Source organism: Oncorhynchus gorbuscha, unplaced genomic scaffold (assembly GCF_021184085.1).
Source record: "Oncorhynchus gorbuscha isolate QuinsamMale2020 ecotype Even-year unplaced genomic scaffold, OgorEven_v1.0 Un_scaffold_96:::fragment_2:::debris, whole genome shotgun sequence".
In the NCBI taxonomy this organism is placed as follows: domain Eukaryota; kingdom Metazoa; phylum Chordata; class Actinopteri; order Salmoniformes; family Salmonidae; genus Oncorhynchus; species Oncorhynchus gorbuscha.
The window spans coordinates 31,844-103,932 of NW_025745702.1; the positions used below are offsets into that span (position 1 = coordinate 31,844).

The 72,089-nt window shown below is 43.0% G+C and overlaps 1 protein-coding gene across 1 annotated transcript; it reads right to left on the reverse strand.

Moving 5' to 3' along the window:
• Positions 1–2,408: 2,408 nt before the first annotated feature.
• On the reverse strand, positions 2,409–52,773 carry LOC124019440 (junctional adhesion molecule 3B-like). Its single transcript, XM_046334786.1, has 9 exons — positions 52,674–52,773; positions 6,569–6,637; positions 6,283–6,396; positions 5,915–6,067; positions 4,895–5,097; positions 4,135–4,234; positions 3,356–3,479; positions 3,097–3,151; positions 2,409–3,002 (listed from the first exon to the last, which is right to left on the reverse strand). The coding sequence occupies exons 1-9, from the start codon at positions 52,756–52,758 to the stop codon at positions 2,967–2,969; spliced, it is 939 nt and encodes a 312-aa protein (XP_046190742.1). The 5' UTR covers positions 52,759–52,773; the 3' UTR covers positions 2,409–2,966.
• Between the last annotated feature and the right edge of the window lie 19,316 nt (positions 52,774–72,089).

Genomic DNA, 72,089 nt, shown 5'->3' on the forward strand with positions numbered 1-72,089 from the left:
AAGTTCAAAGACTGGGGAAGATGTCACCTGATCAGCAGCAAGTAAAAACTGTAAAGCGTTAAACCATTATAAATGGGTCGAATGTTTCACCTGATTATTCTCTTGTATTTTCAGAACTTGTGTCAAGGTAATGGAACTTGCAGTCCCCGCTCAATAAAACAAGACAAATCCAGCAAAAGTTGTTTATTTTTCTCTTTTTCAAGTTCTCTTCTGTCCGCACTGAACACACTCAATGTCCTATCTAACATTTTCTGTTTTTATTTTTGTAAATTAAAATCCACTGCACATGTCAGAATATTAGAAGTGAGTTTTATTATTCATAGACATATGGTTTAAGAATTCTCAGAGGATTTGTACCTGGCCTGAGATGGGTGTTACATGAGTTTGGTTCAGAACATGTCATCAGTAAATGAAACATGTGAACACTTGAAAAGCTTGAACCTTGACGTGACTTCAATGCCAACCTCCAGCATTGGAGAAATTAGAGGAAGATTTTCAACACTGGATAGATGGAACCTCATGATCTTTGGATTGGAGGAAACGTGATTGGCAGTTAGTATTTGGCTTAGCTAGCCCCAACCACAGAACATGTATTGGAATACATCTTTCACTGTGTATTTACAACTAAAATGTAGGTTTTAAAGAAATGGCTTGTAAATAACATCTATTTTCAATGCCTTGGAAGTTTCAGGTGTTTTCTGGCTTTATGGTAAATGTAGGCCACATGCTTTTGTGTTTCTCCATCCATTTAGTCTGTTAAACTTTGTATATGTTCTTCTGTTTGTGTACTAGTGCTGTGTCTTTACTCTTTACCAAACATAATTCCCACTATATTTAGGCACTAATACATCTCTATTTCTACTCCAATGGAAACGAGTTTAATCCTTCAAAGAATGTAAAACAAAGATCTATTTACAAAGCAAAGCAGATATGTACAAATTATTTGGGTGGGAAAATGTTACACTATTCCTGTCTTAAGAATAGGTGGCAATGTCATTCCTCTCAAACGCTGTTTGTAGAGTTAAAAATGCTATTAAAGTTTTTGTTTAAAAAAAGTGTTGAAGCTGATCTATTGTTGTAATGGCAGAAGGCACTTAAAAGGAATGATCTTTATCAATGTACAAATGAAAAACATCAGTACCTGTTTTGTGAAAAACTATTTGTGTATCAGGCAATTGTTGTGTATGTATCTCAGAATGTTTTGTAACTCTTGGAAATGTCTGAAATGAATTAGACAAATGGTATTTGACATTTTCCCAAAGTCGTTTACTTCAATTTTCTATTTCAAATTCAGTTTTCAGTTATTTTTGCCTGGAGTAGAGATGATTGAACAGTATTGATATCTTCCTATGTGCAAACATTAGGCAGATCAGCTCTACCATGACCATGTCTTTTTCAAACCATGGAAAGAGTTTCATATGGCCTCCTTTTGGTAGTTTTATATCTGATTATTCTCCAATGTTTTTCGATTGGTGGGGGTGGGAGGGAACAAACAATTATCTATATACAATCAGTACAATTGTTAGCCAACATCAACCCTGTATTATTACAAATACTGAACATATTCCTACATACAGCAAAAAAATCCAACCTGGACAGTATATTCAAAATATACAAGATAAACAGAAAGCACAGAAGGACACTTAAAATCAAGGATATGCACCACTGATTGTGTACAGTGTTTCCTAGCTTTTGGCTGGTACTCTTTGAATCCTCCTACTGTCTAAGACTATATCTACAATACAAACATCAACATGTAACTTTCTTTCAATATTTACATGGAAATCCCAGCAGTAAATAAAATATCTAAGACCATTCTAGAGGAAAACCTTGATATGCTAGGTTTTGTAATTACATTTTTTTTCATGATCAGGAAAGGTGACTGTTTACAGCTGAATATTGAGTGGTTGAAACTTAGATATTTTTTCCAAAACAAAAACAAAAAAAACGGTTAGTATTTTACAAATATTTAAAAAAGTAAACCGTTATCTATAGGTGTTTCAAAATATATTCCATCAAAAATAGTCTGACATTTTGCTGGTAGAAAAAAAAGTGTTTACAGTAGAAATGTGTTATGTTACATTTACTTCAGAACTTAGCTAAATACTTTTTTCCCTCCTAGCAGAAGATCCTACATAAATGTTTTTTTTCCTCCCGCAGATGATGTTAAATACCTTTTAAAACATGCAATAACTAACTTAACTCCATAATTTAGCAAAATGAGTTGATTGGTGATGAAAGCAGTCAACAAGTTGGTTTCAAAACTTGTCTGTAACAATGGTTAACAGTTCTATATAGATGTGAAAACTTGTCTGTAACAATGGTTAACAGTTCTATATAGATGTGAAAACTTGTCTGTAACAATGGTTAACAGTTCTATATAGATGTGAAAACTTGTCTGTAATGGTTAACAGTTCTATATAGATGTGAAAACTTGTCTGTAACAATGGTTAACAGTTCTATATAGATGTGAAAACTTGTCTGTAACAATGGTTAACAGTTCTATATAGATGTGAAAACTTGTCTGTAACAATGGTTAACAGTTCTATATAGATGTGAAAACTTGTCTGTAACAATGGTTAACAGTTCTATATAGATGTGAAAACTTGTCTGTAACAATGGTTAACATTTCTATATAGATGTGAAAACTTGTCTGTAACAATGGTTAACAGTTCTATATAGATGTGAAAACTTGTCTGTAACAATGGTTAACAGTTCTATATAGATGTGAAAACTTGTCTGTAACAATGGTTAACAGTTCTATATAGATGTGAAAACTTGTCTGTAACAATGGTTAACAGTTCTATATAGATGTGAAAACTTGTCATCTTTGGCAAACTTGAATCATTTCAGACATGCTGAGAGCTCAAGGCACGTACTGTGGCAGCTCACTGGTCATCTCACACACTTAATGAGTTCCGTCCAAAGTACCACACCTTTCACTTCCATGCCCTTTGTCTTTCTCTTCAGATGACAAACGAAGATTTGTGTCGGAAGTCGCCCTGGAATAAAAAGGAAGAGCAAGTAAGCTAAAGTTAAAGGACTGTCTAGTTGAACTTTTAAAAAATGTTTTAAAAAATGTTTTTCTTTACGCACCTCGTCCTCGGCTCTGACGTAGTCCACCCCTTCTCCTTTGGCTGGTGCTTTGTAACTGTGAAACACAACGGAGACATGATCAGAAGGCATTATGCTGTCGCAAAAACAACACATTTCTAGAAAGAATTGTTCCATGCATGTTATAAAACCAGGTCAAGTTGTGAGGTCAAGCTTGTTCATAAAGTCTAAATTGGCAAATGTTAAACCTCAATGAGCCATGACCCTTCCCTATTGCCGCTCAAGAGGAAGTTTCACTCACTTGTTTCCAGTCTGTTTCTGGCTGGCGAAGTAGCCACGCTTGTACGCAAAGCAGAGGCCAACTGTTATGCACAATAGCACCACCACCAGCACTCCCAGGATGATCCTGGCGATATTGATATCATCTGGGGAAGAACAACAGGAAGAATGAAGAATTGATGTTGAGATACCTTCAACTGGCTCTTTATGAATTGATGTTGAGATACCTTCAACTGGCTCTTTATGAATTTATGTTGAGATACCTTCAACTGGCTCTTTATGAATTGATGTTGAGATACCTTCAACTGGCTCTTTATGAATTGATGTTGAGATACCTTCAACTGGCTCTTTCTGAATTGATGTTGCAATACCTTCAACTGGCTCTTTCTGAATTGATGTTGAGATACCTTCAACTGGCTCTTTATGAATTAATGTTGAGATACCTTCAACTGGCTCTTTATGAATTGATGTTGAGATACCTTCAACTGGCTCTTTATGAATTGATGTTGAGATACCTTCAACTGGCTCTTTCTGAATTGATGTTGCGATACCTTCAACTGGCTCTTTCTGAATTGATGTTGAGATACCTTCAACTGGCTCTTTATGAATTGATGTTGAGATACCTTCAACTGGCTCTTTATGAATTGATGTTGAGATACCTTCAACTGGCTCTTTATGAATTGATGTTGAGATGCCTTCAACTGGCTCTTTATGAATTGAACACCGGACTACTGGGATGACATGCTTCAACAAACAACATGTGTCTTGTGTACAAATTTGTCAGCTGTCAGACAGACTTACAGATTTCCATTGTCTGCGGTCCACACTCTGAGTGGCCCGCGTCGTTCTTTGCTCGGCAGAAGTACTCTGCTGAGTCGTTCATTCTGACAGCACTGAATTTCTGCAGAGGAAAAACCAACAGCAGCAAGTCTCAATTACACTCGGTATAAACGGAGTCCTTTCATTCTGGTGTATTTACTGCATGTGGGAAAGTGCAGGCTTATAACGAGGTTCAATTTGAATTACATTGGGGGTGGAACTGTCCCGAAAATGAGTTGCTTTACTGTTCAACAGATATCCCTTCAGTTCTTGTTGTATGCTGTCTCCCATCGGATTTTAACCCACTAATGAAGGTCTTGTCCTCTAATTCTAGTCCTGTTACTAATTAGTTAGCTTTCAGTTGGATATGAAAAGCAGATTTGGCAGCATGTGCTGGTGGTCTTCAAGGACAAGCGGCCAATATGAACAGTAGTAGGGTGTGACTCCCTGGAAGTAAAGTATGTCAGTGACAGCCAGGCCAAACTTTAGAAGCCAGTGTAAAGGTTGAGTGGAGTGAAAAGGCCGAGCCACTGACTATCTGGCTGAGCAGGGGAGAAGGAGTTCAGGAATGTGCCAATGAGGACAGCAGATTCCCCTAATGGCTCAAGCCCCCTCACACCATCAACTGTCACCCCAAAATATCTGCCCCTACTGCTGGGGGCAAGGCCACCACCCCCGCAGCCTCGCCTTGCACTACAGTGGCCCCTTCCCTCCCAGTCACCGCACACAAACAAACACTCACCAGGGTGCCTGTTTCGGCGTTGAGCGTGTAGGAGGAGTTGATGAACTTAGGGCTGGTCTTGGGGTCATCTGGGATTTCCTCCTTGTTACGGAACCATTGGTACTGAGACTTGGGGAAACCTTGATCCTCCACGCATCGCAGCTCTGCCGCCGTCCCTACAGGCACCGATTTGGGGACAGCACATTTCGGCACCACTGGCTTCACTGTGGACACAATCACACATTTAGCAATGGCAACATTCAGCATCTGATTGTGTCAAAAACAGCATCGCCCATGATACACACTGAATTGTAGTTACTAGGCCAATGAATGATCTCGGAGGGTGCGTATGTGTTTTTTTGCCCCGTGCCAAACCCTGCCAACACTTTCCATCTTTAGCACTGCGATTTAGCGAGGGTGCAGTTTCAGAGGTTTCCCCATATAGCCCAGAACTCGCCTTTGGGGCAGGGACGGGCCTGTCAAAAAGCATCCTCATACAGCACGTGTGCCAAAAGGTTGGCGTGACCTAAAACACGGTTTCAGCTTACAGCATCGATAGTTGTAACCACTAATGCAGTGCCGTTTTAGTGAAACAGAGGAAAAACGAGTCCCTGTAAACTGATATGGCTGTTTTAGGTACAAAGACTACATGTTCATTGTGTTTTGTATGTTATGTTTCATAGCAACTTTCAAAGCTTCAAGGTTTAAGACTAACGGCAAACATTTTAGCAGTGAAATTATGAGATGCATTAAATCATGATAAGATGATGAGATGCATTATTGCAACGCAAATGACTGATGAATGAATGACTGCAAACATGCAATTTCACAGAGGTAGCAGCAATGCTCCCTTCCCCAAACATGTCATTTCAGTCATAGCCACAAGGTGATGCATCTTCGTGTGGGTGTATAGTCTTGAATTTGTTCTGGTTTCAATATTATACCACAGTTTACTGTAGTAATACAACTAATGATGTGCTTCTGGTGCAAGAAGCTGATGCAGATGTGAAGGAATGTGGCTGGCTGGGATGATAGACCTACCTCTTACGACGAGGTTGATCAAAATCTCATCAAAGGATTTAAGGTCAGTCTGGGCGCTGACCTCGCAACGGTAACTGGCTGAGTCTGATCTTGTGGCGTTGGTTATCACCAATGTCGCAGGCTCTCTGATCATTGCTCTGCCCTCCAAATCTCCTGCAGGATTAAAAAACATGCTTTAAGTTGCCACTGATTTAATACAGGAATAATTCATGATGAGTATAAAACAGAATGTCGTTCCCTCATTAGTCCAAGTTGTTTGTGTCTAAGAGGATTTGAACATTTTGTGGGGGGTTTTGTCACTTTGATATTGATGTTGGAGATATTAGTGAAGACGCCATTATGACAAAGCACTCCGTTGAGTCTGTTACCTGAGATTTTCTTCTCAAAGTAGACATAACTGGGCTCCCCATCCTTAATTTTCTTCCATTCGATTCTTGGGTTTTTTGTGGAGATGGACTCTATCAAACAGGACAATTCGATAGCTGCCAGAGGAGACGAGAGGGAATTAGATTTAAGTTGTTTATTTAAGGAAGAAGCAGAGGGTCGATGTTATCTACTTCTGGTTCCTTAGTGTCATGTCAAGGTCAAGCAGGAAATGTCTGTAACTGATTGTCATGTTGGTGTATATATTACGACATCTCTATTGGCTCTTACATTCAAACTCGTTGGCCCATGGCGCATCATTCGTTGTTTTCAGTATTACTGCCAATACGTTGAAGTAGCCTGCAAAACAGGAAAGGAAAAAATATGAGCCTTACTAACAAACGTTGCTATTACACACACGTGCAATGTCCATTGGTAGCTGTTTGCAGTGCTGTGGTATGTCCGCTGGCTGTTATGCCTGCATTAGGGATGTTTCTAACCAGTCAGTTCATCTAAAATTCCAGAAACTCAATTAACATCAACCCCTCCATCCCCTTGCTCCCAGTCTACCACACCACCCACAGACGCATTCTTCATTCTTTCCAGCGTACCATGACCTGGATCTGTTACCTTACATTTTTAGTCTGGCGGGGCGAACCAATGCGGACATACGCAAGGCGAGCTTAGTTTCTGCGCACGGTGGGTAATTGTGCAGGGAGACGGGCGCCCTTCTTGGTACGAGCTCTCCCGTGCCAGTGGCAGCCTAGCCGCCTGCCCGACCCCTCTCTTTCTTTCTCTCTCTCTCTCTGCTCCTGACACGTGTGCCCATGTAGCAGTAATGGGCCATGAGTGCCCTGGGAACACGCCCGCTTTGGTCTATGACAGAGGGATGTACTATAAAAAGTTTAATTGAAGCCATCTTAAATGTGTTTTCTTCTGAACAAACTAAATTATCTAACATCAATGGCAGATAATTTCACTTCTTTTAACTAAAAAAATACACAGCGTTTTCACATATGTAGACACTGGGTTGGTGCTGGAGGTTGAAAAGTGATGGAGTTGCAAGTCATTTATCCTACATGTATTTCAAGATATTTTACCTTAAATCGCCTTATCTTTAAATGAGATAAATGACTTGCAACTCCATCACTTTTCAACCTTATATTCATTATTTCCAGCACCAAACCAGTGTCTACATATGTGAAAAGGCCGGGCTTCTATGATCTGTGGTTAAAAAGATAAAAAGAGTCCTAAAAAATGCTTCTCTGTGACACCACAGGGTGGGATAAAAACATTATTTTTAATGATTTTCAAAACCTGCAACAAGTTTTTAGCCAGAGGGATGGTATTTTCTTGCTCCCTACATCACTGTGAATCTCATAGTGTTTGAAAATCACAGTTTAGAACTTTTTAACATTATTGTTTTCTACCAAACATACAAATGTAGAGACACTGGTTTGGTGCTGGCATTTTTTAGGTAACAAAATTATCTGCCAACGATAGTAGATAATTTAGCTTGGTAAGAAAAAAACACTCATTTTAATAAATTAATTATCACTATTTATGCTTGATTAGATTTCACTTTTTGCCGTGTGCACTTCAGAATCATACAGAAAGGCCATGCTCCCACACATGCATCCCAACCCAGTCATACACCCATGAATAGTCTCCCTGAGACTAAAGCTTAGGCTCAAGTAGCTGCTAGAGGCCTAAGCCCCCCAATCCATTAAAAAGACAGGAGCCCGTTTAGAGCCTTTTACTGTTTTAGAGTTCACCAGGCCTCTGCTGACACAGTGAATTAGCAAAGCACCACACAGTTCTTTCACACAGTAAGGCAAGTCTGTGACCTGAAGAGACAAGTCTTTCTGAAAGCGTAAGGTCACGGATCCTTTGGTAGACCATTCCCCAGGAAATTCTACTCACACCCAGGCATTAAAGTAGGTGTGTTTTCTGTGACACTCACCCAGTTCCTAGTAAGTCAAAGTCAGCTTGCTTTGGTATCATACCAGTTTCCTGCTATCCAATGCACGCATGGTTGAGGGAGCTGGCTGGGGTTGCCTTCTAAAGCAGACAGGGTAAGCTGCTTCCCCTAATGACTCTGAGATCATTACTATATCACAGCTTGTTTACCTTATGTCGTCAGTTTAAACACCATGCTATACATTGTCCCACGTTTTGAAAAAGGTGATTATCCGCCCTCTTACATTAATCTTATATTGAACAATTAATGAGATGTAGTAAGGGAGTGATCCGTTTACCCTCACTTCTTGGACAGACCAGAGCCTTAGATATGCAGTTTTAGAAACTGTTCTTCGTCCTGTCAGCATTACATGGCAATACAGGAATTTTGATAGTGCACAGGGCTGCGGGCCAGAAGGTTGTAGGTTGGCATACCACTGTAGACAAGAGTAGGGGTGGAAAGATCGCCTTTATGGTAAAAACATTGCATGAATCTATCATCGTATTTGCAGGCCAGAGAAAAAAATTGCCTTTTAGAAACATTTCACGCAATTGTACTTCATTTTACATATTAGGAGATTATTTTTTACCACACAAATTACTGAAATTGCAGGCTAAGGATGGACAGAGCAATAGGTCTATGTGTTTATCTTATCATATTTCTGCAATTCCAAATCAGTGTGTCTTGTTTGCAACGAACCTGTCGCTGTTTCTAAACATTTTGATCTGAGCATGGTACTTTCAAAAGTTAGGCCTACCTTGCCACCCTAGGCCGACCAACACTGAAAAATATAAGCTTTAACTGCTGGCTACTCTTCTTCTGTGGCTTAACCCAACAAAAAAAGGTCACAAGTGTTTACCGAAAAGCTGTCTGGATTTAAACAAAAAACATTATATTGGTCTGAAAGTGAATAGCTTAATCAATTGATAGTGACAGAATTAGATTACTTCTCAAGCAGTCTATTTTTTGTCTCCTCGGTTAAAGCCATCTTCTTTGGAGTTATTATCTATGTCTAGTTGCATGTGTCTGCACATTTAGATTATATAACATCACATTTGTTATTTTGTATAGTTTGTTTAGTGTCTGTCTTCATTAATAAATAGAACATGTATTCATATCACGCTGCGCCTTGGTCTCCTCTTTACGACGATCGTGACATTCCCAGTATTTTACAACTTGTTTCTAGCGTAAAGCATCGCCGACCAAAGCACTGTCACTCCAGTATGTAAATGTGGTATTGGACCTGACTTTTTAAATATTTACGGTATATAGTATGCTTCCTTACTTAAATACACAAAGTTTTTCATATTTCTTAATCTTATTTCTTGTGTTTTTTTCTAGTAATACATTGTTATTGATTATTGCACTGTTGAGTTTTGAGTTTGCCAGAAACACATTTTACTGTACTTTTGCATGTGACATTAAAACTTGAAACTTAATAAGCAACTAATTCTAAAACACTGAAAAATACAGAAATGGAATCAATTACAAATTACATGATCCTCCCATGGACTATGTTTAAAAAATACTTAACCCTCCCCTTGACTGAAATTGAAAAAGCATGACCCTCCTCCATTTTCCTCCAGGTAACCATTATGTAAATGTCGATCCATTGCTAAAGTTAAGGAGTGGGAGCGATAGAAAGGAAGGACTATGAGTAATTCTTTAGTGGAAGCCTTTGAAACTTTAATGTTCCCCACATTGCTAATGTTAATGGCTATGAATCTTTAATAACAGTATTTTGGGCTTTGTCTCTCGAGATGTGATCCATTTAATACAGTTCTAGTTCAGACAGACAACAAAAGTTAGGCCCTGAGAGGAAAAAGTTATTCAGTTTGCCTTTTAAAAAACCCACAAGCATTAGAAGTGACAAGGCATAAAAGCAGTATAAAATACAGTATTTTGTTAATACTGTAACAATGCTTGACTGAAAAGCTAATTTACTGTATTTCTAAACTGAAACATCAAATTGTTTTGTCTGGCCTATAAACAACTGTCCAGGACAAAAATAGCAAAAACTCCAGGAATAAATTCCCATCTACATCCAGAGCATACTCTTTGGGAGTGCAGAAGGCAGCTTTTTAAACAACATACTAAATACTGTGAAAATATACTGTCCCCAACGAGTCCCGACGTTTGGTAATTTACACACAAAATAGTCTAGTCTGCAGGCAGGAAGTCTGAATTCCTAATCATTTCCCTGGTTTGGCAGGCGAGGCTAGCTGAACAATACAAGAGATAGAGCGGATCCAGCAGGCCATTCCCTTGCTTGAACATACATCCTCTTAACAATGACATCCTCCTTAGCGTTTGCACAGCAACAGATGGAGCTTTCCTGATGGGGGGCATTAGCGGAACGGCGGCACTGGCCAGTAAAGCATTCGGAGTCTAGGCGGCAATGAGGAAGTGATGACTGTGAGCTGTGGGACAGGTATCTCCCGTCTCTCTTCCCCTGTCTGCCACATCCTGCCCTATGACGCCTGTCTTCCTGTCTATTCTCTCTCCGCCTTACTCTGGGAGAGACTCTTCCCAGTGCCATGACGCAGCCCCTGACACCTGGGCCTGAGAGGCTGCTCTAGTGTTTCCCACTGGGTTCATATACAGTGGACGGACAGATCTTTGCAGTGTGTGTAGTTTAAGCCCTCAAACCATAAAGGTGCTCTGTGACCTATATTAACCTGTCTTTCCTTCTCTCTTTCCCGTCTTCTTGGCAGGGCACATCTGTGTGCGATCTGGCAATTTACATTCATGTTTTTTTTTATATCCCTCGCCATCCTCAAGAGGGAAGGCTGGTTCTTCTTGATAATCTTAGTGTAATGCCCTGATAAAATCCCAGGCGTAGCAGTGCTGAATAAAACAATAGCAGAGCAACTGGAGAAAAAAGCCATCCCTTGGCTTCATTTCAAATTATACATGCAGATGACATGGAGCGATGGTGATTGAACTGATGACTAGAGAAAGGATGCCTGCATGTGAACTGGATCCTAGCTTTCTATGGTGTTTTCCTATTGGGAATGGCACAAATATTTCCCCTTCTGGTAGTAAAAGAAAGTTATAGAGGAGTGTGAAGTCATAAATGGAGGGTTCCAAATAAGCTTCCCAGTGAAATCCCCAAGTGACAACGCTGCCTTGCACCTCAGCAAGATACTCCCATGCCCCTTTGAAAACCCCAGACATTAAAGTACCTAGTTTGCGAAGTATCTTCTAGTTGCTGTCTTCAAATATTTTTTTTGTGTTGTGCACACAAACACGTGATTAGAAATTTGACACATCTCCTCCGTGAACATTCAACAGCAGTGAAGCGGATAATATTCCTCGTTATTTTTAAACTGCTCCATTGGTTCAGTTCCCCCAGGAGGAGGAGGCTGTGCGTTCGCTGAGCAAGTGGTGCCCACAGAGCAATTCATTGTCCTCCTTAGTTAGCGATGGCATTGGATGGGATGTGTTTCTGTGCTCTGCAACTTCCACTCCATATGTGGATTGTGTTAAACTAGGCTCTACCCCAGTGCTAAAAAATACTGTCCAGTACAACACTCCTCAAGACTTAAGCTCTCTTCTCCCTCTACTGCTCTTAAAGGTTCTGCATGGCTCCCTGTTGGCCAAGGTGTGGAAAAGGTCACACATTCTCCAATTCAGCCACTCGGGTAACTGCACTTCTGTACCGCCACAGTGTCTTGGCCTGCAGAGAGTTTAACTTGTAGCCGAGGGAGGCTATGTGAACATTTGGAATGCCCCAAAGAGAGTAAATATTTATCTTCGCAAGCAAAACTAGGTTACAGTTTTTGTCACCACATACAGTGAACTACAAAAGTATTGGCACAGTGACACATTTTTCGTTGTTTTGGCTCTGTACTCCAGCACTTTGGATTTGAAATGATGCAATGACTATGAGGTTGAAGTGTAGACTGATTATGGATAATGCTGAATGAATCATGAATAATAATGAGTGAGAGATTTACAGAGGGTATTTTCATCCATATCGGTTGAATCGATGAACCACTTGTTGTACAGAAGTAAGTAGCCTTGCACAAGCCTTGGTGTGTGCGAGCTGGAATGGCTCATAGGAGCAGGAGCCTATCTCCAGTTTCTGTAGTGTGAGGCAGCTTGAAGTACAAGTACAGCCCCTGGACAGGACCCTCGTCTATCGCTGGCCTTACCCCCAATCTATCTACTTAATGCTGCATGCCAAGCAGAGATGCATCGGTTTCCCAGAGATGCATCTGGTTCGCATCAGATTTCATTTTTACAGTCTTTGGTATGATTCGGCCAGATCGAACTCACAACCTTCCAATCTCAGGGTGGACACTAACCACAAGGCCACTGAGTTGGTCATAGTCCCCCCATTTCAAGGAACCAAAATTATTAGGACACAATTCATTTATATGTGTATTAAAGTAGTAAAAAGTTAAGTATTTGGTCCCATATTCATAGCACGCAATGACTACATCAAGCTTGGGAATCTCCAAATTTGTTGGATGTATTTGCTGTTTGTTTAGCTTGCGTTTCAGATTATTTTGTGCCCAATAGAAATTTATGGTAAATCATTTATTGTGTCATTTTGGAGTCCCTTTCATTGTAAACTAGAATATAATATGTTTCTAAACACTGGATGCTACCATGATCACGGAATAATGAATAATGATGAGTGAAGAAGTTAGAGGCATAAAAAAATAGCTAACCTCCTTATTGTAATGGTGAGAGGTTAGCATCTTGGGGGAATGTTTATTCACAATTCATTCAGCATTATCCATAATCATGGTAGCATCCACATTAATGTAGAAGTGTTTAGAAACATATTCTATTCATATTTACAATAAATGTGACCCCAAAATAACACAATACTCTATTTACCATTCATTTTATTGGACACAAAATAATCTGAAACAACCAAAACAAACAGAAAATGTATCACATTTGTAGAGTAACAAGCTTGTTGTAGTCATTATGTGCTATGAATATGGGACCAAATAGACATTTTTGACTACTTTAATACACATAAGTGAATTTGTCCAAATACTTTTGGTCCCCTAAAATGGGAGGACTACATGTATGTACAAAAAGTGCTGTAATTTCTAAACGGTTAATTCGATATGGATGTAAATACCTTCAACTTAAAGCTGACAGTCTGCACTTTAATGTATAATTAATGTGTATATTGAATGTATAAGTCAATGTATAATTTCAGTTCCCAAGTGCTGGAGTACAGAGACAAAACAAAATTGTCATTGTTCCAATACTTTTGGAGCTCACTGTACTTGACCACTAGCTAGGTTTCCATTCAATTGGTGACAGGTTTTTATGTAAATATTCAAAAAAGTGCATCTCTGGTGTGTACATTTAAACACCAGAGATGTGTTTCCATCAAACTGACTTATTGCGGATAAAAGGCTGTGCATGATGGCGTAGTGCACGTAAAAAAAATTACTTGTTTTATGTACCGAATAAAAAATACATAAATGGGTTTCCATCACATTTTCAACTATACTGATGGTTTAGTCAGAAAAACTGTTGCATTACAGTATATAGCCAATGTGCCCACTCGGGTCATGGCACGTACTCTAGCCAACAGCTCGCAGACAGCGCGGGTAAACTTCCTACACGATGAGATTATATGTTTTTATTTGTCAAACGGCAGCCAAGCATCGATCAACATGTCACCATAATAAGACCCAAGCTCATCACCATCCACTTTGACCACCCTGTGAAGTTCATCATCAATTATTTCATCTGTAGCCTAATAAATTGCAGGGTATCCTAGTGGTTAGAGCATTGGACTAGTAACCGGAAGGTTGCAAATTCAAACCACCGAGCTGTCAAGGTAAAAATCTGTCTTTCTGCCCCTGAACAGGCAGTTAACCCACTGTTCCTAGGCCATCATTGAAAATAAGAATTTGTTTTTAACTGATTTGCCTAGTTAAATAAAGGTAAAAAATACACACATCAATCACTTAACTCCAAGTTTACTTTGATATGATGGTAATTGTATCAATATTTGCGCATAAAGGTGTTTCCACCGCCATTTCTCAAATAATTAATTTTACTGACACAAATTTTCATATGTCAGGTAATTCATTCGCATGGAATGGTTGGCTAAAAACCTGGTTACAGAGAGTGTTTTTCTTTGGTCGGTGCTGTGAGAAATTTACTGGGAGGCCCTTCATGAAATGTGCAGGCTAAACCACATTGTGTTTTGAGTTACTTTTATCCCACTAAAACCAAATGCTTTCACAATACTGTTAGACAGGACAGTGTTCAACAGAAGTAAAATGAAAATAGCCTATAATCTCAGTGGCATGCTTTGCTTTCTCTCAAAAATACAGATCTGATTTGTTTTACCCCGAAGAGATGCCAATTCCCACTTAGCTTAGCTGCAAATATATACACTGTGTCTGGACTCAGCCAGACTAATGAATTCATGAATTGACATTTATATTCCATATAGAATAAACTCCTTTCTAAGAAAGGATTAGCCCTGACCCCAAAACAAAGCATGTTCCAGTTTCCACAGTTTCTATACCAAAACATGCAAATTTCCCTTCCCCCACCAGTAACCAGGAGCTCTGGTTGTCAGGGTTGGGGAGTAACTGAATACAGTTAATCTCTTACATGTAATCAGATTACAAAACAACTGTAAATCGAATCTGTTACCAGAAAAAAAGCATTGTAATCAGATAACAGATACTTTTGAATACTTTTAAAATTCAGAAAGAATGTTTGCGAAAAAAGACAGACACATTTCTGTTTTCTCAATGACTTTAAATTAGGCATTGAAAAAAGGTGCAAGTTTAAGTTTGTTCCACCTGAGGGAATCTGACCACAAGTCAAATGTGTTTGATGGATAATTTGTGTTCTTTCCTGCCTCTTGTGGGGAAAGTAATCAGATTACATTACTGAGTTTGGGTAATCCAAAAATTACGTTACTTACTGATTACTACACAAGGTAAAAATCTGTCGTTCTGCCCCTGAACAAGGCAGTTAACCCACTGTTACTAGGCCGTCAATGTAAATAAGAATTTGTTCTCAACTGACTTGCCTAGTTAAATAAAAGGTTAAAGACAAAATATTTAAAAATACAGACTACATTTAGAAAGTAACCTACCCAACCCTGCTGGTGGGGACCCACCTTTTTTATGAGCTGGGGGGAAGTGGCTAAATGGGGGTTTTCCATTACAGCACCATTGTGTTGCCAGTGATTATGTAAAAAAAAAAATATATATATATATATATATATATATATATATATATATATATATATATATATATATATATATATATATATATATATATATATATATATATATATTTTACATTTATTTAACTAGGCAAGTCAGTTAAGAACAAATTCTTATTTTCAAAAGTACCAGTGGCCTGAGCTTGGCCCCAGGTTAGACCAGGACCGCTGAAGCAATGGCCCATAAGATGGAAACAGCCTTTTGGGGAAAACACTGGTGGTAAGTCCTGAGTAGAAATGTGCCAAACTGACCTCAAGTCTTCAGTGAAAATAACAACAACAATAGCAGGGACCGGTTTTAGGGCAAAGCTTGCAGGCCGTGTGACCGCAGGTTGTGTTGTCACAGCTAAGGTCATCCAGCAGTGTCAGTGACCTCCAGTTCCTCAGTGGAGGTCACTCTCGACAGCTGACTTGACCGGTCAACTTTGTTATCCCCTCTCACCCCTATTTTTACGCTTCAGGTCCAACACAGTTTAACATTGTTGTGGGTATACATAGTGGCGAGGGCACACTGAAGCCTCTTTATATAAGAAGTGAAGATTACCACCATGGGCCGACTAACACCATTACCAGAGGTATTTAGTTGAATTTTCATCCTGTTCCGTGGACGATAAGCAAAATCGCCCTCCATTTGCTTTCGTAAATTGCCACATCTCTTCTTATTGGATGATACAAATAACCTCTGGTTTCAATCAAACACTGGATCCATCTGTTCATCCTCCAAGCTTGAGCTCTGACAAGATATTCTGAAACGAAAGGTTTGTCTGCTGTCACAGATGGGCACAAATGAAACCCGAGGAGCAATATAAGCTTCTGCGCGTAGGCGGCAATGAAATACAATGAACAAAAATATAAACGCAACATGTAAAGTTTTGGTCCCATGTTTCGTGAGCTAAAATATAAGATACCAGAAATTATCCAAAAGTTTATTTCTCTCCAATTAAATACACAAATGTGTTTACATCCCTGTTAGTGAGCATATATCCTTTGTCAAGATAATCATTCACCTGACAGGTGTGGCATATCAAGAAGCTGATTAAACAGCATGATCATTACACAGGTGCACCTTGTGCTGGGGACAATAAAAGGCTACTCTAAAAGGTGCAGTTCTGTCCCACAACACAATGCCACAGATGTCTCAAGTTGAGGGAACGTGTAACTGGCATGCTGACTGCAGGAATGTCCACCAGAGCTGTTGTCAGTGAATTGAATATGCATTTCTTTAGCCGCCTCCAACATCATTTTAGAGAATTTGGCAGTACGTCCAACCAGCCTCACAACCGCAGACCACATGTAACCACGCCAGTCCAGGACCTCCAGATCTGGCTTCTTCACCTGTGGGATCGTCTGAAACCAGCCACCCGGACAACTGATGAAACTGTGTTTGCACAACCAAAGAATTTCTGCACAAACTGTCAGAAACTGTCTCAGGGAAGGTCATCTGCTTGCTCGTCGTCCTCACCAGGATTTTGACCTGACTGCAGTTCGGCGTTGTAATCGTCTTCAGTGGGCAAATGCTCACCTTCAATAGCCACTGGCACGCTGGAGAAGTGTGCTCTTCACGGATGAATAGCGGTTTCAGCTGTACCAGGCAGATGGCAGACAGCGTGTATGGCTTCGTGTGGGCGAGCGGTTTGCTGATGTCAACGTTGTGAACAGAGTGCCCCATGGTCTAGGTGGGGGTATGTTATTGGCAGACATAAGCTACAGACAACTAACACAATTGCATTTTATCGATGGCAATTTGAATGCACAGAGATAACGTGACGAGATCCTTATGCCCATTGTCGTGCCATTCATCCCATCACCTCATGTTTCAGCATGATAATGCTGTCGCAAAGATCTGTACACAATTCCTGGCAGCTGATGTGTCACACTGCATGAGGCAAATGGTGGTCACACCAGATACTGACTAGTTTTCTGATCCACACCCCTACCTTTAAAAAATAATCTGTGACCAACAGATGCCAGTCATGTCATAGATTTAGGGACTAATTTCTTCCGTGTAATTAACCCTAGGCAACTTTAACATTTGACCACTATTGCTATGCTGTGATTGCACAATATGTTGTGATAGTACCCTAAGAGTCACACATCATTTTTGTGCCTCATCTCCTCGAATCACAGGTTGTAAGTCGCTCTGGATAAGAGCGTCTGCTAAATGACTTAAATGTAAATGTTAAATGTTGTCGCTGGACTTGCCTTGCCATTGCTGTTTTCTTCTCTCTTTTCAGTATTGGGTAACAACTGAATATGACACCAGCAGAAAGTCTGTTTGTATCCAGGATGCTGGGGTTGCTAGTGGATACCAGATCAGGGAAAGTCCTTTTTTATCCAGGATGCTGGGGTTGCTAGTGGATACCAGATCAGGGAAAGTCCTTTTTTTATCCAGGATGCTGGGGTTGCTAGTGGATACCAGATCAGGGAAAGTCCTTTTTTATCCAGGATGCTGGGGTTGCTAGTGGATACCAGATCAGGGAAAGTCCTTTTGTATCCAGGATGCTGGGGTTGCTAGTGGATACCAGATCAGGGAAAGTCCTTTTTTATCCAGGATGCTGGGGTTGCTAGTGGATACCAGATCAGGGAAAGTCCTTTTGTATCCAGGATGCTGGGGTTGATAGTGGATACCAGATCAGGGAATGACGTCACATTGGTTGCATCTATATGATGATTGAAACAGTCACGGGAGGAATGTTAACTCCTGTCATAAAAGGATTTGATATCTAATGGTAATGCATACAGGCAATCAAATTCCAAGTTCAGAAATGTACATGGGCTTTGTGGTCTTCCCTCATTCCATTGCGACTAAATATAGTGCAGTTCAAGTAAAGATAACGCAAGCCTCTCAAAGAAAATACCTCGGAGTCCTTCAGCTGCCGAGCAAATGTCACCAGGCTTGATATGGGAGAGGAGGGTTGAGTGTTGTAACAGTGCAAGAGAGCAGCAAACTTCAATTGTATATGCAATCTTTAAATGATAGTGCCCAAGAAGTCCGTGTTTGGAGGATATATTGTCATGGGTGTTGTTGCAAACCGTGTCATACAAGGGGTTACCAACATATTTCCATTAAAAACATTGCTAGCTAGCCAACTATAGCTAACTTAGTACATCAAACTGTGCCGCCAGAAAAACAGCAGTAAGTAATTGCATTTTGTGTTTGTTTAAGCTGTTTTTAGTGGCATTTATTTGGACGAATCCATAATGAGCTAATGATGCACGATTTCGCCTGGCATAGAAAATGTACTCTCTTGTCAGAACACTGTTGTTTAGAGGAACTAGCCAACAACACACTTCAAACTAAAGCTGGAAAGACAGACAACTAGCTGCATTTCATTTCATTTTACCTGTATATATATCTATAAAAATGATGCCAACTGATTCATGATTTCAACTGTCAGAGAAAATCTGCCTGCCTGTCTGTTTTGTCCAGACTCCCGACATGTTTATAACAATGGGACAGCTGTATATCGAATTTCAATATTGAAACAATGATGCAAATGTCAGAGAGACAGACAGCAAAGTTTATCCATGTCTCCGCTGTTGATAACCAAATGCTAGTGTAAAAGAAATGGGAGATAATGTCTGGATGCTTTTTATAGTGGAGGTCAAGTTTATAAAGTGCCTGGCTGGGCAGACAGTGGATTGCGCAGTGCCAGTGAGATGGAACATAATAAATAGGCATTTCAACATCATAGATTTAGCCAGTGTTAACTACTGGAATGCAGTTTTAACCAATCAGCATCCAGGATTAGACCCACCCATTGTATAACATGCTATATCCAGTAAGATACCTACTGCTGCAAAGAAACTGTGTGCACTGTGTGTGTATAATGGTCTCTGATTAGAAGTTGTGGTTGGGAATCAGTAGTAAGCTCATTTACATTCCATCTTCTCCAGGTCGACTCTGGCAGAGTTCAGTTTTACCCGGAAGGGCTCTTTGCACATTCATTTATTCTGCATTTGCATGTGTGGCTGCGATAAGCCCCGCTTCAGGGCAGCCCCCTGTGCTTTTACAGCAGGGAGGGGTCCTCTTGATCTACGCAGGTCAAAGAGTAGGCCTGACTAGAACCAATGAGAGAGTGGAGGGGTTAGGGGGCGACGGTGTCACCGAATGCCTGGGAACCTGTCACTTTGCGTCAGCATTTTCATCTGGCCGCTATCACTTTGTCCTCCAGCTGAGTAGTTACTAACTCACAGGCTGGTCCACAAAACTTCACTCTTCACCTTTGGTGGCGCAGCCATACCAGTTGTGACCTGCACTCGCTTAACATTAGAATACAGGATGTCAAAGTGCTCCAAAAATGTGCTATTCAATTGAATTATTAACTAAATGCAAAACATTTCTGAATGGTCTTTGAGCAGAATATTGCCGTCCCCATTCATTGAGTCATGTGCAGCGTCTTTGCATGATAAAATCTTGTTCCTGGATTAAAATAGTGCTCTTGTTTGGTGTCCTACTGGTGGTTCACAGGGTCCAGGCCCTCCTGCATGCCAATTGAGACCATTGTTTTGTGACACAGTTTTAGGCAGTAGGAGTGAGTGAATGATAAATTCAACTGAACAATTGTCGATGGCCATTGTGTGCCAGGAATAATGGCATTCCAGCTTTACCCAGTAGAAAAGCATAACTAAAACTTGCATCCCCCGGCCTACAGGCCTAACTGAATTAAGAGGTCCAGAGATATGCCTGACCAGATTTACATTTGTAAAGTTGTTTAACAGAAACATTGCTGCATTAACTCCTATAAAGACATTCAATATTTATGTTAAATTCAAGGTTGTTAAGATAATCATGTTGTGATCATTTAATGCAGTCTTTATTCCTCTAGACTTAATATGATATCTGATCTCAACACTCAATATTACCTAGATGTAAAGAAACAGGCACTTGATTCACAGTATATTTCATCACACTTATCTGCACCAAACAGACCCCTCTGTATACATAAACTTTACAGTCAGACATCAGTCCTACTCATAATTAACCAGCATTTATCCTTACTTTTCTCCATAAACTATTCTGCTGAGCTACAGAGAAAAATGTCATACTGTGTGCTACCTACAGTGCATTTGTAAATTATTCAGACCCCTTGACTTTTTCCACATTTTGTTACAGCCTCATTCTAAAATTGATTAAATAAAATGTTTTCCTCAATCCACACACACACACACACACACACACACACACACACACACACACACACACACACACACACACACACACACACACACACACACACACACACACACACACACACACACACACACACACACACACACACACACACACACACACACACACACACACACACACACACACAATGACAAAGTGAAAACAGACCTTTACAAAGTATTCAAACCCTTTGCTATGAGACTCGAAATTGAGCTCAGGTTCATCCTGTTTCCATTGGTCATCTTTGAGCTGTTTCTACAACTTGATTGGAGTCCATCTGTGGTAAATTCAATTGATTGGACATGATTTGGAAAGGCACACAGCTGTCTATATAAAGATCTCACAGTTGACAGTGCATTTCAGAACAAAAACCAAGCCATGAGATCAAAGGAGTTGTCCGTAGAGCTCCAAGACAGGATTGTGTCGAGGCACAGATCTGGGGAAGGGTATCAAAAAATGTCTGCAACATTGACGGTCCTCGAGAACACAGTGGCCTCCGTCATTCTTAAACGGAAGAAGTTTGGAACCACCAAGACTCTTCGTAGAGCTGGCCACCCGACCAAGCGGGGGAGAAGAGCCTTGGTCAGGAAGGTGACCAAGAACCCGTTGGTCACTCTGACAGAGCTCCAGAGTTCCTCTGTGGAGATGGGAGAACCTTCCAGAAGGACAATGATCTCTGCAGCACTCCACCATTCAGGCCTTTATGGTAGAGTGGCCAGACGAATGCCACGCCTCAGTAAAAAGGCACATGACAGCCCTCTTGGAATTTGCCAAAAGGCACCTAAAGACACTCAGACCATGAGAAACAAGATTCTCTGGTCTGATGAAACCTGAATGCCAAGCGTCACGTCTGGAGGAAACCTGGCCCCATCCCTACGGTGAAGCATGGCAGTGGCAGCATCATGCTGTGGAGATGTTTTTCAGTGGCAGGGATTGGGAGACTAGTCAGGATCGAGGGAAAGATGAATGGAGCAAAGTACAGAGAGATCCTTGACGAAAACCTGCTTCAGAGCACTCGGGACCTCAGACTGGGGCGATGGTTCACCTTCCAACACAACAATGTACCTAAGCACACAGCTAAGACAACATTGGAGTTGCTTCGGGACAAGTCTCTGAATGTCCTTGAGTGGCCCCACTAGTGCCCAGACTAGAACCTGATCGAACATCTCTGGATAGACTTGAAAATAGCTGTGTAGCGACGCTCCCCATCCAACCTGACTGAGCTTGAGAGGATCTTCAGAGAAGAATGGGAGAAACTCCCCAAATACAGGTGTGCCAAGCTTGTAGAGTCATGCCCAAGAAATGTGATATCTGTTTTTTATTTGTAATTAATAAGGAAACATTTAAAACACGTGATATAAGTTTTTTTATATACATTTGGAAACATTTTTAAAAACCTGTTTTTGCTTTGTCGTTATGGGGTGTTGTGTGTAGATTGATGAGGGGGAAAATATCTATATAATCCATTTTAGAATAAGGCTGTAACGTAAGAAAATGTGTAAAAAGTAAAGGGGCCTGAATACTTTCCGAATGCACTGTAGTCTATTCCCCGTGTTGTATTAAATGGCAAGCATACTGTTTATATTACTACCTCTTAGGTAATCTCTTTTTACTTGCCAAGGGCAACATGAAATTCAAAACAGCCAGTGCTATAAGTCTGATAACATAAATAGAATTATGATAGGGTGTTCTGATAACAGGTAAAAGAATCTAAGCTTGGAACTGCTAATCTACATATTTATATCCAGGCACATTTACACAGGAAGCATTATAAGTCATGCACATTTTAGTGGGTATGAAAGTGCGGATGGAGAGGAGAGGTGTGCCAGTTCGACATTCTGCTGTGCATAAAGGGAAGCCGCCATGCTATATGGGTTGTGCATAGCTTGTTCTGGAGTCAATACTGTACAGTAAGTGCAGGTTAGTGGTGATGTGGTGGACAATCAGCGGTAGCGGGTCTGGTAGGGTGAGAACAGTTTAGTGGTGATGTGGTGGACAATCAGCGGTAGCGGGTCTGGTAGGGTGAGAACAGTTTAGTGGTGATGTGGTGGACGATCAGCGGTAGCGGGTCTGGTAGGGTGAGAGCAGGTTAGTGGTGATGTGGTGGACGATCAGCGGTAGCAGGTTAGTTTAGTGGTGATGTGGTGGACAATCAGCGGTAGCGGGTCTGGTAGGGTGAGAACAGGTTAGTGGTGATGTGGTGGACGATCAGCGGTAGCGGGTCTGGTAGGGTGAGAGCAGGTTAGTGGTGATGTGGTGGACAATCAGCGGTAGCGGGTCTGGTAGGGTGAGAGCAGGTTAGCGTTTGAGAAGCCTTGCAGCTATAGTGGCCCCAAAAGTTTGCTAAATGGTTGTACTCTCAAGCATAGCAGCACTACGTTTCCTGATATTTTACAGGCAGCTGGGGAAGCCTTGACCATCCTCTCTTAAGATCAATAGGTGGCTGATTTTAAGATGCTGAAAACACCTTCTGTCAAGGCAAATTGAGTGGACGGCGCCCCCGATGTAGAACTCCGGTGTTTACAATCTGACACGCCACACATCTCGCACGTCAAAATACATTGGGGAGCCCCCTCAGACCGTGGTAGGGGCTTAAGAGATCCATGGGCCTAATTCAGCTCATCACAGAGTTTTGGCAGGGGACAGAGTCAATCCCGTGCTCGAAGCGAAGCTCCTACAACAAAAATCTGTGTTAAATCGTGTTGCACTCGGGTGCCAGAATTAGCTGCTCACAGCACTCTGCACAGATGGCATCTGCCCTGCTCGCTGCAAATGCCTCACATTCTAGTCCAAGCAGACTGACCTTTTCCTAAATCCTAATTAGGAATGTAATTTCCATCCCAGCCTTTCCCATTGCAACGAAAATAAATGTCTATGCTTTGTCGAGAAAGGGAAAATAGATTTTTGTGGGTTTAAATAGGTTCCTTGGCCAAATGTTATGGTCAAGTAATGTGATTGTGATGACATTTTGAAAAAACAAAACAAGCAATGGGGTTGAAACATGGGTGTTGCTAGTTCACTCCATAACCCCTGACAGTGGTGGTCCTGTAGCTCAGTTGGTAGAGCATGGCGTGTAACGCTGGGTTCAGTGGGAAGTGGGTTCAATCCCCGGGACCACCCATCCACACATGACTGTACCCCTGAAATGGCATATATTATTATTATTATATTATTATTATTATTATTATATATTATTATTATTATATTATTATTATTATTATTATTATTATTATATATTATATTATTATTATTATTATTATTATTATTATTATTATTATTATTATTATTATAGTGTTCATACACAGATAGATAATACTATTGTGGTTAAATCTCTAGACAGTCCCTGTGAGTAAGAGCTAAATATGTATAACGTCATCCTATAATAATCCCAGCTTCCACAGACATATGCACAACCCCCCACATGTACTTCTCATCCTTCAACTGTGATAATAACTCTTTCCTAAATCTTTCCATTAACAAGATACAACTCCTTAATAATTCCTCACGAGCATAAAGAGATACCAATGCGTGAGTTTACGGAATGTCGCCTCAGCGTATAGTTTACGTCGCAATGGCCTATTTGGCCCGATACACTGGGGTAGGTTCGGCCACATTGGCCCGAGCTACAGCGATAAGCGGCCATTGTTGAGAGTGCCAGCCGACGTATGCAGCAGACACTGGTGAGCTAAGGCTTGTCTGACAGCTGAATAATAACGCCACACTGCTAGCAGAGACGTGTTGATTTAGTGGGGGCAAAAGCCTTAATCCGCCTCACTTCCTGGTCCAAAGGATGCTCGCTGTGCTCTGAAAAATGGCTGAGTTGACAGGGCGTCCCATGTGACACTGCCTCTGGGGACAAGGCCATTGGCCAGACTTCACTGGCTCGCTTGAGCTTTTCACAAAACGGAGACTTTTCACAACCTGCATATCTAAATCTAGCAAAGTGGTTTGGCTTTATCTATTCATCTCTCTGTGTTTCCCAATGGAATTGATCTACTACGTAGGCTTAGATCCTGTTGGAAGTGAGTGGAACAGGCCAGTTTTCTATTGGACAATGTGACAATGGCCGAAACACATTGTTGCACAGCCAGAGATAGTCACTTACTGAACTCTTTAGCCACACAATCATGGTGTTCACAGGGCAGAGTCTGTGAGAAGGCAGCAGGAAGCGCATGAAGTCTCTATAATGGGCCTCCCGGTAGCATTCAGTCCACTCATCGAGATGCTATCAGCCCTGGAACAGCAGCCCAAGCACAAATCCCATCGCCCCCACTGTCTTCCTCTCCAGCAGTGCCCCCCCCCCCCCCATAGCCAATCCCATTAATTGCCTTTTGTTTGCACTCCTGAACAAAAGCCATCTTGTGCAGTGGGACAGCAACTTCGAATGCCTGGACAGTTAGGCTAGTTGAATGGATAAATAGCCTATACATCCCCCTAGTCACCTCTCTATTCTGGACACTGTTAAGTGGTTTCTTTTTTTCATGACATGTCATGGTTGTCAACAGCCATTTTATTTGAGGAGATAGTGTGTTGCAAGGTATGCCTTTTAGAATGTTGTTCTTAATGGCATTAAAAGAAAAATGAGCTAGCACTTCTATATAAAGAATAGTGAAGGGTGGGGGAGGGAATTGATACAGTTACATATTGCAATGACATTTTTACACGATATGTCTATATTCGACTCAATTTGTTAAAAATAAATATACAGTGCCATCAGAAAGTATTCAAACCGCTTGACTTATTCCACATTTTGTTGTGTTACTGTCTGAAATCAATATTGATTAAATTGTTTTTCCTCACCCATCTACACACAATACTCCATAATGACAAACTGAAAGCATGTTGTTGTTTTTTTGCACATTTATTGTTAATGAAATCTCATTACCTAAGTATACACACTCTTGAGTCAATACATGTTAGAATCATTTTTGGCAGCGATTACAGCTGTCTTTCTTTCTGGGTAAGTCTTAAGAGCTTTACACACCTGGATTGTACAATATTTGCCGATTATTCTTGAAAAAAATATTCAAGCTGGGTCAATTGGTTGTTGATCAATGCTAGACAACCACTTTCAAGTCTTGCAATATATTTTCAAGCAGATTTAGGTCAAAACGGTAACTCGGCCAACATTCAGTCTCCTTGGTAAGCAACTCCAGTGTAGATTTGAACTTGTGTTTTAGGTTATTGTCATTCTGAAAGGTGAATTCATCTCCCAGTGTCTGTTGGAAAGCAGACTGAACCAGGTTTTCCTCTAGGATTTTGCCTGTGCTTAACTGCATTCCATTTATGTTTTATCCTGAAAACCTCCCTAGTATTTAACGATTACAAGCATACCCATAACTTGATGCAGCCTCCACTATGCTTGAAAATATGGAGAGTGGCACTCAGTAATGTGTTGTATTGGATTTGCCCCAAACATAACACTTTGTTTTCGGGAGAAAAAGTTAATTACTTTGCCACATTTTGCCTTGTTGCAAACAGGAAGCATGTTTTGGAATAAAATATATTCTGTACAGGCTTCCTTTTCGCTCTGCCAATTAGGTTAATATTGTGAGGTAACTTCAATGTTGTTGATCCATCTTCAGTTCTCCTACAATGATTGCACACAGTGAGTCGATACAACTTATGTGACTTGTTAAGCAAATGTTTACTCCTGAACTTATTTATGCTTTCCAAAATAAAAGGTGTTTTATACTTATTGACTCAAGACATTTCAGCTTAAAATGTTTAATTTGTATACGTTTCTCAAAATATAATTCTGTTTTGACATTTGGGGTATTGCGTGTAGGCCAGTGACAAAAACATCTAAATTCAGGCTGAACATACAAAATATTTTGCTACTGAAAAGTAGCATTAGCTAGCGCTAGTTGGCTGAACCTGCGCCCCCACAAAAATGTTTCATCCTATAGCGTGTTCTCCATCTTCTTTTTAAATTGTGGGCCAACATATTTTCAGAACTTTTATTTCCCTGACTGATTAAAACTTGTTTTTCTCGTGCTCTCTCAGCAGCAGACATATCGTGAGAAATATGTTTGGAACATCAAATCGTAATAAAAATGGCAGTAGTGAATCGCAATACATATAGTGAGAATTGCAATATATTGTATCGGCACCTAAGTATCGTGACATTATCGTGAGGTCCCTTGCAATTCCCAGCCCTAATCAAGACATATCTACAATTAATTCTACACAGAATTAAAACTAATTGTATTTGTTACATGCTTCGTAAACAACAGGTGTAGCCTAACAGTGAAATGCTTACTTACGAGTCCTTCCTATAAATGCAGAGAGAAATAATAGAAAAATAATAAATACACAATGAGTAACGATAACTTGTCTATATACAGTACACTGGATACCAGTACCAAGTCGATGTGCAGGGGTACAAGGTAACTGAGGTACAGTTCATTGTAAATAAGAATTTGTTCATAACTAAAGTTACACACATATGTACATATAGGTAGGGGTAAAGTGATGAGGCAACAGGATAGATACTTAACAGTAGCAGCAGCGTATTTAATGAGTCAAAAGAGGGTCAATGTAGATAGTCCAGGTAGCTATTTGGTTAACTATTTAGCAATCTGATGGCTTGGGGGTAGAAGCTGTTCAGGGTCCTATTGGTTCCAGACTTGGTGCATCGCTACCGCCTGCCCTGCAATAGCATAAAGAACAGTCTATGACTTGGGTGGCTGGAGTCGTTGACAATTGTTAGGGCCTTCCTCTGACACTGCCTGGTATAGACCCAGCAAAAAGGGGACGCCCTGAGGACATTCGCCGACGTTCCCATTAGGTCCCTTAAGGGTTTTGGGCGCAATGTTATCCCACTGACGTTCTGAGACCGTTCTAAGTTTGTCGCGTGATGGTCTAGGGCAGGACTTGCCCACCAGGGTGTACACACAATGCCGCTGGGGGTACGCCAAATAAAAATGTGATTCACATTGCTTTAAATATTTTACAAATAAATACCTTTACAAAAAAAAGTAAAACAATTCTTCACGATTTCAAACTGTCCATTTAGTAAGGCCCTCGTCCATAGAGACACATACCAACTCTACTGGTAGTACTGCTACTACCAGCAGTACTACAGCTGCAACTGTCGACGACACAAGTGGTTCTACTTCCACGAGCACATCCAATGCTAGCATCAGTAATTCTACATGTTGTTAACCCAGCTAGCATGGACACTGACAGTCGTGAATCTGATGCAGCTGAAGAGCTACTGCCCCTTTACCAGGGGAAAACACAGAACAACAGTCAGGGACGTTGGACCATCGAAGAGGCGCAAATATGATGAGAACGACATTGATTTGGGGTTCATTTATATTGCCTTTTCTCAGCCACAGTGTGTTATATGTGCAAAAGTACTATCTCACAACTCGATGAAACCTTCACTCTTGTGTGCATTTAGTAATGTGCGTGCATTTAGAAACAAAAACATGCCCATTTGAAAAATAAGCCACAGGAGTTTTTTGAGCTAAAATTAAGACGACTTCAGAGTAGTAAGACATGTATAAAAACAACAGATACCATTAATAAGAAGGGGCTAGAAGTGTCTTATACGGTGAGCTACCGAGTGGCTAGGACAGGCAAGCCCCATACTATTTTGGAAGACTTAATTCTTCCTGCTGCTGAGGATATGGCTGAGACAATGCAGGGGGAAAAGGCCAAAAAACTATACAGACAATGCCTTCATCAAACAACACTTTCATGACACATCAGTGACATGGCAGGGGATGTTTTGAAATAATTACTGCTTCACATACAAGCCAGTGAATTATATGCGTTACAGCTGGATGAGTCAACAGAGTCAACAGATGTGGCGGGCCTGGCACAGCTCCTGGTATATGTCTGTTACGTTTCCTCTTCTGGAAACCAGGACAACAGGAGAGGATATTTTTAAAGTACTGGACAGCTTTATGACATCACATGGACTTTGGTGGTCAAGATGTGTTGGTATCTTTTTTATTTTTTATTTTTTATAAGCCATTTAGCGGACGCTTTTATCCAAAGCGACTTACAGTCATGTGTGCATACATTCTACGTATGGGTGGTCCCAGGAATCGAACCCACTACCCTGGCGTTACAAGCGCCATGCTTTACCAACTGAGCTACAGAAGGACCACAGAAGGACCACATCTGTACTGATGGCGCAAAAGCCATGACAGGGAGACATAGTGGAGTGGTAACGTGCATGCAAGCAATTGCTCCAGACGCCACTTGGGTACACACATCCACCGAGAGGCTCTTGCTGCCAAGGGAATGCCTGACAGCTTGAATGATGTTTTGGACACTACAGTGAAAATGGTTAACGTTGTTAAAGTAAGGCCCCTGGACTCTTGTGTATTTTGTGTGGATTCTCTGCCCTCTCTAGAATGAAATCTAAATACAGGCACAGACTGTGTGTGGAAAATGATTTAAGAGAGACTCTCTCCAATACAACCCAACATTTTACGAGCATCCTTTCAAGCACACCCTTCTCATTAACCTGTGGTGAGTTATTCACAATTTTCGATGAACAAATAAGGTTTTATATGTAAGATTGTTAAACAAAGAGCAAAATGATTGATTATTATTATATTAAATATATATATATGTTAAGTTTGTTGAAAATAAATGCAGTTGACAGTGAGAGATATATATTTAAAAGTAATGTCCTCTTACTGTCAACTGCGTTTATTTTCAGCAAACTTAACATGTGTAAATATTTGTATGAGCATAACAATATTAAACAACAGACATAAACTGAACAAGTTCAACAGACATGTGACGAACAGAAATTTAATAATGTGTCCCTGAAAAAAAGGGGGGTCAAAATCAAAAGTAGCAATCAGTATCTGGTGTGGCCACCAGCTACATTAAGTACTGCAGTGCATCTCCTCCTCCTCCAGATTTGCCAGTTCTTGCTGTGAGATATTACTCCACTCTTCCACCCAGGCACCTGCAAGTTCCCGGACATTTCTGGGGGGAATGGCCCTAGTCCTCACCCTCCGATCCAACAGGTCCCAGACGTGCTCGATGGGATTGAGATCCGGGCTCTTTGCTGGCCATGGAAGAACACTGACATTCCTGTCTTGCAGGAAATCATGCACAGAATGAGCAGTATGGCTGGTGGCATTGTCATGCTGGAGTGTCATGTCAGGATGAGCCTGCAGGAAGGGTACCACATGAGGGAGGAGGATGTCTTCCCTGTAACGCAAAGCGTTGAGATTGCCTGCAATGACAACAAGCTCTGTCTGATGATATTGTGACACACCGCCCCAGACCATGACGGACCCTCCACCTCGATCCCGCTCCAGAGTACAGGCCTCGGTGTAACGCTCATTCCTTCGACGATAAACACGAATCCGACCATCACCCCTGGTGAAGAGCACTTTTTGCCAGTCCTGTCTGGTCCAGCAACGGTGGGTTTGTGCCCATAGGCAACATTGATGGGCTTGGAAACAGTAACAAGGGCTGATGTGTAATGAAACTAGAGTGTGCACGCCCTGGTTATTTTTCTTTGCATCCATCAGGTGACGTCCCTGGGACAAACAGGGAGCTTGACAAAAAACCAGGGGACCATGACAAAACATCCCAAGAACGTTGTAAAAACGTCCACAGGGACATACCCGGGACCAACAAGGAACTAGACAAAACCTCCAGGGGTACATGATACAACGTCCCGACGAAGGCTACCATTTAATGAGGTCCCAGGGACGTCCTAGCGACTCATTGTTTGCAGGAGAGGTCATGGATGGCTGGGAGCTCGACCCCAATGATGTACTGGGCCTTGCAGTCGCATGCAGCCAGTCAAGATGCTCTCAATGGTGCAGCTGTAGAACTTTGAGGAACTAAGTGCCCATGCCAAATCTTTTCAGCATCCTGAGGGGGAAGAGGTGTTGTTGTGCCTTCTTGACTGTATTGGTGTGTGTGGACCATGTTAAATCCTTAGTGATGTGGGCACTGAGGAACTTGAAGCTCTCGACCCGCTCCACTACAGCCTGTCGATGTGGTTGGGGGCGTCCTCGGCCCTCCATTTCCTGTAGTCCACAATCAGCTCCTTTGTCTTGCTGACATTGAGGGAGCGGTTGTTGTCCTGGCACTACACTGCCAGGTCTCTGACCTCATCTTTATATGCTGTCTCATCATCGACGGTGATCAGGCCTAACACCGTTATGATGTCAGCAAACTTAATGATGATGTTGGATTCATGTGTGGCCTCACAGTCATGGGTGAACAGGGAGTACAGGAGGGGACTATGCACGCACCCTGAAGGCCCCTGTGTTGAGGGTCAGCGTGGGGGATGTGTGGTTGCCTACCCTCATCACCTGTGGGCGGCCCGTCAGGAAGTCCAGGATCCAGTTGTAGAGGGAAGTGTTCAGTCCCGGGGTCCTGAGCTTAGTGATGAGCTTGGAGGGCACTATGGTGTTGAAGGCTGAGCTTTAGTCAATGAACAGCATTCTCACATAGGTGTTCCTCTTGTCCAGGTGGGAGAAGGCAGTGTGGAGTGCAATAGTGATGGCGTCATCTCCGGATCTGTTGGGGAGATATGGCAATTGGAGTGGGTCCAGAGTGTCTGGGATGATGGTGATGATGTGCGCCATGACCAGCCTTTCAAAGCATTTCATGGCTACAGGTGTGAGTGCTACACATCTTTTTTTATGACTCAAAGATGAAGGTTCGCAACTCTGTATATTTGTAGGTAAAAATAACCCCAGTTAAGTCTTTTCATAAAAGTTGTTATTTTAAAATATGCTGGCCATGCAGGATAGTGCTCAATGAAAAATGGCTCCTGGCAACAAAACCCATTTTGATGAATCACCCATGAATAGACTCCTGAAAATGATTGAGTGTTATGAACGACTGTACTCAGAAAACTAGCATGAGGAGAGGTTGGAAGATGTAGGCTACCTAAACATTGTCTGAGGCATTCATACTATTCAGACTTCGCTTGTTTTCTTTTTCACTTACTATTTACTGACAAAATAGTAGTGTCAACACTTTTATTCCAGTGGGGAGCTGTCCACAATCACTACTATCGATTGAGGGACTCAGCAGCCATACAAGTTATATACTGCTTCAGCTAAGAATATATATTTTCACCAGATTTTAAGTAGACCTGGACTCAATAAATATGGTGATATATTTTGGGAAATGCTGTGGGCAGCAGTTCTGGCCTATTTCATTGTTCCTTAGTAAGCAGTTAATGTGGAGTGAGTGCAGAGGAGTGTAGAATGTGAGGTCACCCAAAGCATTTGACACAGTGGGGACAACTGGTCACAGGTGATGCAGATGTTTTGACAAGCGTGGACAGGGACAAGGGTCCCTTTTTAAAACGCACCCACACTCTACTCATAGACTTTCAGTGGGAGAAAGTCCTTCCAAGACAAGGTCAAGTAATGACAACAATCATAACTTCCCCCGTTAATTTGTTCACTGTCCCTTTTTATAATCCTCGCTTGTTAGTGTGAATACCCTTGTCCAACATATAAAAAGCTGATTAAAGTGCCTTGCTGAGGCAAATACATTGCTCTGCTGTGATATATTCTATGTAGTAAATGTTAAAGTCTTCACTACAGTAGGGTTTGTAATTTCATGTTTATTGACATCACAGCTGACCACATTTAGTCAACCGGTCAACTGTTTGGTTGATAGACTGTTGGTCGAGATTCTTTTAGCCGAGCAGTGGTAAGTGGATAAAAACAAAATGATGGCACACGAGACATGTCGGATTCATGCCTGTCTGAGTGGACTAATCCATTGGAGGCCGCAGGTTTGGCACACCAGTAGTACCTTTACAGTTAATTCACATAACTTCTAATCTGCAATAACTATTTGGTTATAGTCATTTCTGTAAATGCATTCAACATTTAGTTTTATCGTGGTCATTGTAGGAGTGAACACCTTTGCAGAGTGCAGAACCTAGGCTACGCTTGTTTTTTTTTTCATTTCATTCAGGAGTTCTCAATTTATTAATTGGTTTTTGCTTGGGGCGCTCCTGTCAATCTTGATTAAGGACACGCACCTGATTACGCATATAAAAGTAGGACTCGTCTACCTGGCCGGCTCGCAAATGTAGGCCTACAAATGTGCCCATTTGGAGATCTGATACTATTGCTGATGGTCTTAACTCACCATCACTGCAGAGCTTCACAAAGTAATTTTTTCTTCGCTTCAAACAGCAAGTCAACAGTCTGTTTTTACATTCATTGAGCATGACAATAGTTCCTCAACGTAGCCTATTTAAAAAAATATGTCCAGCTCTCTCCCTTTTGATTACCACTCAGCATAAAAGGGGCCTCCCTGATTACTTTTTATCCCTTTCACAAAATAGCCTACAGCTGTGTCTGTCTGTCCGGAGCTCACTGGCATGGGAAACTCTGAGGACCCTGAATATTTTATCAAATGTTGCAAGTTTGCTATCATGAGCTTCGGGCAGGACCAAGTTAATACAATGTTTCCAGTTTCTTGCAGACAGGCCATGTGTAGCCAACGTGATTTATAGGATATTTATTTTCATCAGGATATTTACCTCCGGGATGCAATATTTTCATTTGTTGTCTTTACAGTGAATTCGGAAAGTATTCTGACACCTTGAATTTTTCCACATCGTTACATTACAGCCTTATTCTAACATTGATTAATAATGGAAATTGATGGGAAAAAATGTATCACTAGCCACTTTAAACAATGCCACTTAATATAATGTTTACATACCCTACATTACTCATCTCATCTGTATATGTATATACTGTACTCTATATCATCTACTGCATCTTGCCTTCTTTATGTAATACATGTACCACTAGCCACTTTAAACTATGCCACTTTGCACAAGCATTTCGCTACACTCGCATTAACATCTGCTAACCATGTGTATGTGACAAATAAAATTTGATTAGATTAAATTGTTTGTTTTTTCCCTCAAGCTACACACAATACCTCACAATGACAAAGCAAAAACGGGTTTAAAAAAAACAACAACTAAAATGTCACATTTAAATAAGTATTCAGACCTTTTACTCAGCACTTTGTTGAAGCACCTTTGGCAGCGATTACAGCATAGATTCTTATTGGGTATGACGCTATAAGCTTGGCACACCTGTATTTGGGGAGTTTCTCCCATTCTTCTCAGCAGATCCTCTCAAGCTCTGTCAGGTTGGATGGGGAGTGTCGCTGCACAGCTATTTTCAGGTCTATCCAGAGATGTTCGATCAGGTTCAAGTCCAGGCTCTGGCTGGGCCACCTAAGGACATTCAGAGACTTGTCCCGAAGCCTCTCCTACGTTGTCTTGCCTGTGTGCTTAGGATCGTTGTCCTGTTGGAAGGTGAGCCTTCACCTCAGTCTGAGGTCCTGAGTTCTCTGGAGCAGGTTTTTAATCGACGATGTCTCTGTACTTCGCTCTGTTCATCTTTCACTCGACCCTGATTAGTCTCCCAGTCCCTGCCGCTGAAAAACATCCCCACAGCATGATGCTGCCACCACCATGCTTCACCTTAGGGATAGTGTCAGGATTCCTCCAAATGTGACGCTTGGCATTCAGGCTAAAGTGTTCAATCTTGGTTTCATCAGACCAGAGAGTATTGTTTCTCATGGTGTGCAAGTCCTTTGGGTGCCTTTGGGGAAAATTCAAGAGGGCTGTCATGTGCCTTTACTAAGGAGAGGTCTCCGTTTGGCTGTTCTACCATAAAGGCCTGATTGGTAGAGTGCTGCAGAGATGGTTGACCTTCTAGAAGGTTCTCCAATCTCCACAGAGAAACTCTGGAGCTCTGTCAGAGTGACCATCGGGTTCTTGTTCACCTCTCTGACCAAGGCCCTTCTCCCCCGATTGCTCAGTTTGGGCGAGCAGCCAGCCCTAGGTAGAGTCTTGGTGGTTCCAAACTTCTTCCACAAGAATGATGGAGGCCACTGTGTTCTTGAGGACCTTCAATGCTGCAGGCATTTTTTGGTACCTCTCCCCAATCTTTTCTCTCGAAACAATCCTGTCTTGGAGCTCTACGGGCAATTCCTTCAACCTCTGGGCTTGGTTTTTGCTCTGACATGCACTGTCAACTGTGGGACCTTATATAGACAGGTGTGTGCCTTTCCAAATCATGTCCAATGAATTGAATTTACCACAGGTGGACTCCAATCAAGTTGTAGAAACAGCTCAAAGATGACCAATGGAAACAGGATGAACCTGAGCTCAATTTCGAGTCTCATAGTAAAGGGTCTGAATACTTAGGTATCTGTTTTTTTATTTTTAATATCGTCATTATGAGGTAGTGTGTGTAGATTACTTGGCACTCCAAATGGAAAAGGTTGCCGACCACTGGCATAGCCTATTACCAGCGACTTCAGGAGAGTAATGGCACAATCTACAAAGACCAGCAGCAGTGGGAAGCGGGAGGAAGAGGATCAGGAACAGTTTTTTTTCTTCTTCTGCTTAGGCTATATTTATCTCTGGCTCCCTCTTTAGTCATTTGTGTCTTAATTTGTTGAATGCAGTGCTTAAAGCATCAGACAAGCTCAGTATCCTACATATGTTTATACAGTATATGGAAAAATGCACATTTAAACATTTTGACCAATTGATTGGTCGAAAGAACAGATGACTGTTCTGATTAAGTGTTTTTATTTTTTCAGGGACAGCCCAAATTGACGTCCCAGAATTTCTGTGTTCTGACTTTTCTGGTGGAAAAAGCGTTACCACCCACTCTCCAAACTCTAAAGTCTCCCAAATTCCACAGCATAAGGTACATAACTTAATAAATCAAGACTATTTCAGAACCATTTCCAGACTAGACACTAACACAATGCTCTCATATAACAAAAAAAACTTGAGACTTCAAAGTGCGCAATTCTCCGGTGAGCAATCCCAGCGACTGACCCAGTGAGCAGTCCTTCAGAACAACACAAAGGCATACTCCAGACTGAAATAGTTAGCATAGACCGTCTGAGGAGCAGGACAGGGAATGTTACCACTGACCTTCCCTACAATACCCGTTTCCATCACCTGCTCGGGAGGAATTCCCCACAGGTTTCTATGGGGAATGCCAGATAAACGCGCTGCATAGCAAAACCGCTGAGCGCTCTGTGCCCTCCATTCCATGGCTGGCTTTAACGCTAGAAATGCAGTCACTCGCATGCCGTTACAGGAAGTAAGACATACTGTACAATGTTACAATGCAACCTGGATGTTGGGACACAATGGTCACCCACGGAAGTGCTTTCATGGCAAGAATAGAGGACAGCTGTTGACCTTTGTCACCTGCCAGGTCTTTGCTTACATCAAACGTAAGTCCTCTGTGGTGTTCTGTTTGATAAACAAAAGTACTCCACCGTCAGTAGCCCTCCTTTATGTTTAGTCTCAAACATAACGGAGGAAAAAGGGGGAAACATCAAGATTAAAGTCGCATACAAACGTGAAATTCTGGCACAGTTGCCTGGCAGGGACTTCTTTAAATAAACAGTATGCCTTTCCCTGAAGATCTGAAAGACTGAATGATATAGTTGGCAGATTAAGCAGTGTTTACATGTCAAGACAGAGTCTGGACCTTTCTAAACCCGCAGGTAATCCTCATTATTTATTCACTATACAGATGTGCATCGCTGAGGTGTGTTCATAACCCAACCTCCCAACCAATGAGAGCAATCACCTGTCTGAGGGTTTCTTGCTATGCTTGTTCTCATCTTCTGTGTCTCATGCAATGGAGAATTCCTTTGCAGATACACTTTAATGATACAGTTTAACAGTTTAACCTATTATTACAGTACTAGCTGAGTAATTGTAGCATGACTCAGCTAACTGAGAGGGGAAAGAAATTGCCCTTTAATGAGAAATAATTATGGTCAAGCTAATTAGTCACACTGAGGAGAATAACCCCAGTAATTGAGAATATCAATTACTGGGGAGTGTCACTGGTCTGCATATTGCTCTGAGTATTATTTTAATTTATTTTTTCAAATATGATTATTTATTTGTAAATTGTATTATGCATCGTTGGGAAGGGCCCGTAAGTAAGCATTTCCCTGTTAGTCTACACCTGTTGTTTACGAAGCATGTGACAATTAAAATGGTATTTGATTTGAATGTCCAGATTATGATGGACTCTTTGCACCTGCAATTACAGTAGCCTCACCGCCAATAAGTGACAACTGATTGGCCAACTGCTGCCTGATCTCTAGTCAAGCGCCCAGCTAAACTGAGGGGAAAACTGTCAAATTGAGTGGGTATCTGTCATGCCTTGGTCTTAGTATTTTGTGTTTTCTTTAATTATTTGTTCAGGCCAGGGTGTGACATGGGGTTATTGTATTGTCGTATTGGGGTTTTTGTAGGCATTGTGATTGTGGTTGATTAGGGGTGTGTCTAGTATAGGCTTGGCTGCCTGAGGCGGTTCTCAATCAGAGTCAGGTGATTCTTGTTGTCTCTGATGGGGAACCGTGTTTAGGTATCCTGGGTTTCACTTTGTATTTCGTGGGTGATTGTTCCTTTCTCTGTGTAGTGTTCACCAGATGTAATAGGTTGTAATAGGTTTTCATGTTCCATTTGTTGTTTCGTATTTGTAGAAGTTCTTTCATGTATCGCGATTCATTTATTACAGACATGAGTAACCACCACGCTGCATTTCGGTCCGACTCTCTTTCAACAAACGAAGAACGCCGTTACAGTATCAGTATGTTTAACTTACTGTACATACAGTACTCTACACTACCTTCATTGGTCAAATCTGGGGCCTCCTGTAGATATATGCTTAATCACAAGGCCTTCCACGAGGCCCAGCGGAGGTCGGTCTCAAAACATTGCACTAACAATCTCCCTGAAACCACGGGATGCTGCCCACGGACATATGAGGGATGATCCTGAGTGTTGATGATCTGAAATAAAACTGCATGGTTGGCCAGTTCCGCATGAATGACCATCAGTGCGGGGAATTAATTACACTGAGCAGGAGGCTGTTTAAAAGGGACTCGTCAGCCAAGAGATATACTGTAGATTCCCTCTGAAAGTGTGGTGAAAATGCACAAACCCATAAGATCCTTATTGTGGCTCAAACCGGACAGCTAGTTAGATTACTTGTTGGTTATTACTGCATTGTCGGAACTAGAAGCACAATCATTTCGCTACACTCACATTAACATCTGCCAACCATGTGTATGTGACAAATACATGTTATTTGATTTGACAGAATGGATGAGTCCGAGGAAGCTGCGGTTCAACTTTTGGGGGGCGAGAAACTTTTGTTTTTCCTCTTCTCATCCAACAGACACACTTTTTGAGGCCCCGTGTGAGCGCTAACATAACTCGTCCTGCGTAAAAAGCTTTTGTTCTTGTGTTTTCTACCGTTCTTATTTATCCAATCAATAAATGATGTGTGTGCTCTAGTCCTTCTCTCTGCTGTTTTATGCGTTGAATATTTCAGGAGACGCACAGCTGTGCTCGCATTGTTCTTTCGGGAAAGACTATAAGTCACGTCTTCATCATTCCACCAGTGCATACTGGAAATGAAGAACACTGGTCAAGCCCCTGAAGACATTTGACACTTTTCTTTCTCTATTACTGCTATCAGCTCTGTGTCTTAACTCTATTGGTGCAGGTTGACCAGATGTTCCATCAGGGTCATAGTACGTTCATCTGATTTTACAGGACTGTCAGGATATATCACTCAAAAGTATTTCATTTCATGGTTTGTTATCAATATGCTACCTTGCAATGCAGGCAGTCTTTGTTTGAAGATCGGGGTTTGTACAGTGAGGGGTGTTATTTCAACCAATAACAATCTCACAACTGATGACATTTTGGGATTTAATAAGCCTATATAGGCCTGCAGACTGACTCAACATGGGTCTGACAAGTCACAACACAATTGTCTGTGTCAGGGATTCAGGGCAACTAAAGTCTGCAATGGAAACCAGTGGGTGGATGGACGAATCCGAAGTTCTATATTAATCTTAGCTTTAATCCATGCAGAGACTATAAGGAAATGGGGAGGATATGACAGAATGATCCTGTACAGCTTGAAGATAATTGTGACTGTGTGTGAAATGTGCATTCGTGCATAGAGGGTCTTATAATCAATCAATGATATAGAGCATTGATTTTAGAAAGGGATATTATTCCAGTGGAGTAGAACTAGAAAACATGCCATTTTATATCACAATCTATTGTAATACTGACTTCAAAAGCATTATTGTTGCTTCTATTGGGATTTTTACATGTTTTATTTTTATTTATTTCACCTTTATTTAACCAGGTAGGCTAGTTGAAAACAAGTTATCATTTGCAACTGCGACCTGGCCAAGATAAAGAATAGCAATTCGACACATACAACAACAAATAGGTTAAGGAAAAAAGTTCAACAAACAAAGGAAAAAAGTTTTAAGAGGGACAAATTGAATCTGTCTTTTGTCTCACCTCCCCTTTGCTCACAAGAAGTCGTCATTTCTATATCTCAGTCGTTCATCTAGTGGTCTTGAATTCCTTCCAGCGTTACTCTTCTCGTGTCCAACCTACATGGCTATCTATGGTAAATGTACCAGTATCTTTGTTGTGGTTTCTTTCCACGTTGTGAGGATCTCTTTTAAGCCACATAATCCCCTCCATTAATACTGTCTGATTATTCTGCCTGTGTAAAACCCTTCCAAGGTCTTGGTGGCTCCTTTTAAGGTAATCTTGTAAGCATTGATCATGACCATTGTGTAAACATGTTCAACTCGGGAAGTGCGACTATCAGGAGGAAATGGCAGATGAGATAGCGTGGTCATTTTGGGATGTCTCCGTTGCATTTCACATTAGAACAATTTAGTTTAATTACAAACTTCTTGCTTTAGAAATCGGGAAATGCCTGAGCTAAATGTGACACATTTGACGACAGTTGTCTACTTTCTTCACTCCTATTCGCTTTTTCTTTCCCCTCCTCATCCCTGGCTGATGCAGCAGTGTTTCTGAAAATGTATCCAAATGACTGTGCACTTCCATGTGTCTGTCTTTTTTATTTTTTACTTGCCAATGTCACCACTTCAGGCAAGCACCCTTATCAGCCCATATAAGCTCTGCTACTAAAATGGACTCTTAAGCAAGCTTCACACATGACTGATTAAACCCTTTCTCCAGCTCTGAGGCTGTGGCCTTGTCCAGCATCCGGTTACAGCCATGACAAATGTCCGCCAAAGCTCTTTTGTCACAATGAAAATGACCCAAATTGTTATTATTTTTCTATAGCTTGCTGTAACATGGTTGACAGGCAAATACTACAGAATATACACCCTCTACCGGAGCTCAGTCGAGGGCCACCATGGTACAAACTCGTCAACAATTTCTGGCATGTCGACAAATATCTCAGGCACTTACTTACCCAAGGTATGCACTCACACACGTGTGGCAGCTGTACTGTGTGCATACTGTATCTGGGCTTCTACCGTGTTCTCATGCACAACTCATGGCAAACCTGAAAACATGGGTCGCCTACGTCCCTGTGATACATACTGACAGGATTAGAAAATGCCATTAATGTCGCTGGAAATCAAACATGTCAGTGCTCATTAAGTATTTACTGTATATATACTCTGTCCCGAACACTTTTCTCAGGCTTTTTTCCCCACTTAACTGATGAGGTTTTAATGGATGTGCTCCAGACTAGGTCAGTTGAAAGCCATCGTGAAGATATTATTACTGGCTATACTTACAAGTCCTGTTTCTGTCTATATTTACCAGGTATGTACTAATGAAATTATGTGATGACAATTAATACTTTTCGGTCCTTAATTCAAATAAAGCAATACTTCAAAACACTATTACCTGGGCCCAAATGCTGGTGCTTTTTTCAATTAATCCCAAATAAACCAAAACAAGTTCTTAAGCTATTATTGATTATTTATTAACATTTCACCATGTCATTTCTAAGTAAGTACTAGGTAAATAGCATACTGTAATATAAAGAGTATCCGTGTTAAGAGCATTAATAGGAAAAAGTAATTACTGAGGTCATACTTGCTGAGTTACACTGCGGCACCTCTGCCGCATCAAATCATACTTTTTACCAGTTAATACTGTAGCCCCTAAGTGTACCAGTTAATACTGTAGCCCCTAAGTGTACCAGTTAATACAGTAGCCCCTAAGTGTACCAGTTAATACAGTAGCCCCTAAGTGTACCAGTTAATACTGTAGCCCCTAAGTGTACCAGTTAATACTGTAGCCCCTAAGTGTACCAGTTAATACAGTAGCCCCTAAGTGTACCAGTTAATACTGTAGCCCCTAAGTGTACCAGTTAATACAGTAGCCCCTAAGTGTACCAGTTAATACTGTAGCCCCTAAGTGTACCAGTTAATACAGTAGCCCCTAAGTGTACCAGTTAATACTGTAGCCCCTAAGTGTACCAGTTAATACTGTAGCCCCTAAGTGTACCAGTTAATACTGTAGCCCCTAAGTGTACCAGTTAATACAGTAGCCCCTAAGTGTACCAGTTAATACTGTAGCCCCTAAGTGTACCAGTTAATACAGTTGCCCCTAAGTGTACCAGTTAATACTGTAGCCCCTAAGTGTACCAGTTAATACTGTAGCCCCTAAGTGTACCAGTTAATACTGTAGCCTCTAAGTGTACCAGTTAATACTGTAGCCCCTAAGTGTACCAGTTAATACTGTAGCCCCTAAGTGTTAGCCCTAATGCCCGGACACCATATGGTCTGGTTACAATCTTCCAACACTAGCTGACCAGTCAGCTAAATTAACATTGCAAGTCTAAGGCTAATGGTGGATTTTCAACAGTAAAAAAGGCTATTGATTCTAATAAGGCCTTCCTTTGTTTAACACAAATCATTAATATTTTCTTGCAGCTTTGTCTGTTCTCTGTCGCCTACTCACCATCATTTTAACATTTATTGGGGAGAGGGATTATTTAAGCAATAAGGCCCGAGGAGGTGTGGTATATGGCCAATATACAACGGCTAAGGGCTGTTCTCATGCACGAAGCGTTGCGGAGTGCTAGGGCACAGCCCTTAGCCGTTGTATATTGGCCATATATCACAAACCCCTGAGGTGCCTTATTGCTATTATAAACTGGTTACCAATGTAATTAGAGCAGTAAAAATACATGTTTTGTCATACCCGTGGTATATGTTCTGATAAACTATGGCTGTCAGCCAATCAGTATTCAGGGCTCGAACCACCCAGTTTATAATGTGAAATATAGTGTGTGTTTGTAAATTCAATCTGGAGTGCCAGAGTGTGCTCGTAAATTCAGAGAGTTGCCAGATTGTCAGTTCGTAAATTCAGAGTGTTTCGCTCTGTGAGCGTTCAGAGCGTTCTGGGCTCACAACGGTCGTCAAGCCAACTGGCTAACGTTGGCTAGCTACTTCCAGACACAAATGAGAGTAAAGTCTCACTCTGACTATTTTATGTTATCACCATTTTATGTGTTTTCATGTTATCCAGATCATCGGTGACTGTAACTGTGCTGCTGGCAACAATTGAAGTATGCTTTTTTGCCGACATCAACTGACACCGGCCATATTCAACGGGTGTTGAGGGTTCATAACTTCATCAGTTATTCTGAACTCTGGCACACTCCGACGAGAGTGCTCTGAAATCGGGGTAGACAACTAGAGTGAATTTACGAACGCATCCATATTCAATTGGAAACTGTACTTTAGTTGTAGGTCTACCTATCAGCTGCCCAAATACAGGGCTCGATATAAAGGGCTGCCCACTGGCCCGGGGAGATTTTGGAAACTCTCTGGGCCAATCAGTGGCCCACTTGGGCCAGTAAAAACAATATGGTAATAATGCTATTTTTAATCTAGGCTATATAATTGATTAAAAAAACAGATTCCCAAAGCTGTTATTTCGTTTTTGTCGGTTATTTATTCACCAGCACGCCGTACTCATATAGTAGGCCTATATCTGTCGGGCAGAGAGAGCATGCAGATCTGAAACAGCTGGTTGTTGCATGGAGTTATGATCTCTACCAGTAAATGGTAAGGCAAGAATGGGTATGCAAACCAGGTATTTAAAAAGTTCAATCTGTTGGTTGAATATGTGCAATGCTCAATTCAGTTATGATGTAATTGCCTACTTTGAAAATCAGACAGCTCTGAGGCGGATGATGTTGGTGGGATTTGGAGGATGATGGAGGCAACACGTGAAAGGGCCTCAGATCCACAAAGTCATTTCCACCAGGTGGCTGATGAGATATAATGGCACGACTGCCATATTGCATCTCAATCCCAAAGCCCTTGCTTGGAAGTGTACTTCGCCAAACTGCCAAGAACCTTGCTCTCATCCAGGCCAAGGTGGCGAGATACCGTAGTGATGATACCATAGGCCTTGTTGATCTCTGCAGCAGACAGGATGCTCTTGCCAGCATACTTGGGGTCCAACGTGTATACTGCGGTGTGTATGGCCATCAGGCAGAAGTCTCCAGCTTTTTGATGCATTTCGGAACTGTAGTTTCCTCTGAGGTAGATTGCTGCTGTAACTTGATGACACTTCACACACATAACCATTTCCTTGGCTCTCATTTTTGGAGTGGATCCATTGTTTTCAGTGCCATGATGTCCTTGAGGAGCAGATTCAATGCATGAGCAGCACAGCCAATGGGTGTTTGCAGCATTGTCTGTCACCAGTGCAAATACCTTCTGTGATCCAAGGTCATTGATTGCTGCCTTCAGCTCATCTGCAATGTAGAAACCGGTGTGTCTGTTGTCCCCTGTGTTTGTGCTCTTGTAGAAGACTGATTGAGGTGTGGAGATTATGTAGTTAATTATTCCTTGCCCACGAACATTCAACCACCCATCAGAGATGATTGCAATACAGTCTGCTTTCTCTATGATTTGCTTGTCCTTCACTTGAACTCTGTTGAACTCTGCATCCAGCAAATTAGTAGATTAAGCATGTCTGGTTGGAGCTGGGCGGAGAACATTCAGAAATATCTTCCAACTCACATTGCCTGTGAGCATCAGAGGTGAACCTGTTGCATACACAGCTTGAGGAAAACATTCATCAGCATTTCTCTGACTACGTTCCTCCATTGAGTAAAAAAAAACATCTGATTCCAGGAGGACCATGAGCTGTTGCTATCGATAAGGTGTCTGATTCATTATTTTCACCTCGAAAAGAACTAGAGGGACACTTGTCAGTGGTTGCTTGTTGTGAGTGCTAAGGGAACTTTATGCACTCGGACAGATGCTTCTGCATCTTTGTTGCATTCTTCACATATTATTTGGCACAGTATTTGCAAATGTACACAGCTTTTCCTTCTACATTAGCTGCAGTGAAATGTCTCCACACATCCACACCGTGGCATTTTCCTGTAAAGATTAGAAAATAAACGAGTAAGAATATACACTTCCATGTACAGATTAATAGTAAAGTAGTTAGATTAAACAACTACTTTGTAAAATAAATGTTTTAAAGTGAAACATGTTTGGAAGCTGGTGAATTAACACCCCTCAGTTACCAGGCTCAAGCAAACTAAAACCCACATGGTAGCAAACACTATCAGAAATTGTTAACAAGTTAGAAATGATTTAAACACACTTCGCTGTAGGCTACTATTTACTAGTTAACAAAAAATCATGCATGTCAAATAAAATATATTCACCCCACCCAGTATTGTAATCAAAACTTACCAGAAAGCATGTAGTCCTTGGCTCAGACAGTGTAGTAGTGTGGGCTCAATAGCATCTCATTAGTGTGCAAGATCTTGAGAATCAGCTGTGCGCTGCAGAGATCACTGCACATGTGATGGAAGAATGCACTGTGCATGCAGAGCGTTGCAATTCCATTGAATTGGGGATAGTTTAACCAAAATATACCACAGGACCTAGAATTGCCTTGTGTGTATCCCACAAAAAAGGGTCACTGTTATAAGCTAGCTTTTCTTAATGAATTTAAGCAAAATTCCCCAAATTCCGTGGCTTAACTTCCCATAGAAAAATTCCCTGAAAGTTTCTGACCCTTTGCAACCCTAGTGGTAATGCATACATTTGAGAGTTCCTATAGTCTATTAAAACAATTCATAGAAATTTGGTAATTGAATTAGAATTAAGTGCTTAAAAAAGTTACAAATCTTTGAATTTGACTTGCCACTGTCTGTATACCAGTTGCCATTGGCCTGTACCTGAATGTCGAGCCTTGTGAATAAGAACCTCTGGACAAAATCACTAAAACTGTAATACCAAACTTTGATGGACCAAAGCGTTATCTGATCAAAAATCTCATTTGCGATGGCATGGTAGTCTGCAGTAGACTATTGTACATTTCCTGAGCTTGAGATGGTCGTAAAGAAGGATTTCTCCCTGATGATGAATAATTTGTGGCAAATGTGTCACTGGGTGGATAAAGCATCTGGGCCAATTACCTTGGATAGAGACATAAAGAGAAGTCACAGTAAACTCCCAACACTCCCTTTGGATGAACAAAAACATTTTTGCGCAAGAATTGCACATCCCTCCTTGGAGGCCGTACAACCATGGCTCTTGCACACTGACCTTTTTGGGTAAGGCACTACATCAAGAGAACGCCTCAGCATGGATTAGTTACGGTCAACAAAATTATTGGAATGTATTTTTTTATTACAATTCTGGTGTCGTATGCCCTTCATAGAAGACATTTAAGAACACTGCTCTAAGGGATTGGAGTCGTCGTCACACCTGCAATTCACAGGAAGGAGTGTTTTGACTGTCAGCTTGGCTGTTGGTGATAGACTTGTTTTGGGGGCCAAACACCGCTCTCTCTGAAAGAGCCAAATTGCATTTTCAGGAGGGTAGAAAAGCAGTGATGATGGTGCTGAAGCTTGCCAGTTGTCGTCAATGTGTCTTTGATGAATAATTTCTTTGGTCAAGTGGAATTTCTAATATGATTCAAATCTATTCTCCAATTTTGAAGAGGAGAAACAATTTGGAGAAAATGATTGTCAAAATCTTCAATTCTGTCTGATAATGCCAATAGTTTCTATAGTAGTTTTATTATGGTTTAGATGTCAGCACTATGCATATGTTTCAAGTTGAATCATATATTTAGAGTTGCTTGATTACAAGCCCAATTTATTTTATTTTACCTTTATTTAACCAGGCAAGTCAGTTAAGAACACATTCTTATTTTCAACAACGGCCTGGGAACAGTGGGTTAACTGCCTTTTCAGGGGCAGAACGACAGATTTGTACCTTTTCAGCTCGGGGGTTTGAACTCGCAACCTTCCGGTTACTAGTCCAACGCTCTAACCACTAGGCTACGCTGCCGCCCAATGCTTTGGAATAAACAGTGTTCAAACACCTGAGGGTGTCTCATGATTCTGGCATCTGGCTATTTATAGAGAGAGTAATTGCCTTTGTGACAGTATGGTAAATAGAGGAGGAATCCAAAGCGATTATCTGGCTATGACTCCCAGCATGTAGCTCAGCCTTCCCTTGCCTTTTCAGACAGGCAGTTCTTCAGCAGCATTCACTTCATTATCTGTGCACTGTCATCAATTATTCTGTAATAATTTCACCAATTTGACAGTATCCCATTGTGTGATTGATGGCGGTTCCTCCCGACCTGTTGATGTGCTGGCTCTATCTGAATCCAGTGACTGAACACAGGGAGTAGAAATCCTCTGGTGCTTCCTCCCCTAGGGATCATGCGACCACAGATAGCTCAAACAGGAAATCAGCCATGCACTGCTCAGACAGCCGATTGAAGAGAATTTCAAAGATTATCCCGCAGACACAGAATAAACATAATAATGTCTTTGTAAATCAAACAGCCTGCTATTGACAAGGGGAAATATCTCTTCCAGGCGTAATGTTGACATATCTCACGACAGACAAAAGTGCAAGAAAGAGAAATATTTGTCATCCTGATAATTCCATGAAACAACATTGAGGCCTACAGTACCAGTCAAGTATGGACACACCTACTAATTCAATTTTTCTTTATTTTCACTATTTTCTACATTGTAGAATAATAGTGAAGACATAAAAAAATATGAAATAACACATATGGAATCATGTAGAAAACAAAAAAAGTGTTAAACAAATCTAAATATATTTTATATTTGAGATTCTTCAAAGTAGCCACCCTTTACCTTGATGACAGCTTTACACACTCTTGGCACACAATGTAGAAAATAGTAAAAATAAAGAAAGACCCTTGAATAAATAGGTGTGTCCAATCTATTGACTGGTACTGTATATATATATATATATATATATATATATATATATATATATATATATATATATATATATATATATATATATATATATATATATTTATGGTGGGGTTTGGCCAGTACTTTCAGCTTATACAGCCAGGCACTAGGCCTATTCTTTTTATCAGCTCTTCTTTCACATGATAGTCTTATTGACATGTGAAGAATGTACATGCTTGCCATTCCTGGAGTGCACAGTAAGCATGTCATTTTCAACTTTCCCCTCAGCATCTGCCACTACTTCAATAACCTTTCAAGCTCTTTGTGTGAAGTTCATGTGGATTTGTATCTCATGAAAGACCATTCCATTTTTTCATCCAGCTTTTATGTGTAACTCCTTCAGCTAACACAACTGTTATGCTTTCTTTCTTAGTTAACTCCCCTTTCATTTTCATTAAGCCCAATTTATCCGCAGGGGGTTCCTTCTATCTCTTAACAAAACAGGTCAATCAAATCTAATTGTATTTGTCACATGCTTGCTTCCTAAACAACAGGTGTAGAATAACACTGAAATGCTTACTTACAGGCTCTCCCCAACAATAAAGAGAGACATTTTCAAAAAAATTATAGAAAGAGAATAATATGAGGAATAAATACACAATGAGAAACAATAACTTGGCTATATACACAGGTACCAGTACCGAGTCGATGTGCAGGGGTACAAGGTAATTGAAGTAGATATGTACATAGAGGTAGGGATAAAGTGACTAGGCAACAGGATAGATAATAAACAGTAGCAGCAGCGTATGTGATGAGTCAAAAGAGTTAGTGCAAAGGGGGAGGGGGCTCCATGCAGATTGTCCGAGTAGCTATTTGGTTAACTATTTAGTAGTCTTACGGCTTGGCGCTAGAAGCTGTTCAGGGTCCTGTTGGTTCCAGATTTATGGATTTGTTGTACCACGTGCCTTGCAATAGCAAGAGATCAGTCTATGACTTGGGTGGCCGGAGTATTTAACATTTTTTAGGACCTTCATCTGACACCACCTGGTATAGAGGTCCTGAATGGCAGGGAGTTCGGACCCAGTGATGTACTGGGCTGTACACACCACCCTCTGTAGCGCCTTGCGGTAGGATGCCAAGCAGTTGCCGTACCAAGTGGTGATGCAGCCAGTCAAGATGCTCTCAGTGGTGCAGCTGTTGAATTTTTTGAGGATCTTAGGTCCCATGACTAATCATTTCAGCCTCCTGAGGGGGAAAGAGGCATTGTCGTGCCTTCTTGTGTTGGTGTGTGTGGACCGTGTTAATTCCTTAGGGATGTGGACACCGAGGAACTTGAAGCTCTCAAACCCGCTCCACTACATTCCTGTTGATGTGGATGGGGAGCATGCTCGGCCCGCCGTTTCCTGTAGTCCACGATCAGCTCTTTTGTCTTGCTGACGTTGTTGTTGAGTGGGAGGGGTATTGTAATTCACTGTACATTAGAATGTCCCCCCCCCCCCCTCCATATGCTTTTGATTCAGAATGCCATATGTGCTAACATACTGCGTCTGAGGTTTGGGAGGGACGCCACAGATATTTCTGGTCACCCATGCATTCACAGCAAACACCTCCACCCACTCCTGCTCAGCTGTTTCAGGCCATTCCAGTGTAGGAGGTATTTGCTTCGCTGCCTTTTATCCCACGCATAGACCTTTGTAGCGCAGTTATCATTTGGTCCTTCTGTAGCTCAGTTGGTAGAGCATGGCGCTTGTAACACCAGGGTAGTGGGTTCGATTCCCGGGACCACCCATACGTGGAATGTATGCACACATGACTGTAAGTCGCTTTGGATAAAAGCGTCTGCTAAATGGCATATATTATTATTATTATTATTGTTGTTGTCCATGGATTAGCTTCAACTTGAGTGTAACTTCTAAATGCTGAAATTAATCTGCATGTTTCGTGCACATCACATAATTCAAAATTACATTTCAGATTGTTGTCAAAACCTAACTCAAGAATAGGTCAACTGTAAACAGCTTTACATGCAAAATAGAAATGTAGGCTAGAGCTGCAAGCCTTATTACAGGAAATGGATACCGTGCTAGTTTAAACGGACAGTGGGTCTACCATTCTCACACAACCTCTGTCTGTTGGGAATAACTCTTAACTCTTTAAACAAATGAGTGCTGAGTGGGCAGCAACTCCTCTCAGAGCGTGCTATTCCCTTTTCCCTGCCATCTACTGTCTTTCCACTAAAATATCAAGCTTGATGTGACTCACCGGGAAGGGTCCAGCATGCCATTTAGGGAGTGCTCCAAACATTTGCTCACAAGCTGTGGGTGGGAAGGGAAGCACCTGATAACAAGCAACCTCCTGGGGGAAGCACTAGCAGCACTTTCCCTGGGGCTCACTAACTCCTGCCTACCCCAGTAATGCCACACATTTCAGACAATGAAGAAAGCACCTGTCATCTGGCACTTGTTTAAATGGATGCTTGTAGTGCTTAAAGTCGTCAGCATGCTTCACTCCGGGTGGCGCCTAGCCGGGCTCAGCTAGCAGAACCTAACGGGTGCGCTCGCATACTCCCTTAAAATACCATCGCTTGAAAAGAAAAAAAGCAACAATAGTACTGTTTGTCCATTTTGAGACGCCGTAGCCAGTATACATTTTCTCAAAATAGTCAGAATTAATCGAAGATAAAATCAATGACAGATTTCTTGAGTTAACGGTTTTGAAGAGATCTAAGGGCTCCCGAGTGGCGCAGTGGTCTAAGACACTGCATCTCACTGCAGTATCTGGTTCGAATCCAGGCTGCATCACATCCGGCTGTGATTGGGAGTCCTATAGGGCAGCGAAAATTTGTTCTTAACTGACTTGCCTGGTTAAATACAAAAAATTGTAGTGCAATTTTGCATCTGACTAGGATGTCTGGTGCAGTATTTCTCAAGTGAAAAAATGTGCATAAGGACGAGTCATCTCTCGTTGAATGACAACAGGCACTTCATTGAATAATCCCTACTGTTGACCAATCACCGGCGAGGGGGGACGGAGACTTTGGCTACCGGCTTCGGTTTTACTTTGGCTACTTTCTTCGGTTTGCCTCGGCTACTGTCTTCGGTTTGCCTCGGCTACTGTCTTCGGTTTGCCTCGGCTACTGTCTTCGGTTTGCCTCGGCTACTGTCTTCGGTTTGCCTCGGCTACTGTCTTCGGTTTGCCTCGGCTACTGTCTTCGGTTTGCCTCGAGAAAAAATGTTGTGTGCCCAAACAGCTGGAAAAAAACATTGCCAAAGTCCAAAACATCACAAAATGTCATCATAGTATACGCACAAACTGTTCCGAACTGTTTTGGCTGGAAAGCACTCGGACGCCTTAATTCAAAGAAGAAAAGCGTCTTATCCTTCATTGTGTGTGTGTGTGTTTTATTTTCTTTACTTACATTGTCAGGCTTAAGCAGACTTACTGTGAGCTGCCATAGAGCAAAAAAAGAACTAGACCAGAGTCGATCATTTCAGTTGGCCAAGCCTCCACGAGTAGCCACTTATTTGCTAAAAGGTCATTTATCAAGTCTGAAATAACATTTGCCACAACCATGCTTTTAAGAAATACATGGTAGATTGTAATGCATGTTTCTTTCACATTTATTCAGACTGGAAACATGTTTTATTGCAATCAATGTAAAAACTTGCATTTTAGAAAACAATCAATCTCGAACTTCAAATCGGAGTGACTGGACCTAATGGGTTGTTTTGCCCAGGCGCTTTTTCTATGCCTATCAACGAAAGATCGACGTTTATATTGGCTTGGCACTTTTCCACTTAGAGCATTGTTCAGCTCCCACATATCTTGGCACTTCTAAGTATTGGCAGGAGGACTCAGGCAAAATGTGTTCCTGCGTGCTTACACCTTTCTTAGGAAATGTGATGTAAAACAACTTATTTAAATCCAACAGTGAAATATCAGCCTGTTCTCTAAGATCTGTGATGGATACATATACCATAGCTACACTTCTTATAACTATTCAAAATAAATATAAACTATGACATGAGTTCAAAACAGTTCTTTGACAATGAACAAACAAGCCAATGATGAGTTAGCCTAAAACAAATGAAAGAATATGCATAGCATGAGATCTAATTCATTTTAGATTCAAGCAACAAAAATATATTAAAAAGTGTTTAAATGTACAAAGCTGATTAAAGTTGTTTTCCTCGGGAAATGTTAATTATGTTTTTCTTTCAGAACTATAGTTGTGGTAAACAGTATTTCCAACAACAATCAGGGTCAACCAGCTCTTACTATATAGCCTAGAGACAATAACAACTGGATAAGCTGTAAAATAATACACCACTTAAAATGACACTAAATCAGATTGTCAGTAGGCCTAAATACAGAGCAACAGAAAAAGACATCAGCAACATATTAGGAAGCAGCCTTCTTGCTATTCCTAATTAAATCCACATAGAATTAAGCCAATCCACACACTTGGATGATCAGAGGGGCTGAAGGCACAATGAGGTCTGCCCCCCCCCCTTTCTTGTGTGTGTCTGTCCTCATGAAGGGTTCAACCAGGCTTAAAGAACACCAGGAGAACAGTTAAATCAAGCCCTTGCTCAAAGCAAATGAGCACCACCAGTCCATCACACGTGGTGCTGTTTAATAGCATCCTGCTATGATCTAGTCTTATTTATTGTGTATGCCAGTAGCCTTACCTTAGTTATCATTAACTTTAGTGATTATACTTCTCATTACAATACACACAATATCAATTTGACATAGGCTATACTATAACACCTGCTACAGGCTATTAGGAGCCATTTGGGAACAATTCTAAATGTTTTGGTTACATTTATTCTTAATCTGAGTTCTATTTTGTTTCATTAAGCATCAATGACAACAGTTGTGAAAGTTGATACAAACGTAATTCTAAAATGTCAACATAATGATTAAACGTTCTTTCCGAGGAGGATCTGACCATGCCTGAGCTGTCTAAAACACGTGGGAACACTTATCCGGAACAAATTGCATCATACCCTTTCAGAAACATAGCCCAATCAAAACATGAAAAAACGCCACAATTTGGCCAGGTGCAGAGACAAATCGCTTGATCTGAGATGTCTAATAAAAAGTTACAAATCAACGTTTTAGAACCGATCTTCAATGAGTTCTCAACGCTTGCAAAGCGCGCTGCATGCTGCTTTCAGGCAGGCTCCTCCCGCGGACTGTCTTAATTCCCGAATGGGAAAAACGCTATCTCGCATCACTGAATATTGCCAGTCTGAACTTTTATCAACCACAATTCAAACACCTTAAAAAAACGTTTGAGAAAACCTATGTTACTATCAAATACGTATTTATTCAACACAATAACACATTTAGAGTTGAATTGATAGTTGACAACTTTTGAAAGTAAGACGGACAAAAGCGACTCGACTCATCCCGTTGAAACAACACGCCTCTAAAAAAATTATACATTTGATATCTTCTTGCTATTTCATAATGTAAAGTTTGTAGCAAATAAACATGCGCTATCGATAACTAACTGTATGTAGAGCAGTTTGCGGGGCTTTCTATCTCTGAAGAGTTCGAGAAGCTAGACATGCCTCCAAATGCCATACAAATAACGGTGCACTGTCAGGCTCGCGTCGGATCAAACATTCCAACGCTTGAGCCTCGTGCGTTACCAAACGATTTCCTACTTCTGGTCTTCAATTGCTTCCTTTATACATTAATATATCTCCATTTAATCAGAATATCATCCATGAATAACAAGATAGCTGGTTGACTATAGCTAGTTTGCTGAGTTTAGTTAGGTCAGGAAGATTCACTTAGGTTATATCCTAACGCAGATCACATTGTAGCTCGAAAATGTCAAAGTAGCTAATTCTGAATAACAATAGCGAATGTCACGTCCAGAATGTATCTGAGCTAGGGAAATCAAGCGTGGTCCTCATGCATTTACTTACAGTGAGTTGAGAGCAGGACCAGAATGCAAGCCAGACGTGTTAACGCCATCTTGGAGTCGAGGCAATGTTCAGTTTGGCCGTACATGCGCAAAGTTAAGAGCTTTTCAGTGGATGGAGAGAGGAGGACTGGCCGGGGAGAGAGAGGCGGGGGTGAATCAGGTTTCCATGGCTACCAGAAGCATCACTCACACAGTCAAGAATTAATGGTCGACAATACGTGGAGGACCATACGTTTTTACAACGGTGGAAGCTGTGATTGAAGACTACTGTATTAGGCTACACATTCTACCCATTATATTATATCAGACAAACTCTGCTGTGAGATTAAGATACAAATTGCAAATTGATGATTAAAAAAAATAAAAAAGATTATCAGATATCCAAACAAATCCCCTTCTTAAAAAATAAACAATAGGCATCCTTCCTAAAACAAATGACTTTGAGATGTTGTGTTGACTATTCATGTTGTGTAGAGTAAACACGGGATTAATGTGCATTGATTGGAGGCTCTTTTTACTGGCGTAATATTGTCAGTGATAACGGCTCTTAAGTAGGATCCCACAGCTGTATCATCAAGCAGATCGTGATTGAAGGAATCTGCTACTTTTCCTAGTCAATCTCAATTGAGGTTGCATGCAATCGCTATTGCTTTTAGATAGCTCAGCCAACCATTAGAATAATGTCTGCTAGAAAGTATTTGACTGGATGTGTGTGGATTGCGTGAATGTGTGTGCATGTGCGTGCGTGCTTCTGTCTGTGTGCGTGCTTGTGTGTGTGTTGGGTGTGTGGACTAGGAAACATTGTCTGGATTGTGGTGTAAACACCTTAAGTATGATTTTTATTCACACTCATTTATGTGCCTCAAATATATTGCTTGCAATTTTCAGATTAAATGTGTATTGCTTTGATGAACTGGAGGGTATAAAAACTATTAATTGCATTACACTTTTCGGGTTGTCAGGGTGGCTTTCCCCTAATGAGTTCGTATGGTTTGTATATATCAGACTTTGTAAGTACTAGGTGGTAATACAGAAAATGGAACAGTACTGGTCATTTAGTTTAATGTGTTCCATGTTGTCAAGGTCCACTCAGTGAATAACGCTCAAATGTAAAACGCATTCCCAATATTGTAACGATTCTCGTCCTCCTCTTTTGAGGAGGAGTAGTAAGAAGGAACGGAGGACCAATGCGCAGCATGGTAAGTGTCCATATTGTATTTATTATATGAACACAAAACAAAAACAACAAGAACGAAACGAAACAGTCCTGAATGGTGAAATACAAAACACAGAACAGAAAACAATCACCCACGAAACACTAGTGGGGAAGTATGATTCTCAATCAGAGACAACTAACGACACCTGCCTCTGATTGAAAACCATACCAGGCCAAACGCAAAATACAACATAGAAAAACAAACATAGACTGCCCACCCCAACTCACGCCCTGACCATACGACAACAAAGACAAAACAAAGGAACTAAGGTCAGAACGTGACAGTACCCCCCCCCCCCCAAAGGTGCGGACTCCAGCCCCAAAACCTGAACCTATAGGGGATGGTCTGGGTGGGCGTCTGTCCACAGTGGCGGCTCTGGCACGGGACGTGGATCCCACTTCACCGTAGTTTTTCTCTGACTCTTTTATCCGCCTCAGTGGCCTCTTAAAAACGACGACCCTCGCCACCAACCTCGGACTGGGGACCCTAGCCCCGGGTCCTGAATGGACGGGAGATTCCGACAGCACCGGACGGTCGGGAGACTCCGGCAGCTCCGGAGTGAAGGGCGATTCTGGCAGCACCGGCGTGACGGATGGCTCTGGCAGCTCCTGGCTGACTGACGTCTCTGGCAGCTCCTGGCTGACTGGCGGCTCTGGCAGCTCAGGACAGACGGGCGGCTCTGGCATCTCAGGACAGGCGGGCGGCTCTGGCAGCTCAAGACAGACGGGCGGCTCTGGCAGCTCAGGACAGACGGGTGGCTCTGGCAGCTCAAGACAGACGGGAGACTCTGGCAGCTCAGGTCAGACGGGAGACTCTGGCAGCTCAGGACAGACGGGAGACTCTGGCAGCTCAGGACAGACGGGAGACTCTGGTAGTGCTGGGCAGGAGGAAGACTCTGGCAGCACTGGACAGGCGGGAGCACCTGTAGGAAGGAGACGGAGAGACCGCAGCTGTCTCTCCGTCTCCTTCCTACAGGTGCTCCCGTCTGTCCTGAGGTGCCGGAGGGCTGGTGCGTGGAGGTGGCACCGGATAGACCGGACCGTGAAGGCGCACTGGAGCTCTCGAGCACCGAGCCTGCCCAACCTTACCTGGTTGAATGCTCCCCGTAGCCAGGCCAGTGCGGCAAGGTGGAAAAGCCCGCACTGGGCTGTGCTGGCGAACCGGGGACACCATGCGTAAGGCTGGTGCCATGTATCCCGGCCCGAGGAGACTCACTGGAGACCAGATGCGCTGAGCCGGCTTCATGGCACCTGGCTCGATGCCCACTCTAGCCCGGCCGATACGAGGCGCTGCTATGTACCGCACTGGGCTATGCACGCGCACCGGGGACACCGTGCGCCTCACGGCATAACATGGTACATGCCCGGTCCCTCTCTCCACAGTAAGCACGGGGAGTTGGCAAAGGTCTCCTACCTGACTTCGCCACACTCCCCGTGTGCCCCCACCCCAATACATTTTTGGGGTTGCCTCTCGGGCTTCCAGCCTCGCTGCCGTGCTGCCTCCTCATACCGCCTTGGGGTCGGCGATATTCCCCAGCCTGTGCCCAGGGTCCTTTGCTGTCCAGTATCTCCTCCCATGTCCGGGAGCCCTGAGATCGCTGCTGCTGCCCGTTACCAAGCTGCTTGGTCCTTTAGTGGTGGGTGATTCTGTAACGATTCTTGTCCTCCTCTTCTGAGGAGGAGTAGTAAGAAGGATCGGTGGACCAATGCTCAGCATGGTAAGTGTCCATATTGTATTTATTATATGAACACAAAACAAAAACAACGAGAACTAAACAGTCCTGAATGGTGAAATACAAAACACAGAACAGAAAACAATCACCCACGAAACACGGGTGGGAAAAGGCTACCTAAGTATGATTCTCAATCAGAGACAACTAACGACACCTGCCTCTGATTGAGAACCATACCAGGCCAAACGCAAAATACAACATAGAAAAACAAACATAGACTGCCCACCCCAACTCACACCCTGACCATACTAAAACAAAGACAAAACAAAGGAACTAAGGTCAAAACGTGACAAATATGCAAATAATGCACCACGCTTTTTGATGTACAGTGTTGGAAAGTAACCCTTAAATCCCCCTACCCCCCCTACCCCCATACACACACAAACAATATGTAACAGATTATTTTGTTTCCATTGTTTCTCTTATCTTTTGAATAATAGAGGTGCCTTGAGTCATTTAGAGACTTCCTGAATTCTCAGGTTTACTTTCAGCACTTAAGACAACAACATTCTTCGTTGCCATCCACTTTAAGTCCAAGCTTTTGGCTCTGAGCCCATATTGTATTCACGGTCATCATTCTTATCCCTGGGTTCCTCTTTCAGGGCATGTTTTAAGCAGAAGGGACATCTACAGTCAGACTGAAACTTTGACTTGCATGTTTGATTTTTTTTTTAAATCTGTATTTTGCCTTGATGCCCATCTCTCGCAAGTATTCAGATTTTTTAAAATGTATATATACTCATGGCTGTTGCTCCAAGTCACTTATGTGGCAGTCAGCAAGGTCAGGGGAAAATGAGGCGGCTATCTAAGAAGTTCACAATGAATGTCCTCCCATGAAGGTTTAGACACTTTCTATTTATACTGAACAAGAATATAAACAGAAACATGCAACAATTTCAAAGATTTTACTGATTCACAGTTCATATAAAGAAATGAGTCAATTGAAATAAATTCATTTGGCCCTAATCTATGGATTTCACATTACTGGGAATACAGATATGCATCAGTTGGTCACAGATACTTTAAAGAAAATGGGCCTCAGGATCTTGTCACAGTATCTCTGTGCATTCAAATTGCCATTGATAAAATGCAATTGTGTTTGTTGTCCACAGTTCATGCCTGCCCATACCATAACCCCATCACCACCATGGGGCACCCGGTTCACAACGTTGACAACAGCCAACCACTCGCCCAGATGACGCCACACACGTGGTCTGCGATTGTGAGGCCAGTTGGATGTATTGACAAATTCTCCAAAACAACGTTGGGGGTGGCTTATGATGGAGAAATTAACATTAAATTCTCTGGCAACAGCTCTGGTGGATATTGCTGCAGTCAGCATGCCAATTGCACGCTCCCTCAAAACTTGAGACATCTGTGGTATTTTGTTGTGTGACAAATCTGCGCATTTTAGAGTGGCTTTTTATTGTCCCAAGCACAAGGTACACCTGTGTAATAATAATCATGCTGTTTAATCAGCTTCTTGATATGCCACATTTGTTCAGGTGGGTGGAATATCTTGGCAAATGAACACCTTCCTAATATTGAGTTGGACCCCGCCCCTTTTACCCTCAGAACAGCCTCAATTCGTCAGGGAATTGACTCTACAAGGTGTCGAAAGTGTTCCACAGGAATGCTGGCCCATGTTGACTCCAATGCTTTCCAAAGTTGTGTTAAATTGGTTGGATGTCCTTTGGGTGGTGGACCATTCTTGAAAAACACGGGAAACTGTTGAGCATGAAAAACCCTACAGCGTTGCAGTTCTTGACACAAACCGGTGGGCCTGGCACCTACTACCATACCCCGTTCAAAGGCACGTACATCTTTTGTCTTGCCCACACATACACAATCCATGTCTCAATTGTCTCAAGGCTTGAAAATCCTTCTTTAACCTGTCTCCTCCCCTTCATCTACACTGACTAAAGTGGATTTAACAGGTGACATCAATAAGCTATAATAGATTTCACTTGGATTCACCTGGTCAGTCTGTTATGGAAAACGTGTGTGTTCCTAATGTTTTGTGCACTCAGTGTACATAATCAATTCAACAGTTCCAGTGTAAAGTAGTTGGTTCGGTGAGTAACCTCGCCTGAGACTCAACATTAGCTCCCAGAGATGACACCTAGACTTAGTAATGGTCGGTTTCGAATAACAAATCCTCAAAGACAGTAGAAGAGGGAAGGAGAAAGGAAAAGTATAATCAAATAAAAAGAGCCATATCTGTCCCTTCCATTGATATATATAAACACTGTATTGCTATGTATTGGCCAATGAGAGGCTTTGAAGTCACCAATCAGCCATATAGGCACTCCTCAGGAAAGCAGTCTTCCATAGGAATTAATGGAATTCTACAGTATTTCATTTAAATGTTTCAAGGACATAATTACATATATTTAAGTATTTTGTTGTTGTAGTGGTGATAGTAACATTAGTCATTTCAAAAAATGATACTTTAAGGGAAATGTTTTATGTTTAGCTTACATAATATAATTTAAAAGGATGCACTAAGGTGACTGTAATAGAATAAACGTTACAAAACAAATATAGACATTTATAAATGCATTTCTATAGCTTCCAAAATATGTTTTACAACAATGGGGGGAGTACCAAGATGGCGGTGCAGTGGCTTCAAAACAGTGCCCCCTGTAATTCATCTAGTGTGTATATAAATAATATGTCCCCTCGGTCTTGAGGTTCAGCAGCAAAGCCATTACATTACCCTGCTGATGTGCGAACGTTACAGGCTTTCGTCATTTGAAGCCTTTATCAGAGTCAAGGACGCTCAAAGGAGAAATCTGAAAACCGTCACAACACTCACTACTCAGACGGATCTCCAGTCTCCAAAAGGGGCCGTGGAAGCAGGCACGCAATCAGGGCCCAATGTGACAGTTTATTGGCGAAGGGTGGAGACAAGGGTAACAAGTCAGTCAATGTATTTATATCCCCGATGTTTCATGTGTTATATTTAGAATGTGATAGACAGGACAACTGAAAGCTTTTGTCATCCAAATTATCTTCAGGGATCTTGTATAGAAAAAAAAGTAACACTTTACCTGACACCCAGTTTCATAACACGTTATGACACGGTCATAACAATGTCATAATATGTCATAACGGCTGACATAACTTATCCTAACCTGTCATAATATGGTCATAACACTGTGATAACACATATATTTACACATGTTGTAACATATATTGCGTTATTTTATAGCTGGTTATGACTCCTACGTTTATTCAAATATTTTTTTTCCCCGTTAAGAAGTTTCCTTTCGTTTGAAAGTCTGTTTCTTAAATCATTTGTTGTTGTAATGAATTCTTTACAGTAATTTTTTTTCATCATATTTTACATAACTTATAGAAAATACACTGACATGAAGCATTTTGACCATATTGTGTCACTTTACTTGTTCTAAGAAAATACACTTTACTGACATGAAGCATTATGACCATATTATATCACTTTACTTGGTCTAAGAAAATACACTTTACTGACATGAAGCATTATGACCATATTGTATCACTTTACTTGGTCTAAGAAAATACACTTTATGACACACTATCAAGAAGCATTATTACCATCGTAAATATAAACTCAGCAAACAAAGAAACAGCCCTTTTTCAGGACCCTGTCTTTCAAAGATAATTCGTAAAAATCCAATTAACTTCACAGATCTTCATTGTAAAGGGTTTAAACACTGTTTCCCATGCTTGTTCAATGAACCATAAACAATTAATTAACATGCACCTGTGGAATGGCCGTTAAGACACTAACAGCTTACTGACGGTAGGTAATTAAGATCACATTTATTAAAACTTAGGACACTAAAGAGGCCTTTCTACTGACTGAAAAACACCAAAAGAAAGATGCTCAGGGTGTAACGACGTTCGTCTGTTGTAAGAAGAGAGTCAGACTGAAATGCAGCGTGTAGGTTACTCATGACTTTAATGAATGAAAACGGTACATGAAATAACTGATATAAGAAAACAACAAACGAAACGTGAAACTAATTACAGCCTATCTGGTGACTACAACACAGAGACAGGAACAAACACCCACAAAATACAACGCGAACTCAGGCTACCTAAATACGGTTCCCAATCCGAGACAACGAGAATCACCTGATTCCAATTGAGAATCGCCTCAGGCAGCCAAGCCTAACTAGACACACCCCTAATCATATACAATCCCAATTAATACAAACCCCAATACGAAACACAACATATAAACCCATGTCACACCCTGGCCTACCCAAACATATACCAAAAATACAAAATACAATGACCAAGGCGTGACACAGGGTCCCTGCTCATCTGCATGAACGTGCCTTAGGCATGCTGAAAGGTGGCATGAGGACTGCAGATGTGGCCAGGGCAATACATTGCAATGTCCATACTGTGAGACGCCTAAGACAGCGCTACAGGAAGACAGGAAGGATAGCTGATCATCCACACAGTGGCAGACCACGTGTAACAACACCTGCACAGGATTGGTACATCCGAACATCACACCTTTGGGACAGGTACAGGATGGCAACAACAACTGCCCAAGTTACACCAGGAACGCACAATCCCTCCATCAGTGCTCAGACTGTCTGCAATAGGTTGAGAGAGGCTGGATTGAGAGCTTGTAGGCTTGTTGTAAGGCAGGTCCTCACCAGACAGCACTGGCAACCACATCGCCTATGGGCAAAAACCCACCATCTCTGGACCAGAAATGACTGGCAAAAAGTGCTCCTCACTGATGAGTCGCGGTTTTGTCTCACCAGGGGTGATGATCGGATTCACGTTTATCGTCGAAGGAAGGAGCGTTACATCGAGGCCAGTACTCTGGAGCGGGATCGATTTGGAGGTGGAGAGTCTGTCATGGTCTGGGGTGGTGTGTCACAGCATCATCGGACTGAGCTTGTTGTCTTTGCAGGCAATCTCAACGCTGTGCGTTACAGGTAAGACATCCTCCTCCCTCATGTGGTACCCTTTCTGCAGGTTCATCCTGACATTCCAGCATGACAATGCGACCAGCAATACTGCTCGTTCTGTGCGTGATTTCCTGCCAGACAGGAATGTCAGTGTTCTGCCATGTCCAGCGAAGAGCCCGGATCACAATCTCATTGAGCATGTCTGGGATCTGTTTGATTGGAGGATGAGGGCTAGGGCCATTCCCCCCAGAAATGTCCGGGAACTTGCAGGTGCCTGGGTGGAAGAGTGGGGTAACATCTCACAGCAAGCACTGGAAAATCTGGTGCAGCCCATGAGGAGAAGATGCACTGCAGTGCTTAATGCAGCTGGTGGCCACACCAGATACTGACTTTTACTTTTAATTTTGACCCCCTCCTTTGTTCAGGGACATATTATTCCATTTCTGTTAGTCACATGTCTGTGGAACTTGTTCAGTTTGTATCAGTTGTTGAATCTTGTTATGTTCGTACAAATATTTACACATGTTAAGTTTGCTGAAAATAAATGGAGTTGACAGTGAGAGGACGTTTCTTTTTTTACTGAGTATATAAGCCAGATAGGCCTATCACGTACATGACCTTATGTCAATCTTCAGTCAAAAAGAGGGTGTCTTGTCCTCAGCCTGAAATCTGCTCCTACATTCTTCCCAGTCATCAGCAACAGGGCATTGGGGTAGGTGCATGTCTGACATTAATTTGTGCGGAACAATAATGGTAGTTTCATTTGGTCAATTTAAAACAAATATATATATATCATAAACATACTGTTGGCATGTTGGCTATGGTGTAATGGAGTGTTTTGCCATGTGTAGTAGGCTTTGTGGGTTTTGACACTCTTATGTAGGTGTCATAACCAGCCATAAAATAATGAAACATATGTCACAACAGTTCTAAATATGTGTGTTGACAGTGTATTTGTTACCATATTATGACATATCATGACATGGTTATGACCTTGTCATAATGTATTGTGACGCTGGGTGTCAAGTAAAGTGTTACCGAAATAAAATAGTTGTGAAAAAACACTGGCGTCCCGAAAAGGATATTTTAGATGAAATGGTCTGTAATATTGTCCTCCTTTCATGCTCGTTTACAATTTCCACTTGGAACTGGCTTAAGGGAGTAAAAGGATGGAGGAAAAAAATAGAAAGCTATTGAGAATCCAGATGAAACAAATGGGGATTCTTTTCCTAAGGGGATGCGGTGTGTCTCAAGTAATCACTTATTACGCTCTGGCAATCTGTCACGGGCATATTGAGGATGCTACCATACAGTTAACATTACAGTTTAACTTGGAATGACCCTCAACTCCCAGGCACATAGTGCTTAATAGCGCTGTAGATATTCTCCCTGCTATCACTAATTACTCACAGCAAACCCATAAAGCACAAACCTCAGAGGAAACAAAGCACAAGTCGCTGCTAAAGTTAGACAAACAAAATCACCTGTTAAGTGTTGAAGCCTTACACACATCAGAGAAGGAATTCACAAATGTCATTATTCTAAATTGTTTAATTTAGTTGCGCTGCTGAAGCTGTGTCTTGATTAACAGAGGAACCCTAAAGTTGTAATTGTGCAAATTGTGTAAAAAACGGTAAATAACTTTAACAAATGTATTTATTTATTTAACCTTTATTTAACCAGGTGAATAGTTACAATAAATGAGTTCAGAACTATAGGATAATACACATTCCACTGCTTTAAAACAGCCAGGTTGTCATGCCTTGGTCTTAGTATTTTGTGTTTTCTTTATTATTTGGTCAGGCCAGGGTGTGACATGGGTTTATGTTTTTGTATTTCGTATTGGGGTTTTGTATTATTGGGATTGCGGTTGAGTGGGGGTGTTGTATGGGCTTGGCTGCCTGAGGCGGTTCTCAATCAGAGTCAGGTGATTCTCATTGTCTCTGATTGGGAACCGTATTTAGGTAGCCTGGTTTCGCTTTGTATTTCGTGGGTGATTGTTCCTGTCTCTGTGTAGTTTCAACAGATAGGCTGTAATTAGGTTTCACGTTCCGTTTGTTGTTTTTGTATCTTTCAGTTATTTCATGTATCGCTTTTTTCCATTAAAGACATGAGTAACCTCTACGCTGCATTTCGGTCCGACCCTCTTTTGACAAACGAAGAACGATGTTACACAGGCATTGAGCATGATTTGATCGTACACTAACAGAAAAGCTGTTATAGAATCCAGCCCTTAGTTGTTTGTTTGTCTGTTGGTGCATATAATGAAAAGAAAACAGACCAAATACCAAACTATTTGCACTCTAAACAGACAAAAACCAGAGATGGATAAATGATTGACTTAATAAATCATAAGTACTGGTGCACGGCACAAGGTGCTTACGAGGTGAATAGTGGGGAAGCGCTTTTCGGTGCTTCACACAAAATCAAACATAAAAGAAAACGGATCAAATACGAAACTATTTGCACTCAAAACACCCATCCAGGATATCTAGTTGAAACGGTACCTGAGGAAGTCCCGCAGCATCATCAAGGACCCAACACAACCCTAGCCACGAGCTGGTCTCTCTCTTACTGTCGGGGAGACAGTGTTGGAGCATGAGGTCTGATGCCAACAGGCTCAGAGAACGTTTCTATCTAAGCCATCAGACTGCTTGTCACGTTCTGACCTTAGTTTTTTTAGTTCTACAGAAACACCCACAACCAAAGGACCAAGCAGCGTGGTAACGGCCAGCAGCAGCAGCAGCAGCAGCAGCGGCCGAAATCTCAAGATTCCTGGACATGGGAGGAGATTTTGAGCAGAGAATATCGCTCAGGCTGGAGAATATCTCCGCCCCAAAGCAGAACTGGAGGCAGGAGAGCTGAGCGGTGGTGGTATGAGGAGGCAGCACGGCAGTGCGGTTGGAAGCCCAAAAGGCAGCCCCAAAAATGTATTGGGGGGGGGCACACGGGGAGTGTGGCGAAGTCAGGTAGGAGACCTGAGCCAACTCCCTGTGCTTACCGTGGAGAGAGAGGGACCGGGCAGGCACCGTGTTTTGCTGTGAGACGCAAGGTGTCCCCGGTGCGGTACATAGCAACGCCTTGTATCGGCCGGGCTAGAGTAGGCATCGAGCCAGGTGCCACCAAGCCGGCTCAGCACATCTGGTCTCCAGTGCGTCTCCTCGGGCCGGGGTACATGGCACCAGCCCTACGTAGGGTGTCCCCGGTTCCCCAGCACAGCCCAGTGAGGGCTATTCCACCTCGCCACAGGGTTGGGCAGGCTCGGTGCTCGAGACCTGCAGTGCGCCTCCACGGTTCCGTCTATCCGGTGTCGCCTCCACGTACCAGCCCTCCGGTTGCAGCCCCCCGCACCAGGCTGTCTCTCTGTCTCCTCCCTACAGGTGCTCCCGCCTGTCCAGTGCTGCCAGAGTCTTCCTCATGCCCAGCGCTGCCAGAGTCTCCCGTCTGTCTTGAGCTGCCAGAGTCTCTCGTATGTCCTGAGCTGCCAGAGTCTCCCATCTGTCCTGAGCTGCCAGAGCTGCCCGTCTGTGCTGAGCTGCCAGGGCCATCTGTCAGAATCTCCCGTCCGTCCGGTGCTGCTGGAATCTCCTGGCTTGGGTCCCCAGTCCGAGGTCGGCAGCGAGGGTCGCCACTCATAAGAGGCCACAGAGGTGGCAACTTTGGGGGGGGGTACTGTTAAGTTCTGACCTTAGTTCCTTTGTTATGTCTTTGTTTTAGTATGGTCAGGGCGTGAGTTGGGTGGGTGGTCTATGTTTAGTTTTTTATGTTGTTGTCACGCCCTAAGTATTTTGTGTTTATCTTCATGTATTGGGTCAGGCCAGGGTGTGGCATGGGGTTTTTGTATTGTGGTGTGTTTTGTCTTGGGGTTTTGGTGTTGGTATTGGGATTGTAGCTTAGTGGGGTATCTAGCAAAGTCTATGGCTGTCTGGAGTGGTTCTCAATCAGAGGCAGGTGTTTATCGTTGTCTCTGATTGGGAACCATATTTAGGCAGCCATATTCTTTGAGTTTGTTGTGGGTGATTGTCCTTAGTCTCTTTGTTTCCTGTCGCTGTGTTAGTTGACAAGTATAGGCTGTTTCGGTTTTCGTTACGTTTAGTGTTTTGTAGTGTTTGTGTTTATTCGTGTTTACGTTTGTTGATTAAACATGGATTGCAATCTACACGCTGCATTTTGGTCCGACTCTCCTTCACACCTAGAAAACCGTTGCAGAATCACCCACCAAAAAAGGACCAAGCAGCGTGTCAACAGGCAGGAGCCACAGGAGAAACAACAAAGGCAGCAACAGCGGCGCAATGAGGATTGGACATGGGACGATATATTGGATGGCAAGGGTTGCTACATATGGGAGGAGATCCTGGCGGGAAGGGATCGCCTTCCATGGGAACAGGTGGAGGCAGCGAGAAGAGCAAAGGCAGCCGGAGAGAGGAGCCGGCGATATGAGGGAACATGGTTGGCAAGGAAGCCCGAGAGTCAGCCCCAAAAATGTATTGGGGGGGGCTCACAGGGAGTAAGGCTACGCCAGGTAGGAGACCTGTGCAAACTCCCTGTGCTTACCGGGGGCTAGAGAGACTGGGCAGGCACTGTGTTATGCAGTGGTGCGCACGGTGTCCCCAGTGCGGGTGCATAGCCCGGTGCGGTATATTCCAGCTCCTCGTATCGGCCGGGCTAGAGTGGGCATCGAGCCAGGTAAGGTTGGGCAGGCTCGGTGCTCAAGAGCTCCAGTGCGCCTGCACGGTCCGGTCTATCCAGTACCACCTCCACACCCCAGCCCTCCGGTAGCAGCTCCCCGCACCAGGCTTCCTGTGCGTGTCCTTGGTTCAGTACCACCAGTGCCAGCACAATGCATCAGGCCTACAGTGCGTCTCGCCTCTCCAGCGCTGCCGGAGCCTTTCTCCTCTCCTGCGCTACCGGAGTCTCCCGCCTGTTCAGCGCAGCCAGAGCATTCCTCCTCTACAGCGCTGCTGGAGTCTCCCGCCTGTTCAGCGCAGCCAGAGCTGTCGGTCTGCATAGAGCAGCCAGAGCTGTCAGTCTGCATGGAGCAGCCAGAGATGTCAGTCTGCATGGAGCAGCCAGAGATGTCAGTCTGCATGAAGCAGCCAGAGCTGCCAGTCTGCAAGGAGCTGCCAGTCTGCAAGGAGCTGCCAGTCTGCACGGAGCTGTCAGTCTGCAAGGAGCTGCCAGTCTGTAAGGAGCTGCCAGTCTGCAAGGAGCTGCCAGTCTGCACGAAGCTGCCAGAGCTGCCAGTCTGTAAGAAGCCGCCAGAGCTATCAGCCTACATGGACCAGCCAGAGCCGCCAGTCAGCGTGGAGCAGCCAGAGCCGCCAGTCAGCATGGAGCAGCCAGATAATAATCTTTCAGTCTGCCAGGATCCGCCAGTCAGCCAGACTCTTCCAGATCTGCCAGTCAGCCAGACTCTTCCAGATCTGCCAGTCAACCAGACTCTTCCAGATCTGCCAGTCAACCAGACTCTTTCAGATCTGCTAGTCAACCAGACTCTTCCAGATCTGCCAGAACTGCCAGTCGGCCAGGATCTGCCAGTCGGCCAGGATCCGCCAGTCAGCCAGGATCCGCCAGATCCGCCAGTCAGCCAGGATCTGCCAGTCAGCCAGGATCTGCCAGTCAGCCAGGATCTGCTGAGACCACCAGCCAGCCAGGATCTGGTAGATCTATCTACCTGCCTGAGCTTCCTCTCACTCCTGAGCTTCCTCTCAACCATGAGCTTCCTCTCACTCCTGAGCTTTCTCTCACTCCCGAGCTTTCTCTCATTCCCGAGCTTCCCCTCAGTCCCGAGCTGCCTCAGTCCCGAGTTGTCCTTCAGTCCCGATCTGCTCCTCAGTCCAGTGGGGTTCTGGGTCAGGACGACTAGGCCATGGTCGGCGGCGAGGGTGGACTATCCAGGGACGCGAGGAGAGGGGACTAAGACATTGACTGAGTGGGATCCACGTCCCGCGCCGGAGCCGCCACCATGGACAGACGCCCACCCGGACCCTCCCTATTGTTTTGAGGTGCGTTCGGGAGTCCGCACCTTAGGGGGGGGGTTCTGTCACGCCCTGGTCGAAGTATTTTGTGTTTATCTTCATGTATTGGGTCAGGCCAGGGTGTAGCATGGGGTTTTTGTATTGTGGTGTGTTTGTCTTGGGGTTTTGGTGTTGGTATTGGGATTGTAGCTTAGTGGGGTATCTAGCAAAGTCTATGGCTGTCTGGAGTGGTTCTCAATCAGAGGCAGGTGTTTATCGTTGTCTCTGATTGGGAACCATGTTTAGGCAGCCATATTCTTTGAGTTTATTGTGGGTGATTGTCCTTAGTGTCTTTGTTTCCTGTCGCTGTGTTAGTTGACAAGTATAGGCTGTTTCGGTTTTCGTTACGTTTAGTGTTTTGTAGTGTTTGTGTTTATTCGTGTTTACGTTTGTTGATTATACATGGATTGCAATCTACACGCTGCATTTTGGTCCGACTCTCCTTCACACCTAGAAAACCGTTACAGTTGTGTTTGTGTTTGGCCTGGTATGGTTCTCAATCAGAGGCAGGTGTCGTTAGTTGTATCTGATTGAGTATCATACTTGGGTAGCTTTTTCGCACTTGCGTTTCGTGGGTGTTTATTTTCTGCTCTTCGTTTGTATTTCACCGTTCAGAACTGTTTTCGTTTCGCTCTCGTGTTGTTTTTGTTCGAGTATTCATTTCCATTAAAAGAGAATATGAATACTTATCACGTTGCACCTTGGTCCTCCTCTCTCTCTCTCCCAACGACGAACGTTACACTGCTGAACACTTGAACAGGACTGAGCACCTGCACTGACCTTAGCACACATGCTCTCACTCAGACACTCACAGACATACACTCACACATATACAGCACATTCTGTCATGCAGGTGAAAGAGGACCCAAAAGCGACTTAACAGAAACAGAGTTTATTCAAGTCCAAACAGGGAATAACAGAAATCCTCTAGTCTGTAGAGGGGAATAACAGGAGAAGCGGCCACAGACTGCAGGTCGCTTCGGGTAGGCGCAGGCCGTAGTTGACAGAGACACCTGCTCACACGCAGCATCTGATGAAGGCAAAAAAACACGACAGGACAGGGCGATACACAATCACAGCACGGTGAATTCTAAACAAGGAACCGACAGGACAGGAACGGAACACAAAGGAATAAATAGGGACTCCAATCAGGGGAAAGGATCGGGAACAGGTGTGGGAAGACTAAATGATGATTAGGGGAATAGGAACAGCTGGGAGCAGGAACGGAACGATAGAGAGAAGAGAGAGCGAGAGAGTGAGAGAGGGAGGGGGAGAGAGAGGGATAGAAAGAGGGAAAGAACCTAATAAGACCAGCAGAGGGAAACGAATAGAATGGGGAGCACAGGGACAAGACCTGATAATAAATGACAAACATGACAGTACCCCCCACTCACCGAGCGCCTCCTGGCGCACTCGAGGAGGAATCCTGGCGGCAACGGAGGAAATCATCGATGAGTGAACGGTCCAGCACGTCCCGAGACGGAACCCAACTCCTCTCCTCAGGACCGTAACCCTCCCAATCCACTAAGTATTGGTGACCCCGTCCCCGAGAACGCATGTCCATGATCTTATGTACCTTGTAAATAGGTGCGCTCTCGACAAGGACGGGAGGGGGAGGGAAGACGAACGGGGTGCGAAGAAAGGGCTTAACACAGGAGACATGGAAGACAGGATGGACGCGACGAAGATGTCGCGGAAGAAGCAGTCGCACAGCGACAGGATTGACGACCTGGGAGACACGGAACGGACCAATGAACCGCGGAGTCAACTTACGAGAAGCTGTCGTAAGAGGAAGGTTGCGAGTGGAAAGCCACACTCTCTGGCCGCAACAATACCTTGGACTCTTAATCCTGCGTTTATTGGCGGCTCTCACCGTCTGTGCCCTGTAACGGCAAAGTGCAGACCTCACCCTCCTCCAGGTGCGCTCACAACGTTGGACAAACGCTTGAGCGGAGGGAACGCTGGACTCGGCAAGCTGGGATGAGAACAGAGGAGGCTGGTAACCCAGACTACTCTGAAACGGAGATAACCCGGTAGCAGACGAAGGAAGCGAATTGTGAGCGTATTCTGCCCAGGGGAGCTGTTCTGCCCAAGACGCAGGGTTTCTGAAAGAAAGGCTGCGTAGTATGCGACCAATCGTCTGATTGGCCCTCTCTGCTTGACCGTTAGACTGGGGATGAAACCCGGAAGAGAGACTGACGGACGCACCAATCAAACGACAGAACTCCCTCCAAAACTGTGACGTGAATTGCGGGCCTCTGTCTGAAACGGCGTCTAACGGGAGGCCATGAATTCTGAATACATTCTCAATAATGATTTGTGCCGTCTCCTTAGCGGAAGGAAGTTTAGCGAGGGGAATGAAATGTGCCGCCTTAGAGAACCTATCGACAACCGTAAGAATCACAGTCTTCCCCGCAGACAAAGGCAGACCGGTAATGAAGTCTAAGGCGATGTGAGACCATGGTCGAGAAGGAATGGGGAGCGGTCTGAGACGACCGGCAGGAGGAGAGTTACCCGACTTAGTCTGCGCGCAGTCCGAACAAGCAGCCACGAAACGGCGCGTGTCACGCTCCTGAGTCGGCCACCAAAAGCGCTGGCGAATAGACGCAAGAGTGCCTCGAACACCGGGATGACCAGCTAACTTGGCAGAGTGAGCCCACTGAAGAACAGCCAGACGAGTGGAAACAGGAACGAAAAGGAGGTTACTAGGACAAGCGCGCGGCGACGCAGTGTGCGTGAGTGCTTGCTTAACCTGTCTTTCAATTCCCCAGACTGTTAACCCGACAACACGCCCATAAGGAAGAATCCCCTCGGGATCAGTAGAAGCCACAGAAGAACTAAACAGACGGGATAAGGCATCAGGCTTGGTGTTCTTGCTACCCGGACGGTAAGAAATCACAAACTCGAAACGAGCGAAAAACAACGCCCAACGAGCTTGACGGGCATTAAGTCGTTTGGCAGAACGGATGTACTCAAGGTTCTTATGGTCTGTCCAAACGACAAAAGGAACGGTCGCCCCCTCCAACCACTGTCGCCATTCGCCTAGGGCTAAGCGGATGGCGAGCAGTTCACGGTTACCCACATCATAGTTGCGCTCAGATGGCGACAGGCGATGAGAAAAATAAGCGCAAGGATGAACCTTATCGTCAGACTGGAAGCGCTGGGATAGAATGGCTCCCACGCCTACCTCTGAAGCGTCAACCTCGACAATGAATTGTCTAGTGACGTCAGGAGTAACGAGGATAGGAGCGGACGTAAAACGTTCTTTTAGAAGATCAAAAGCTCCCTGGGCGGAACCGGACCACTTAAAACACGTCTTGACAGAAGTAAGAGCTGTGAGAGGGGCAGCAACTTGACCGAAATTACGAATGAAACGCCGATAGAAATTAGCGAAACCTAAAAAGCGCTGCAACTCGACACGTGACCTTGGAACGGGCCAATCACTGACAGCTTGGACCTTAGCGGAATCCATCTGAATGCCTTCAGCGGAAATAACGGAACCGAGAAAAGTAACGGAGGAGACATGAAAAGAGCACTTCTCAGCCTTTACGTAGAGACAATTCTCTAAAAGGCGCTGTAGAACACGTCGAACGTGCTGAACATGAATCTCGAGTGACGGAGAAAAATCAGGATATCGTCAAGATAGACAAAAACAAAGATGTTCAGCATGTCTCTCAGAACATCATTAACTAATGCCTGAAAAACAGCTGGCGCATTGGCGAGACCGAACGGCAGAACCCGGTACTCAAAATGCCCTAACGGAGTGTTAAACGCCGTTTTCCACTCGTCCCCCTCTCTGATGCGCACGAGATGGTAAGCGTTACGAAGGTCCAACTTAGTAAAGCACCTGGCTCCCTGCAGAATCTCGAAGGCTGATGACATAAGGGGAAGCGGATAACGATTCTTAACCGTTATGTCATTCAGCCCTCGATAATCCACGCAGGGGCGCAGAGTACCGTCCTTCTTCTTAACAAAAAGAACCCCGCCCCGGCCGGAGAGGAAGAAGGCACTATGGTACCGGCGTCAAGAGACACAGACAAATAATCCTCGAGAGCCTTACGTTCGGGAGCCGACAGAGAGTATAGTCTACCTCGAGGAGGAGTGGTCCCCGGAAGGAGATCAATACTACAATCATACGACCGGTGAGGAGGAAGGGAGTTGGCTCGGGACCGACTGAAGACCGTGCGCAGATCATGATATTCCTCCGGCACTCCTGTCAAATCGCCAGGTTCCTCCTGAGAAGTAGGGACAGAAGAAACGGGAGGGATGGCAGACATTAAACACTTCACATGACAAGAAACGTTCCAGGATAGGATAGAATTACTAGACCAATTAATAGAAGGATTATGACATACTAGCCAGGGATGACCCAAAACAACAGGTGTAAACGGTGAACGGAAAATCAAAAAAGAAATAGTCTCACTGTGGTTACCAGATACTGTGAGGGTTAAAGGTAGTGTCTCAAATCTGATACTGGGAAGATGACTACCATCTAAGGCGAACATGGGCGTAGGCTTCTCTAACTCTCTGAAAGGAATGTCATGTTTCCGAACCCATGCTTCGTCCATGAAACAACCCTCAGCCCCAGAGTCTATCAAGGCACTACATGTAGCACCCGAACCGGTCCAGCGTAGATGGACCGACAAAGTAGTACAGGATTTTGATGGAGAGACTTGAGTAGTTGCGCTCACCTGTAGCCCTCCGCTTACAGATGAGCTCTGGCTTTTACTGGACATGAATTAACAAAATGTCCAGCAACTCCGCAATAGAGGCACAGGCGGTTGGTGATCCTCCGTTCCCTCTCCTTAGTCGAGATGCGAATCCCTCCCAGCTGCATGGGCTCAGTCTCAAAGCCAGAGGAGGAAGATGGTTGCGATGCGGAGCAGGGAAACACCGTTGATGCGAGCTCTCTTCCACGAGCCCGGTGACGAAGATCTACCCGTCGTTCTATGCGGATGGCGAGAGCAATCAAAGAGTCCACATCTGAAGGAACCTCCCGGGAGAGAATCTCATCCTTAACCACTGCGTGGAGTCCCTCCAGAAAACGAGCGAGCAGCGCCGGCTCGTTCCACTCACTAGAGGCAGCAAGAGTGCGAAACTCAATAGAATAATCCGTTATGGACCGTTCACCTTGGCATAAGGAAGCCAGGGCCCTAGAAGCCTCCCCACCAAAAACTGAACGGTCAAAAACCCGAATCATCTCCTCTTTAAAGTTCTGGAACTTGTTAGAGCAATCAGCCCTTGCCTCCCAGATAGCTGTGCCCCATTCTCGAGCCCGGCCAGTAAGGAGTGAAATGACGTAAGCAACCCGAGCTCTCTCTCTAGAGTATGTGTTGGGTTGGAGAGAGAACACAATCTCACACTGCGTGAGAAAGGAGCGGCACTCAGTGGGCTGCCCGGAGTAGCAAGGTGGGTTATTAACCCTAGGTTCTGGAGGCTCGGCAGGCCAGGAAGTAACAGGTGGCACGAGACGTAGACTCTGGAACTGTCCAGAGAGGTCGGAAACCTGAGCGGCCAGGTTCTCCACGGCAT

Excerpts from the sequence above, each read along its gene's own strand:
- LOC124019440 (XM_046334786.1), bottom strand. The coding sequence starts at position 52,758 with ATGTACGGCCAAACTGAACATTGCCTCGACTCCAAGATGGCGTTAACA. Across the intron at positions 4,235-4,894 it reads ACGCCGAAACAGGCACCCTG|AAATTCAGTGCTGTCAGAAT; the intron begins GTGAGTGTTTGT and ends TTTCCTCTGCAG. Across the intron at positions 3,480-4,134 it reads ACCGCAGACAATGGAAATCT|ATGATATCAATATCGCCAGG; the intron begins GTAAGTCTGTCT and ends GTTCTTCCCCAG.